This window comes from Silene latifolia, chromosome X (genome assembly GCF_048544455.1).
Source record: "Silene latifolia isolate original U9 population chromosome X, ASM4854445v1, whole genome shotgun sequence".
Lineage (NCBI taxonomy): Eukaryota > Viridiplantae > Streptophyta > Magnoliopsida > Caryophyllales > Caryophyllaceae > Silene > Silene latifolia.
The window spans coordinates 61,120,976-61,193,064 of NC_133537.1; the positions used below are offsets into that span (position 1 = coordinate 61,120,976).

General features: G+C 35.4%; 2 protein-coding genes, 1 long non-coding RNA gene and 1 pseudogene across 5 annotated transcripts; 1 reads left to right on the forward strand and 3 right to left on the reverse strand.

Annotated features, from left to right (window-relative positions):
* Positions 1 to 5,191: 5,191 nt before the first annotated feature.
* LOC141623340 (uncharacterized) lies at positions 5,192 to 19,890 on the forward strand. 3 transcript variants are annotated; one of them, XR_012533316.1, is made up of 5 exons: positions 5,192 to 5,342; positions 7,049 to 7,140; positions 8,138 to 8,300; positions 8,402 to 8,498; positions 19,586 to 19,890. It is a non-coding gene; the product is annotated as an uncharacterized LOC141623340 (long non-coding RNA). The 3 variants fall into 3 exon arrangements; XR_012533313.1 differs by lacking the exon at positions 19,586 to 19,890 and adding an exon at positions 10,638 to 11,461 and having other exon boundaries at positions 5,194 to 5,342; XR_012533314.1 differs by lacking the exons at positions 7,049 to 7,140; positions 19,586 to 19,890 and adding an exon at positions 10,638 to 11,461 and having other exon boundaries at positions 5,196 to 5,342.
* Positions 13,819 to 15,359, reverse strand: LOC141623338 (RING-H2 finger protein ATL78-like). The gene has a single exon (XM_074439449.1). It carries the CDS (start codon positions 14,661 to 14,663, stop codon positions 13,977 to 13,979), a length of 687 nt encoding a protein of 228 aa, XP_074295550.1. The 5' UTR covers positions 14,664 to 15,359; the 3' UTR covers positions 13,819 to 13,976.
* A 37,345-nt stretch (positions 19,891 to 57,235) lies between the features above and the next one.
* On the reverse strand, positions 57,236 to 58,386 carry LOC141623339 (RING-H2 finger protein ATL78-like). The gene has a single exon (XM_074439450.1). It carries the CDS (start codon positions 58,314 to 58,316, stop codon positions 57,630 to 57,632), a length of 687 nt encoding a protein of 228 aa, XP_074295551.1. The 5' UTR covers positions 58,317 to 58,386; the 3' UTR covers positions 57,236 to 57,629.
* A 2,410-nt stretch (positions 58,387 to 60,796) lies between these two features.
* On the reverse strand, positions 60,797 to 64,570 carry LOC141617450 (RING-H2 finger protein ATL78-like; annotated as a pseudogene).
* Between the last annotated feature and the right edge of the window lie 7,519 nt (positions 64,571 to 72,089).

The following is a 72,089-nucleotide window of genomic DNA, read 5'->3' on the forward strand; positions in this document are numbered from 1 at the left end:
GCCATTCTCTAGAAATTTAACTGTTGTATACTCTACAAATCTTAAACTTTAAAAAAACTACAGGATAAATAACAAAGAATTTAGGAGTGGTTTTGGGATCAAAATTTTCCAGAAAGATTATAAATATAAATTCTCAACTTAACTTACAATCCCACACCCTAAACTGTTCAAACTCGATTTTTTTTCATCCATAATTCAAAAAACACTTCAAAAGAATAAAAACAAATTAAAGTTGTCAGGTAGGTATTGGGTCCAAGATAATATAAGGCAGATGTAAAAGCTTTACCTTAGGTAAGATCTGTTAATTTGTATCCCGAATTAAACTCCTCGCCCTATCTTTATAAGTACAATTACAACGCTCAGTCACACCGTTTTGTTCAAGAAGAGTAGGCATCATATATTGTCCAACAATAAGTATAAAACAAAAAACTCATATACAACCACGAATCACCATTTTTAATTTGAGATAACAACTTTCCAACTCGGTATCATCTTTCAGTCTTAATAATGGTCATACATAACAAGCTCTAAACCTTAACAATAAATACTTTAAACTTAACAAGAGCCTTAAAGTTACTACTTATAAGATAAACATAACCACGTCTAGAATCACCATTAATGAATATGATATATGACGTCTTTCCACAAATAGTAGTGGTTCACTAATGTTAGTGTGAATATCCTTTAAGAGTTCCTTAAAAATTAAGTCCAGATACAATTTCACATTTGACAAGTCCGTGAATTTTCTCTCTTTAGTGATCTAACTAAGTCTCTTATGTTATAAAATTATAAATTTTCGTAGGTCAATATTCTTTTGGTTCCAAGACTCTCAACATTCAAGAAAACATCACCAGAATCAAGTCCAATCCAGTTAATACAAATCATCACAAAAGAAAACATTTCCAATCATATGAGAGTTATGAAATAATTCAACCTTTAATTACAAGTAACCAAACGAAATCCACACATGCCAAATTGCGAAATAGAATCAAATATCGTCTTATATACGACACATAAAGAATATTTTCTAGAGTCAAATAAAAACTTGAACTAAGCTTTAAGATAATGGTTCTTATGAAATCCACATCAAGTTTCCCTCCATTCATTGCGGACACGCTGACTATAACCTCACTTGATAATTATTTGTTTTGGAACTCTTTAAGAAAAAAAAAAATTTTATAAACAAATGAACCACTATCTAACCATCAAGAATGAAGTGATACATCTACTAAACATGATTCAAAACAAACGGAGGCCAATAAATTACATGTCTTTATTATCCTTACTAACCAGATTTGTATTTTAAACACTTTCTCAATTTATGGTTAGTCTGGTCGCAAAACCAACAAGTAAGTCCAGTAGTAATACTAGATTCTTTATTACTCTTAAGTCTTAACCTCAAGACCCTTTACAAGTATTCTTGTATAAATGTTACCTAACTTCCCCTTCGACAAAAGTTGATTAATGAATAAGTTCACTACTTTTTCCTTTATCTCTTTTCCCCTATTTTCTTTTCAATACTCACCCATATAAAATAAGTCCTTGTCGGTCCATGTATCAGTTTGGGCAGTAAGATATTTTGAAATGACTCCTTTCCGGAAAGAGTATTAAGAATTTAACCGACAAGGAATAATCTCAACAACGGATACTTTGTCTTTAGTAAGATGATATGATATGCACTTCATTACTACTAATCACATCATACATGATTTAAATTAATAAGGCAGTCCATTAATTCCTTTAAATTCCCAGACATCGAATTCTTCAATATCAACATACACAATTTGTGTACCATTTTCCACCTATGAAGGTGATATACATATTAAGCCTGACCCCTCTCATGTACAAGTGTAGAAGGGTCTATACATACATATCTTAATGAGCTAAGACAATGGCCAACTCAACATCACTTTCCACTTAGCAAAAGTATTCTCATTTATACTCTTAATGGCACAAATTTCATTGCTCAAAGAAATTTTGTAGACTGAAATAATAGATTAGGGCCAATATTAGCATGATATGGGTATACTTTACTTTATAACTTTATACAAGAATATGCTAGGGGTGTCGCAATATTCTCACAGGAATTCATATTATATCTTATGCATTCCCCTTTGGGCAGAATACACAAAACACAATAACTACCTCCAACAGGAATCATATTATATCTTATGCATTCCCCTTTGGGGAAAATACACAAGACATAATAACTACCTCCAAGTAAATAGTCAAGGCGATTTCTCAAAAATAAATCACCTTTGGGCAGATAAATTTACAAGAAATCAAATTATTACACTTGTATTTACTCAACCACTTACTCATATTAACTTATACAACTTCCCCCTTTGGGCAGGAAATTATACAAACTAATTTAAGAAGCACAAACATACATTCCAGAATCCTTTATGATTTATTTTAAATATTGATAGATAACCCGCTTTGGCCAAGCTAACCACCGCAACTAAAATAAATCCACCGGAACACCACCCAAATATTATACTTTCATGCTCTTTATAATTTTGTCATTGATATCCATCATAGAATTACAATTCAATAGCAAACAAGTATCAACCGATTTGGCTATACAAACAAACTAATCTTACCAAGTTTGTTATATGGCTTATTGTATTATAAATTAATGACGTGCAATGAGGAAATAACTTATTAATATGATAAGTGTGGAAAAAACGTAATAATGGCTGATCAGCAACAATAATTGCAATAAAAGAATAAACAACACACCCACACAATGTCAAATTATACGGTCATATGATCAATTAATAATAGGACTCATCAAAGGTATCAACTTGATCATATTATCAGTGATTAATACGAATCGTTCATAATACTCCGTAAAACAATAAAGCCAACGATAAGTCGATAATCAAGAAGCATAACATCATATGTATTAATGCAGAACATGAAAATACCGTTATTTCTATCATAAAGTCAATCATTGTTTATTTCATAAAGTCAAGCAAGGTAGATGTTAGCACATCATCAAGCCGTGAAAGTCTATCATTGTTTATGTCATAATTTGCCGCAAAACATGGACAATGCAATATCAGACCATGACACTACTTTTCTTATCGTTGATACGACGAAAAATATTATTTGTATAAACCCTAATACAATTCTGCTTTGATACCACATGTAAGATAAATTATAAGGATCATTGTATAGGGTACATACCTTTAGCGGAAGCAACCGTCAGATCGTCTGGAGCGTATAATAACAATAAATAAAAAGATTATTAGTATACTAGGATCTTCTCCTCCCTCTTCTATGTTTCCTTATGATGACAATCAATGGGGCATGTCATCCCAATAACCTATTTATATAGGTTAGAGGTATTCTAGACAGGAAGAGAGACCTAGCCATAATATAACTGTATTTGGGCCCCCCATCAGGCTGCCCACTGTATAATAAACAGGCTCTACACTTATCAGTACCATCACACTATGTATTTAACCGTACTGACTGAGACAGACCTAGGCCCAATGGATCATATAACTTTAGTGGGCTTTACCGGACACATTCAACCCGTTTTCATAAATAAGAAAACCGACTAATGGAAAACCAAATCCAACATGTTTCAGACAAACTATTCGTTTCCGAGAATAACATATACAACAAATTGCATGATCAAATATACACCTTTTCATCCACATGTTAAAATTGCATGATAAATTACGTACCACTTCTACCATGTTTTTGTATTACCACTGATAAAGTACATGGCCTATTAATGTTCCAATAAAAGTCAAAACACAACGCTCCCTATATTAATTATATAATTCGCACAGTACCAATAATTTTTATAAGTTAGACAATAGTTTATATAATCTCAATTTCACAATTAGTGATGCTGAAAACGATTACAATTTAGTGCAGCAAGAATTTGGATAAAATTAATTATGAAACTACAAGCACAAAAATGGTCATCAATACACTACGTACAAGTGCTATTTATTCCGATCATCAAAAATTGAAAAGCAATAGTTGAACCTAAGATGTTATGTTTTTTATAAATATTTACCCTAACCTAATAAATTAAGCATTACCATACTAACTATTTCGTGGATGGTAATTAAAGAATTGTACGTTAATAAAAACATTAATAAAACAAGATCAAACATTCAAATGTAAACCTTTTCAATTCGTCTACTCAGTATACGGGGTTTACTCTTAACATTAGATTTATCACTATGCCATATTCTCGATCTCTGTTACCGGCATAGTCTTTATAAGATGTCACATTCACTTTCAAGAATGGGTCTTAAATTCTGATTTCATTTTACTGTTGAACTTCAGGTGAATAAGAATTAATTCATAAATAATTTACCCTTTAATAAAGATCGCTTTATTCATCTTAAACTCAAATGCTGTTCAATATCGCAGCAGTGAACTTCTGGCCACTAGCATTTACATGTGGAGTTCTGGCCACTTTCACTTATACAATATGAATATATTGTATTGATGAGACGGTGTTAAATTACTACACACCTTTACAACTTTGAACTTCAGGCCAACGTCCTAATATGGACATATCTGCTCATCTTTGTATAATAAATCTTTTTGGAACTTCAAGTCCAAAAATTATATAATATGTCCTTTTCAAAAATTACTGACCTCAATATGGAGCTTCAGGTCCAAATATATATTCTTGTATACAATATGATACTCAATAAAAATTGTGGCGTATATAATATAATGGTAGGAAATTAAACATAATTAAAGCATAAATTAGTTCATTAATTATTGTGATATTTGAACGCATAACAAACAAATTTGAGAATACGGAGTACGAACAAACATGCCTAATACAGAGTACAAACAAATTTGTGGTGACAAGATGTACTGCATATGTCAATATAAAATCAAGTTTGCATATTTAATCCTGGTTAGAATTACTTTTCTACGTGTCAATCATGGTGAGAAGTTAATCACATTAGTATTGTCTTGTTTTACTTTAATATTTGTAATCGACCAAACTGATACGTACATAGAAATTAACAATTGAAAACTAAATAGTATTGAGACGTACCTGGATCTGGTTAATAAATAATAAGATCCGGTATGAATTTCCTGATTATCAGATCTGAGAAGTAGGTTGTATACAATGTAAAAATAATAATAATAAGGATAAGAATGTGAGAAGTAGGTTGTATACTTGTATCCGACGTAGAAATAATAATAAGGATGGTTAGAGACTCGTGCTGATAACGTGTTGTGAAATAAAGGGAAGAGAGAAGGGAAAACAGTGGCGACATGGCGCACACATTCTACAACTGGTTGCAAACCTCTCTACTCGCTTAATCGCATCAGTCAGAGATAGTCAGGTGTTTTTTCCTTCTCTGATTGTTTTATGATTTTCATCACTTCTTCATATTTCATCTATCATCATCATCATCATCATCATCATCATCATCTCTATTTGCCTCATTTCATCTAATGGCGCACAATTAGTTTACGGTTCCTGCATTTTGCCATGTTATTGTCAAAATGTGTTCGTATATTCGCTTCTCTTTTAAATTGTTTCACAGTTTTATTGCGTAATCTGTTTACATTGAGATGTAATTGATTCATCAACTAGCGATTTTGTTGCTTAATTTTATGCGTTTACAGGTAAAAAGAGTTGAAATTAGTGCTTTAACTATCAATTAAAGATTATTTCTTCAATTTGAGATGTAATTGCTTCGTCAATTAGCGATTAATTTTCAATTTCTTTCGTGTGATTTTCATAACTGTGCTGTATCTGTGTAAGTGTGTAATACTTGGTATGCTGTATGAATACTTCAGCATTTTGTTTATTTGCTAAGAAATTAACCCGCTGCACTCCTATGCATATTGAATTTCGCTGTATTGTTGCTTTATTTAATGTGTCCGACTAAAGTTTAAAATGTCGGCTCAGCGAGTCTTTTGTCTTGCTTTTCTATATAAAAAAATCTTGTATGCAATGGTCTCACACTCAAATTGTACGCAGCCGCTTATTTATTGTATAAATTGGTCTCCCGATAAAACATTTTATACTCCGTAGGTATGATGTCCTATTGTCCATCCCTTAAATAGCATGTTTAGGGTGTGACAGTATCTCAGAAGACCAATTATTTCTATATTAAGCTCAAATTATTACTGCATTATTATATTCTGGCTATTGTTGCGCTTGATTTCGTTCGTCATTCACAAAACAGGTAGCGATGAACAGAATGTGATTGGCTTTGCGGCTATGCCGCTTATTTGCCTCATGGAGTGTCTGATTATCTTATTGTCAAATCTCTTCCGTGTCTAGACGATGAGAAACTATCTTGGTTGCAAAATAAGTTGAGATATGTAAGAAAGGCTTTCGGAAGTTTAGGATAAAATGGTCACAAAACCTACATTGTTTTGATAAATTCAATAGGTACAGAAAAGTCCAGCTATGCACCCTAAGCTGCTACCCACTAAACATCTACTCCCTCTGTCCCGGTCATTTGTTGTCGTTTTCCATATTGGGGTGTCTCAGTGAGTTGTTGTCCTTTCTATTTTAAGAATGAACTTGATGAACAATTTGATCATTCACCCTCAATTTCTTCCACTTGTCATTTGGTAATTGACCCCTTCCTCTTTTCTTGGGTCTTTGTGCCAAATCCAAAGGACAACAATTGACCGGGACGGAGGGAGTAATTTTGTTCATTCTCCATTGAGATGTAGTCATGTAGCTAGGGATTGCGTTTGTTATAACACTTATAAGGGCTCAATCGTCAAGGGAGCCTGTAGTAAGACATTTCACAGTGATGCCACAACAGATTGTGACAAGTCAAGTACTCTTAGAGTCGTAATTATTGACTTATCAGCAACCTATTTCACTCTTTTGAGATCAAGCTTCAATATGTATAGTATACGCCTTGTCACTACACTCGTCCTTCGCGTTCTGTTTTGGCATAGCCGTTTTAATGAGGAAGGTTTGCTTTTCTTATCTTAGCCATCTGGCGTGTATAGAAAGAAATAAGTGGATTATTTGAGGATGAATTACTGTTTCCTCAGCTTGAGATTTATTTTCTAATAGGTGTATAACGGGAGCAAATGCTGACGTAACAGTACACAAGTTGCTGTTCATATTTCGTGGTCCCTTATGTCACTTTTGACACTCAGACACAGGTACAACACCTTTGTTTCTAGCCAAAAACATTTAAAAGATCCATAAAAAGAACCGAGTCCACATACTCCCGTGTAGGATCCTTTATCTCTTTAACCACGTATCTCAATTCTTTTTCTCTTTAACCGTAATCAGGCACTGGAGTGTGCCGTTTAAAGAAAGGAAAGAGCGAAAGATTCAATATACTTTTGACTATCCAAATTCTTTTGCTTGAGTCGATGTAACCATCAACTTTGTGTTGAACTATTAAATATTTTGCTTTTAAGCCGGAAAATTGTGCATCGTAATTATTTTGAATTCAAGAAAGATGATGAAACTTGAATTGATCAACCCAGCCCACCTAGTTTATGAGCTTTATCACATCAGGTGCTCTAAGGAATAAACTGCGTGTAGAACCTCCCAAGTGCTCTTAGTGGTTTGGTATAGAGGGCTGAACCGCTGAAGAGTACTGGAACTACATACTACTGGTGCTGGTATTTGTGGCAGATTAGTAGTGCATATAAGTGTAAATGTTGGCTAAATCTGCACTCATCAATGATGATTCACTTCCTTATATAGTAATCTTAGTGTGAGTTGTAATGTTAAGTGAAATTGACCGTCTTGTGAACTGTGAAGATACTAATTTTATTGGTCCATTTGTCTGTTAGAGTCGTATATGTGTATACGATAAACTATTGCTTTATACTATCAAGTTGGACAAAACAAGATACATCTAAACATCGGAATCTTCGTGATCTGAAGTTGTTCCATTGTAGTCGAGAATGAAGCATATATCTTGCTTCAGAATTTTGTCGTCTTTTTTAGGCTTTTGTGTGGCATTTGAGCAAAATCACGAGCGACTACAAAAAGAAAATGATGAATGAATGGTTTATTATTCGTCCTTGATTCTATGTTCATGCATTTATCTTTTATTTGCCTTTGTAGATGACACCTCATTGCTGTCTGACGTTTATAGAAGAAACATTAACCGTATTACGTAATTTATTTCATGTACCGCAGACTATGAGGTTGTTGATTCAAAGAAGCATCTTGATGATCTTGCAGACTAAAACATGCAAACCCTTCACATGCGTACCACATTTGTTAGGGTCATTTTGATATATTTTCTCAGAGATTTTCTGATATCGAGGCTTTATCTCTAACACAAAGGATAAATGTACATGTAAGTATCTCCTTACACATATACCTGCAACACCTTATTTTCTGGGTTAAGCAGACCAATTTTATTTAAATTTTTTTGAAAATTTCAATTATTCTTGGCAGGCGTGGGCTAAGAGGAACGAAGGTGATGAAGGGGAGCAATTGGAGCAAGCAATGCACAGGACAATACCTTGATTAATGGTGGTGCCTTGGACAAAATGTAAGCCCTGTAACTGCGTTTTAATTCTGACATAATATCAACTGTCTTAAATTTTGACTGGCGTAGCAATTCTAAGTGAAATAGCATGGATATTATGCTTTTTTGCTCGCTTCATATGACATCTATCTTCTGTGTTACTTATGCTTCCTCCTTTTTTTTGCCTTTTCAGTTTTCACCTTTCGTCCTTTTTCAATGATGCTTGTACTATCATCCGTCTTGGAAGTACCGTTAGTTAGAATTTGCACGGCACCTTGTGGAAAATAAGTTTATTGATTTATCCGACATTCTTAAGTGTGGTATACACTATACAGACAGGCATCCTTCACCTGTTTCTAAATTTTATGATATCGATTCCTTTAGGTGTCATTATGTGGACATTTTTCTTGAAACCTGTATGATAAGTCCTTCAACCTTGTGATAAATTGCTGCAAAAAAAATAAAATCCTTTGTGATAAATTATACTCCGTATAAAAACCAAATGACCTATGGTCGGTCATGAAAATACTTTTAAGGAACTTTAGAAACGAGAAGTATGACTTAAGGAGTACTGGGGCACGTTCTAAATTTCTTTCATGCACAGGTTGCTTCACAGTTGTTTAAAAAACTGAAGCTAGAACAAGTGTAAGTGGCAGCTTTGCTGATCGCTAGAATTTCCAGAATTTTCATTTTTCAATCTTCTTATTTTCATTGTGTTTGTTGACCTTCTTAGACTTTATTCCCTTTAGTTTTACCTGTGCAGCTTATAGGCAATCATACCTTTTTTTTTGTCAGGATTCTGATTTTTTTTGTTTATGCTCATGAAGCTAACAACCCAGTGGGTATCTTAGTAGTTGAGTATTGTGATTCAGTCCGTCTTAATTAGATAGATTTGGCAATTTGTGAAGTCAATCATTCAATTCGTATGATAATTATTTCTCTAGAAGTACTGAAGTAGTTTCGTGCAGTACTTCTCAAGTCAAGTGGAATTGTACGATCCAGTATTATTCCCTTGTCATTCATCAGTGGTGAAAACCTGGCAGAAGACTTTTTAACTTTCACATTTCACTAATTAGCTCTAGCCATTTTCATCAATTTTTAATAATTTTTTGTCAGTGATCTGAGCTGATCCATCGTGATTGATGTAGGGTTTATGAAGTGAATGTCTGGAGTTATTATGAGCGGACGAAATTAAGGAACAGAATAACAGTCGTTTGGGTTTTGTTTTACTCATGTCATGGGCTTAGGCCTGCATCTAGGTCTCACTTCGGGGAAGTGTAAAAAACATAGGACAATGCTAAGGAAAAGAAAGACTCAGCATTGATTTACCTGAACGCTTTAGTTTCTTTAATCTTTTAGAGGGAATCCATCATTGCAGGACTGGGAATACCGGGATGGCATAGGATTGTTTAGGGTAGAGGCTTGAAGTATAGTTTATTCTGCTTGCTATAGTATTTTGGAAGTAGCTGTTTCACTGAGTGTTTTCACGACGAGCCAGGAGTGGTCAGGACATCGATCCAATTTGTTTCATTTAGGGATATTCTACATGGTACCCCTCAATTTTTTGACTTTCTACATGATACCCCTACACTTTTTAAAACATACATGGTACCCCTAATTGTTGTTATTATCACTAAGTCTACCCTTAAACTTTATTTTCCGTCAATTAAAATCAGTTTTAAGCGTTAAGTAATTACTTGGATGCGTAACCAAGCTTGTCATTTATCATCACATGACATAAAGACTCTATTAAGCTCAATATCCATCTTTGAACGTGATAATTTGGCAAGGGATCAAAAAATTTTCCGTCAAAAATGGTTTTAGCCCATATATATCAATAAATATTAAGATCGAGATAGATATTGAGCCTAATAGAGTCCTTATGTGATGGGATAATAATTGACAAGCTTGGTTATCCATCCAAGTCATCACTTAACGCTTAAAACTGAGTTTAATTGTCGGAGAATAAAGTTTAGGGGTACACTTATTGATAATGACAACAAATAGGGGTACCATGTATGTTTTAAAAAGTGTAGGGGTACCATGTAGAAAGTCGAAAAATTAAGGGGTACCATGTAGAATATCCCTTTTATAAGGACTTCCATCTATCTCTCGTCTAGCTTTTTATTTATTTATTTAATTTTTATCTATGGATTGTGCTAGATACTTGGATGCCAACTCTTGGGGATTAGTATTGGAAAAGGAAGGTTTCATTAATCACCTAGGCTGCTATATTTGACGACTGGAATAGACAGCAATGTATTCACTGCAAAGGGCTCAAATGTTGCTTACTGCCCCTAAAAACTATTCTTGGTCAGGAACTCTACCATATTTTCTACTGCTTTGGAGTATATGACCTGCCATACCTGTTCGTTTCTTACTGCTAAAAAGCAAAAAATAGTCAGAAGTTAGACATGGAACTACATCCTTCTCGGCATCTGGGGAAAAACCGCGAGCTTCTGGGTTTCTTGGAGTTTTTTGTCCACAATGGCATCATAATACTAACCGAATTGTATATAATTAGAAAGAGTGAAGGGTCCATATCTGTTGGAGACAGAAAGAAAAGTCAGCTCTTTAAAGAAGGAAATGATGGATTCTGGTGGGCTAGTTGCGTTTTATTGATTTTGAGTTGAAAAACTTTTTCATGAATTTGTCAACGCTATTTCCACTTCCAAATAATTGTTGGAAAATGGAAACAAGATTCTTACTGACAGGGCCACTCCTTAGTTCAGCTCAGCATAGTCAAAGGAGCGACATATCAACCTCCTTTGCTGTAAACTGGTAATGCTAGTCGTGAACTGGTGAGTGTGTGCACAAATCCATGGCTGTTATATCTACACTTGGTTTCAGTTAACTATGTGCTTCAGTTCGTTTCTGTTCGAACTTGTAATATACTGATTTTATTACTAAGAAAACTTTTTCCTACAAAAAATTGTTGATTCCTGTGTCATTGTTGGCATATATTTTATATGATTCTGATATTAAAAGGGTCCTAATGAGTTACAAGTATACCACACAACCAAAGAAATTACTTCACTCCTGTTGAGCTCATTTTGATTCACAATGCAATTCAATGCTGCAAATCTTAGCTGAAGCCTGAAAGGCCCCTTAGAATTGGATTATGGTCTATGCCTTGCTGCATATCTTTGTCCGCTAAAATTTATTTCTGATTTTGATTCTTTCTTTGTGGAGACAGCGTCCATGTATTGTTAATACATGGGTAAGTTTGCTTTCCTCCCGTCCCCACTTACCCTGCCATTTGCAGGAGGCGGGAGCCTTGAGGCACTATGGTTATGTTGTTAATTCTTTCTTTGTTGTTTACCTGTTTTTTAGTCTTTAACATCTGCCTTGTTTGAGAGCTTCCACATAGCTAGCATGAACTAGGTTTTGTTGTGACAAGTGTTGGTTTGTTAACCTCAAATTCTATTGTACTGGTTTTGTCAGAAGCTGAATCCCGTGGGATATTTGCTGATCAAAAATTCTTTGAGATGAAATTTTAGATGACTGGATTAATGTCATATTAGTGTCTGTAGGAGTAATGTCAAGAATAATAATGATCGTTGGAAGTATCATCTCAAGCATTAGAGGATAGTTCTTACTTCTTAGTGCTGCTGCTTTCTTTGTGACTAGAGAGTAGAGACCCACATGCAAATATGGATCTTAATACAACCACTTGGCGAATTGGAATCCTAGGTTATTGTAATTTCATTCAGTCAGGGGTAGTTGAGGGGTAGTTGGGGCCTGGATTAGTTGAGTAATTCTGTGATACAAGTTCATCCTTTTAAATAACCTTTTTATCGACTGACAGTACTCATAGTGGTTTCATCCTCACCTTGCACATGTTCCAGTCTCACATCTTTTCTAAGTCTTAGCTTCTTACACCTTTCTATCTTGAGTTGCCTTTTTGAGTGCCTGTTGGAAACTGAATTATTTCTGCACTTGGTAGTAAAGTTCATTCCACCTTCATACTCTATTTGATTGCTCTTTTGATATATGGGATCCCAGTCGGCCAGGTCGAAACGGCATTTTAATTATTAGTATGATATAGTTTATTGCATTTTAGTGGCCTCATGTGTTTCATAATAATATGACTAATTCCTTATACAGAGGATGTCGTTGACCTATCTCAATAATGCTCTAAACTATATCTCTCCAGCATTATTTTATTTTGTGTATATTGCCACCCTTTTGCCTCGATTATAGCTTAAAGTGGCATGGTTGACCCACTTGGTGGACGCAATTTTTTATGATCATGGTTTAGCTGTGCTGTTGTTTACTTCTTGAATTTCTTGGCTGATATCTCTTTATAATGTTTTGTTCCTTACGCGTGTCTTTCGCGTAAGCTTTCTGTTAATCTCAGTAGATGTAAAAGGCACTCAAGGCTTTGTTATGCTTCGAAATTTAACTTCTCCAAGTTGGGAGAATGTTTACCGGATGTTGGTGGTTGTTTAGTGGTGGGGTCTAATCGCCACTGTTATTTATTTGGGGAGATGTGTTCGGAGAGTATGCCTGTTTCTCTTATTGCAGTTGCGTACTTATTTAAGTGCGTCTACGCTACACAAGAGGAAAGAGAGTTTACATTATAAGTACAAAGTTAAAAACAAGATTCTATCTCAACAAATTGTGATAGTAGTTGACCAATTGTGATAGTAGTTGACCTGACAAAATTGACCAACCTAATTGACCGACGTGAATAAGCTAGCCCATATCTGACTCAACACCCGAACTAGGGACCTGAGCTTGACCCCCGACTCAGTATGACTCGACCAAATTGTTTATTGGAGCACTCTGATCATTATCTCTAAGTTAGAAGACCCGAAAATGATCTGCCCGACCTGAATTCTTGTTAACCCGAAAATGATTAGATCCAAATGACCCAATTTGCCTCCGATTTGGTTTGACCCATTTGCCAGGTCTAGATAGTAGGGTAACTCTTTGGTTTATAACGTATCTAACGTCCTAGCTCTCTTATCTTTTCATTAATGCGGGCCACTGAAATGTAACCCGCCTCACATGTGCCTTAGAAAGCCGGACTATAGTCCGATGGCTGTAGCAGAGTCTGGACAATACACTAATGGCTGCAACAGAGTCTGGACGAATCAATTTGAGGGTCTATTGTTTAGTTGCAATTAATTGGCCGGTTGGCCCAATTTTGATTCATCAGAACTTAAGTCATGATCATGGGCTTTGATACCAGGGCTCTAATACAATGAGAAGACCCACCATTCACGTTTTTTTCTATTAAAGAACAAAAGTAATTTGTGAGAGAAAATGGTGTCGGAGCTCCCTTTTAACAATCTTACACAGAAATTGAATGTTTGGTTGGTTTGTGTTGGACTTGAAATTCTTAAAGCATTTAGCCTTTAATAAACGATAATCTTTTGTACATAATTTACAATTGGATGGCACATTTGTGCTGTGACCTGGTTTGCTCTACCTATGAAAACACAAGTTTTCGAATTTAACACACTTGGAAGAACTAGAGCTACTAAGCGTCTAAGACTAACTACTACCCCTGAAACACCGTATCATTTCTTCACGCTCCAATGGTGCTATGCTTACTAAAGTTGCCTCAGTTGGCTGTGACTCCTGTGACAGCGTGCCTGGCTGTGATGAGCTGGCCTGATCACAGCCAACGATTTTCTGACATGTCTCAATTAAACAATGCCTGCAGGTAGGGCAAGAAGAGTGGGAATTGAGCCATTTATCAATACACCTGACATGAAATCCGTGTTGGCATTTGGGGAGGAGCCTCACTTTGTCTCCCAAACTGAACTCTGACAAGCATATAACACATTCAGTAGCAAGACCTGGAAGCTTAAGGTCTGGTGAGTAATTTACTACTGCAAAGGTCTTTAAGGCTTTTTTCTTGATGCCTGTGTTTGCCAACTTAGCAGAGGGGTCTCTGTTGCTAGACCCTGTTGATCTGAAACCCGAGCATCGTATGGCACACTTGATTATGGAATTTAGGCCTAGTGAGCAAATTAAAGCACATAATAACACTGATAAAACCATTACAACATTGGCGTCAAAGCCATTGCTGCCATTGTAAGGCTCTGTTGGATCAACAGGGCTATTTGCTGGGGGTGATGCACGGGCTGTTGCTCCGTTGTTTAGCAATAACCTTCTTGAGTATTGAAGGTTCATTAGCTCTTTGTAGAATAGAGGAGGGAGTGTAGGACTAAACATGTTTTTCTTTCTTCTGTTGGTTTGAAGTCAAGAAGTGTATAGGTGAATACTGAAGTATTGAGGGATTGTTTTGCTCTAGTTGGCCGTGTTTCGGAAGATTATATAGAGGCGTTACCTAAAGGATAGACGGGCAAAGGTGTATGATTAAAGGTAACTTTGTAGAGCTATTAGTGAGAAAATGACTGGTGTTTCCCTTTCTTCTTTTCCGGGCCCTACCCTTTCTTTTGCCCATAGATTGTAGTAGTAGTAAATTAGTAGCATGTCTTTGTTTGAGCTCGTCTGAAGGAAATGTTGAGCAGTTTGAATATCTCTCCAACTAGTATGGTTACCCCACCCACTAAAACTGTTAATGGGTTTTCTAATCAAGAATTTAAGATGGGTCCTGCCGACTTTCTTATAAGGCAAATACGGAGTAGTTAGCATGTGGGATTATTTTTTGTATTTGGAGGCACCATGTCTGTCACCAAGCTATGTGGGGCTATTTTGCCAAGGAAAGGTATGAAGAAATTTCTGCATTTTGTCGACATGGACTTGGTGATACCCATGTGTTAATTAGTTGTTCCTATTAGGCGACCTTTTAGGTTTGGGTTGTGAGAGATTTTATGAGAGTCCGGTTAAATGTAGAACGCGTGCAAATATCAGCTTCTTTGAGTGGTACTGTAATTGAATGGAGTTGTTTATGACTTGAGTTTAAACCTCGTCAACATACAAGTTGTTGTTCTTGACGCTATATTTACAACAAATAAATAAATAGCTAAATAATAAGGGATATTTACGTGAGTTCAACTCCGATTTTTCGATTTTCTACATGCAGTTTCTACACTTTTTAAAAAACATCACAGACTCTAATTGTTATCATTATCACTAAGTGTACCCCTAAGCTTTATTTTCCGTCAATTAAACTCAGTTTTAGGCGTTAGTTAATGACTTGGACGCGTAACCAAGCTTGTCATTTATCATCTCATGACATAAGGACTCTATTAGGCTCAATATCCATCTTTGGACGTGATAATTTGGCAAGAAATCAATAAATTTTCCGTCAAAATTTTTTTAGTCCATATATATCAATAAATATTAGGATCGAGATGGATATTGAACCTAATAGAGTCCGTATGTCATGGGATAATAAATGACAAGCTTGGTTGCGCGTCCAAGTCATTAACTAACGCCTAAAACTGAGTTTAATTGATGGAAAATAAAGCTTAGAAAGTACACTTAGTGATAATGATAATAATTAGTACCATTAAAATGTATGTTTTAAAAAAAGTCAGAAATGACTAATGTAGAAAATCGAAAAATCAAGAATCTACATGTAGAATATCAATAAAAATTATGGCAATATTGTAAATGAACTTTTATATAATTATTTGATTAAATCTTTATTTTCATGATTTTATAATATTAAGAAATATTATATTTTACATATTTTAGCTTTAATTGAGTTTCAAACTCATAGCACTCGTAATTGAAACAAACACATGAAATGAGGAATGGAGTTTCAACCGCATACCACCCAGGTATGATTCCTGATTCCAAATCAATACCCATGCGCGAAACAAACGCCCCCTTATAAACAAAAGCATAACTCCTCTTCGTTTCCTATGTGGGACTTGAATTGCAACCCCAACAAGAAATACTTACACTTTACATGCATCATGCATGGCAACATGTGTAAGACTAGCAGGGTTTTCTCTCTTTGGCCCTTCTAATTCTATGCATGAGAATTGACCTGAAATTATAAGGAGGGCTACTTAATTCCAATACGGTTCTCTGTTAATTTTGTTCAGGATGAAGCAATGTTTGTATCAATAATTGGTGCCCGTCTTGTCTATTTTGTTGCTTTCTTTCTTAGTCATGGACCATGGTGGTAAAGGATAAGATCTCAATCATCTATCTAAGATCTGAAAACCCTCCTTTACACCCAATGAATGAAATAGTTCTTGTTCCGCATTATCTTCTTTTTTCGAGCCTCCAAAGTTCAAAGTGAGATTGATAAGAGCTTTTCGTTAGAAATGCCTCTTCTGCTTCTTTAAAAGTTGACATAAGTTCTAAGATCATCTAAAGTCGAGACCATATCCATTGCTGTTCGTTTATTTACGCCTAGACTGAAAACCGGGTGCACGAATTGATAGTGTTCGTCTTTTTTCTTTATCTTTTTTTTAGTGGGTTTTTGACTAGGCGACACGCTATACATTTGTTAGTGATTGTACAAAGTTTGTTGATTGATGGAGATTTCGGGAGGCATGCTACAATCATTGTCATTAAGAATAATAGGGCAAAAAGAGTACGGGTGTGTGATGCTACTGATACTTAACATAGAATGTGATGTGATATGCGGAAGGTTTGGCGAGAATTGAAGGTGGGTAGGGAAGGCTTCAGGTAGGTAGGAATAGTTGTTGGCAGGTTAATGCAAACTAGAGGCTCCATAAAAGTCTAAGTAAGGACGACGAGGGTAGAATGGAAGTTAAGAAAAATGGGATGTATGGTCTTATTGCCTCGCATGTCCCTTTCATAATTTCTCTAAATATCTGTGAAAATTTGTTGTGTTGAGTCACTTGAGTAATTGAGTTGAATGTGATATATGCTTAAGAGTTAAGGCTAGTTAAACCCTTGTCTTTTTAGTTCACGGGACGAGGTGAACACAGTGGCCGATTAGCCTAGGCTTATGGTTAAAAAAAAATACTGTAGCACGGAGTATTATCTTCTCGTAGAAAAACTCTTAGTGAACAGTCCAAATGCGATGCATTATGCATACCAAACCTTGTCAAACTGGTTGGAAGGGCCGAGCTCAAAATAGGCCCGGTTATAGTTGTTGGTTGGGTGAAGTTTGTTTCGATTCGAATCACTGGAAATACTCGTAGGCCAAACTTTGACAAAGTCGAATTGATATGGATATTTTTGGCTTGATTTATTAGTTCTAATAACTAAACCATAGAGATAAGTTTCAATTATGTATTTTAATTAGGGATATTTGTTTAGTTCCTGTAAAGCAAGTGGTTGCATGTTCCGCCCCCCCTCCCCCACACACACACCACAAATATCCAAGTTCTAATCATTCAAGATCAATGTCATTATCGGTCAAAAAGTAGACCTACCTATTTTACGTGCAAAAGCACAGTTACGATACGCAATTTTCTTGAATTAAAGAGAGAACTAGAAGTAGGCAAGTAAAATTACACCTCATGGTCCTCTTGTTGCGGGTTCTCCATTGACCCGTCAACGAGAATCTGTGAGTTGCCGGTCATGTTGTCTACTAATCATAATTGTGCACATCATTACCCTTAATCTTATTACTTGTGTTTCAAAAGTTCCTGTTATCTATTGTTGAGCTGAATTTAGAATAACTTGATTGTTTTTCTCTAGAACATATGGTAAATTTACGCGTCTTTATATATATATAATCGCTCGAAAAAATTCGTGATATTGTTTTGTATAGTCCGTGATATTGTTTTATGGACTCAAATATTTTGGTGGACTCACCGGATCCTACCTCTATATATATATATTATATATATATATATATATATATATATATATATATAGAAATAGGATCATATGAGTTTGGTTTTTTTGGTGAGTTACCCCTCTAAATCTGAACCACTAATCTAATCTAAGATGGATGGCTGAGATTAGATCTTACCCAACCTACAAATACCCACTTTTTCCTCAATATCCCCCATTATTAGAAAAAATCACTCTCTCTCCTCCTTCAACCTCTAAAAAACCAGAACAAAAAAAAGAATCGATAAGAATTATGAAATTCAATCTTCATCAATTTCGTTCAAATTACAGCTACAAACTCAGTCTTCATCATACTCATTCAAATTCGTCATCAATTAAGGAGATTTCGTCGTCACTTTCACCTCATCTTCGTATTTTTCTTCAATTTCACAATAGGTAAGTACTAATTTTGTTTTTCCAGATCTGATTTGTGCGTTTTCATTATCGTTCTTATCTAATGTTCGTTTCATTTTCGTTGATTCGTTGTATATCTGCGTGTTCTTATGTCTTTGTTGTTAAATTACTTGTTCTCTCATTGTTTTTGCCAATAATTTCTAAGGTTTTGAGTTTTAGATGAGAATTCTAAATGATTTGTGCATTTTCATCTTGTTTGTAAGGTGTTTGAGTAGGTTTTTTTTTTATTCAATTGTGTTTTTTGTATCTTTGATAATATCTCGAATTCTCTGGTTAATCTGTTAATAGCAGTTATTGTATTACTTTAACCGAGTTATTGTATTATTCAAACTCAGTTATTGTATTTTGTATTTTGTATTTACTTCTTGTTTGCTATGTTTGAATATATTCTGTTAATAATAGTTATTGTATTGCTTTAACCGAGTTATTGTATTATTCAAACTTAGTTATTGTATTGTTTTAACTTAGTTGTTTCAAATTAAAGTTGTTGTAAGATGGCGTATTCTTATATAATCTGTTTAGGTTGGTTATAATAATATTACACCTCAATTATTGTATTGTTTTAGCTTAGTTATTTCATTTTGGAGTTATTATTGTGGTCTCATATAATATGCTTATAGTCGGTTATAATAGTATACTTTACTTCTCTAAAATATCCAGTTATTTTATAGTTGTTTTACGGTTATTGTATTATACAAACTCAATTACTTTTTTTTGCTGTTTTAATCTGTTAGCAACAGTTATTGTATTGCTTTAACCGAATTATTGTATTATTCAAACTTAATTATTGTATTGTTTTAAATTAGTTATTTCAAATTAGAGTTGTTGCAAGATGACGTCTTCTTATATAATCTGTTTAAGTTGGTTATAGTAATATTACATCTCAATTATTGTATTGTTTTAACTTAGTTATTTAAATTTGTAATTATTGTTGTGGTCTTATATAATCTGCTTATAGTTGTATAGTAATTTATAACTTACTCCCTTTTTGTTTTTATTTCTTTCAGTGAGCTTTTGTTGTCTGCTAGTTCAGCCCACATCAATAGGCAAGATATGGTTCTCGTCGGGAAGAATTATCGGTGGAAGAAACGTGAACACAACGGCAAGACACGATTCTCGTTGGAAGAAATATTTTTAGACGTTGTAATAGAGATAAATATATGTAATATTTGTGATGTACTATTGTTAGATGTATTATTTGAAATGCTTAGATGTAATGATGATGATGCTTAGCTATAATTTGTTGGAGATATTTAAGTGTAATGTGTTGGAAACAAAATAGTTATATAATAAAAGTAAGTGATTTGTTTTAGCCATGTTATATATGATTATTTCATTTTTCATATTTTGCAATTGCATTAACCAATCTCAATGATTGATTGAATGGAAATGACTAGTTATTCAATTAAAGAAGATGAAAACAAACACACGATAGATATTTGAATATATTTGAGTTTCATCTTAATACAATAACACAATTTACTCATTACAATAACCGAGTTTCTACATTACAATAACTACAAATACCAGAGTTTTACATTACAATAACTGAGTTTCTACATTACAATAACTGAGTTTCTACATTGGAATAATTACAAATACCAGAGTTTCTACATTACAATAGCTGAACTTTTCTACATTACAATAATTGAGCTATTCAATTAAACAAGATGAAAGCTAACAACAAATGACCAAGTATAGAAATAGAATCATATGAGTTTGGTTTTTTTGGTGAGTTACCCCTCTTAATCTGAACCACTAATCTAATCTAAGGTGGATGGCTGAGATTAAATCTTGCTTGAGTTATAAATAATCACTTTTCTCTCCATATCCCTCATTATTAGTAAAATCACACTCTCTCTCCTCCTTTTCCCCCTAAAAAGCCAGAACAAAAAAAAAAAAGAACGACAACGACATCGTTCAACTGTGTCAAATTCAATCTTCATCAAATTTCTTCAAATTGCAGGCTACAAACTCAATCTTCATCCTCAATCTTCATGATCCTCGTTCAAATTTGTCATCAATTAAGGAGATTCGTTGTCGCTTTCGCTTCATCTTAGTATTTCTCTTCAATTTCACTATATGTAAGTACTAATTTTGTTTTCTAGATCTGATTGGTGCGTTTTCATTATCGTTCTTATCTAATATCCTTTTCATTTTTGTTGATTCGTTGTATGTCCGTCTGCACTTATGTTTTGTTGTTAAATTGCTTGTTTTCTCATTATTTTCCCAATAATATATAGGGTTTTGAGTTTAATATGAGAATTCTAAACGATCTTGTGCATTTTCATGTTGTTTGTAAGCTGTTTCATAAGTTTTTTCTTATTCAGTTGTGTTATTTTGTATCTTTGATAATTTTTAGGGTTTTTGATTTAGATGTGTTACCACCACGAACTTTGTCTGCTGGTGTTAGTTATTGTATTGCTTTAACCGAATTATTGTATTATTCAAACTCAGTTATTGTATTTTGTAGTTATTTCTTGTTTATTGTGTTCATCTGTAAATAACAGTTATTGTATTACTTTAACCGAGTTATTGTATTATTCTAATTCAGTTATTGTATTTTGCAGGTAACTCTTTTCTTTTTTGTAATGATTTTTTTCGGTTGAATGTGTTCAATTTTTCTTCTCCTTCATCTTCTCTATCTTCAAAGTTTCTCAATTTTTTTCCGATTGAATGTTTTCAATTTCGCATTTCATCTTCTTGTTCTTTTTTTTGAATTTATGTGTGTAATCTTCAATTTATTCAGTTATCTTCATTATGTTGTTCAATTTATTGTATTTGTGTTGTTAAATGACATTGTTTTTCGTTTTCGAATAATTTTAGGGTTTTGCAATTGTATTTTGCGTTTTTGCACCTGATTTTTGAATTGAATGTTGTTGTTTCTGGTTGTTCAATCAAACTATTATGAATGTAGATAGGTGGCAGAACAATGAGGTCGTTTAGAGTATCTTATATTAACAATGGTGCGTTTTGATGTAGTTGAGTTTTTTTGGTACATTATTATTTCTCTGAAATAACCAGATTATTGTATTGTGTTGTTTGATTATTTCAATGCATTAGTTGGATTATTGTATTTCATTTTGCTTAGTTACTTCATTCTGACAAAATATGCTTTTATTTCTCTAAAAGATCCAATTATTTTAGAGTGTTTTTATGGTTATTTCAATACTTATGGGTCGTTATTGTATTTCAGTTGCATGGTAATTTTCAACTCACGCCCTTCTTTGTTTTTATTTCTTTAATGAGCTTTCACTTTTTGCTAGTTCAACCCTCATCAGCTAGACATGGTTCTCATTGGGAAGAATGGGGAAAAGACACCATCAAGACAACTTCTTGTTAATGTTTAACTTCAGGGATGAAGTATGAGACAAAGTACACAATAGTTCAATCATGGCCGATTATTGTAAAGTTCAATCACAGTTATTGTAAAGTTCAGTCACGGTTATTGTAATAATTTACGAAAATTATTATACGACGCTGATGTAATTACTCTATTTTTATGTTGTAAAAAAGTGTTGCTTATGTCAAATTCAGATTGCAATTCATCTTCTTCCGCTTTTTATTATCCAACTTCTTATTCATCTTCCTCGCCTTCTTCTTCTAAAGCACGCTCAACAAATCGGGAAGGGCTATATTAACTTAATTATTGTATTGACCAATCTCAATCATTTCATTGAAAAAAATCAATTATTCTATTGAAAATAGTCAGTTTTTCAATTAAACAATATGAAATATATAAACAAAAGATAAAAAAAATTGGCTATATTTAAGTTCCAGCTCAATACAATAACATGATTTATTCATTACAATAACTGAGTTTATAAATTAGAATAACTATCAATACCAAAGAATATTATTCTCAGTAAACAACTGGGTTAGTTATAAAATAACTACGTTTCTTTATTACAATAACTGAGCTTCTACATTAAAATAACTATACATACCAGAGAATATAATTCTAAGTAAAAAAAGTAATTTTATTACACTAACGTAGTTATTCTATCATATAACATCAGTTATTATATTACACCCCGGCGTCAATTATTCCATTGAGCATCAATTATCCTTTTTCAACGTCATTCCACCTGCAAGTCACCAAATAATAATGACCTCTTATCAGAATTTTTTGTAATAAACCCTCACTAAATCTCAATTATTTCATTGAAGAAAATCAATTATTCTATTGAAAATGGTCAGTTTTTCAAAAAACATGATGAAAATATATAAACAAAAGATAAAAAAAACTGGCTATATTTGAGTTTCAGCTCAATACAATAACATGATTTATTCATTACAATAACTGAGTTTATATATTAGAATAACTATAAATACAAGAGAACATTTTTCTCAAAGAACAATTTGAGTTAACTATAAAATAACTACGTTTATTCATTATAATAACTGAGTTTCTACATTAAAATAACCATACATATCAGAGAACTTTATTCTCAGCAAACAAGTTATTTTATTACAGTAACGTAGTTATTCTATCATACAACATCAGTTATTCTATTACACGACGTCAACTATTCAATTGAGCATCAATTATGCCTTTTCAACGTCATTCCACTTGCAAATTACCCAGAAATAATGAAATCTTATCATAATTTGTTGTAATTAATGATGAATAACATAACTAAAGTAATCAGCATAATGAAAAACGAGATTATTCATATGAATTACACATATTTGCACCTGAATTCATCGCCGTTTTGATGAGAAAGAGATTGATCATCATAATTCATCATTCGATCATCATAATTCATCATTCTCTTGAAAATCACAGAAATCTGACTAGAATTGGTATTGAATTTCAATAGCTACGAGAAAATCACTGAAGTATTCGATTATTAGCTAAGAAATCGTAAATAATATTCATACCTTCGTTTGATTTGATGCGTTAGGGTTTTCCGAAATTTGACTATTAATTAAAGAAAATATGTTCGTTTCAATTGAAATACTTGAAACTGTGAATGAATTTGTTGTAATCGTATGGAATTACAAAAAAAAACTGGGAAAATTTTGATGAAATTGTTGATGATCATGGAAGATTTTGATTGATTTTCCATATTTTTTGTTTGATGTGAAAACAGAGAAACGAAAGTAGGTAATTTAGAGAGAGAAGGAGTTGTTTGTTATTGTGACGTCTGATTGTGAGGATTAGTTTTGTTAGATCAATTGTATATATATGCGGGGGTAACTCACGAAAAGTGGCAAACTCACCGGATCCTGCCTCATATATATATATATATATATATATATATATATATATATATATATATATATATATATATAGAATTAGGATCACATGAGTCCACCCTATCTTTTTGAGTCCGTGAGTCCATGATACAATATCACACTTTATATTAAACAATATCACAGCTTATATTAAAAAAAAAAAATCGAAAAAAAAATTTGAAAAAAAAAATTTGAAAAAAAATTTTGAAAAAAAAGTCGTGATATTGTTTTGTAATACAATATCACACGTTATACTAAACAATATCACATCTTACAAAAAAAAAAAAAAAAAAAAATTTTAAAAAAAAAAAAAAAAAAAAAAAATCGTGATATTACAATATCACACGTTATACTAAACAATATCACAGTAAAAAAAAAAAAAAAAAAATCTTTTTCTTGAAAAAAATTTGAAAAAAAAAAAATTTGAAAAAAAAAATTTCGAAAAAAAAAATTTTAAAAAAAAATTAAAAAAAAAAATTTGAAAAAAAAATCCGTGATATTGTTTTGTATAGTGCGTGATATTGTTTTATGGACTCATGGACTCAAATATATAGGTGGACTCACCGGATCTTGCCTCTATATATATATATATATATATATATATATATATATATATATATATATATATATAAATGCATCAGTGAGTCTCAGGTATCTTAGATGAGTCTAGCATTTTAATCTCATCCATTAGATCTACTCCTAATAATCAATGGCCGAGATTAAATCTCGAAAATTATAACAAACCTATAAAAGCTAAGAATTCAAACCTCCCCTCATAATTCGTTTCACTTTCTCTCTCATCCGTCTCTTTCCTCGCTTTCTCTATCTCTCTCTGTAAGTCAAAATAATCTATGAATCAAGCAAACAAACCCTAGGTTCCTTTTCTTTACTCGCTTTCATCAATTCATTCACAAATCAATCAAATTAAATGCCTTTTTCCAGGTTCTCGTTGCTCAATGGATGCGATTCTACCGACATTAACATGCAAATGGGTAATTTTAGTAATCCTTTCGTTTTCGTTTTCCTTTTCGCGATTTCATCGGATTCTGTAGCCATTTGATCAATCAAATTCGCCTGTTTTCAGTTTTTAGGTTAATCGATTTTATGTTTGCTTCAATTTTAATGACATCCGTTCACTTCTACTTCAATTTGACGGTCTCCTTTCCTTTGATTATTCTCGTATTTGCTTTTCTCTTAAATATTAGGTGCAATCTCCTTGTATTTGTTGTTTTTCCTATCGAATGTTCATATTTGCGTTCTCCTCGCTTTCGCTTACAATCGCAGCTTGCTTTATCGTCACATTCCGTCAATTTTGATTATATTTGTCTTTATTCATTTGCTTTTCGAGTTTTTTTTAGGTTAATCGATTTTTTTTTTGCTTCAATTTTAATGAAACCGTTCACTTCTACTTCAATTTACGGTCTCCTTTCCTTTGATTATACTCGTAGTTGCTTTTGTCTTAAAAATTAGGTCAAATATCCTTGTATTTGTTGATTTTCTCGTTCAATTTCGGTCAAATTTCATTATATTTGACCTCTTTTCTGTCTTTTATATTCCCTGTTCCCGTCTCAGTATATTCCTGTTCTCACTGTCAATGCTTACAGGCTCACTTGTTACAATATCAATGTTATCAGTAACACAATCACATATATTCATTTCCATTGCACATATAACATATCTTCGTACCACTTCGGATGTCCTCTTGTTTCTTTGTTAATTCAATGTACTTTAGTTTCTTGTTCTAAATTGTAGTCCAACCTCTTCGCATATTTCCTGTTCTCCCGTCCATCCTTATGTCACTACATTGTCATAGTACTAGTATTATTGTAACAATGTTACTCTTTGTAATACCACCGTTGTATTTCAGGTCACTAATACTCGTATTTTCCTTTTTGTATTCATGACTCAAAATCTTGTCACTCAACCCCATTCTACGCCAATTGTCCAAGAGCAACCCAATCCTCAACCAAATAATCGCCTTGTTCTGTCTCACACGCCTAATGGAGGTGAGCGCTGGATGCGTGTGGTTGAGCACAAGTTTAGACCTACCATTGGTGCGAGTTTCGCCTCCCTTGAGGTGGAATCAAGTTCTACGAGGTTTATGCTCGGGCATGTGGATTTACCCCTCGGAAGCACGATCGAAAACACTACGAGGTGGTGTTGCACACCAAAAATTCGTGAGTCCGCAACCGTCAAGGGTTCAGGGGAATATAAACCGAAAAGCGTCCCGAACCAAGGATGATGAGAATATGGGTGATGGTTCGTCCCACTAGTAAACGATTACACGGCGAGTTAAAATCACAAGAATTGGATGCCGAGCGTACGTCGGATTTGCCCTTCTACATGGCCTTGATGGCCCGGCTATTATTGACGAAGTTTTTTCAAGTCCACAATCATCGTCTCACCTGTCAGTGAGAGATCTCGATAAGATTTCACGATCCCTTGATATGTTCCAGAAGACGCTTATCTTGGACAACTCCAAGTTGAATATTGGCGCTGGATCGACCTTTAGACAGGTTAAGGAACTTGTCAATGGGTATGAAAATATCGGTGCTACATTGATAGATTTTAAGAACTTTCAAAGAGATATCAAGTGCTACATTGGGTTAAGAGATGCTGACCTTTTCATCGATCGACTCGAGAAACTCAAAGCGACCCAACCCCAGTTCTACTTCGCCTATGATGTTGATCTGCAAAACCGTCTAACAAAGTTTTTTTGGGCTGATGCTACATGTATTAGAAACTACTCATTCTTTGGGGATGCTGTGAGCTTCGACCCTACTTACGGAACCAACAAGTATGATATGGTTTTTATACCATTCACAGGTGTTAATCACCACAGAAAGTCGGTGTTGTTTGCCGGTTGTCTCCTGTTACACGAGGATGACATCTCCTTCCAATGGACCTTTCAAAGCATTTCTTGACCGCCATGGGACAAAAAGAGCGCAGATTCATGATCACGGATCAATGCCCTGGAATAAAGAAGGTAATAGTGTGACAATGTTATCAGAATAGACTTACTTAAATTTATTGTACCACAACATTCGACTCCAACTAACACTGTTCCATCTCTTCCTCTTTTACAAGGTTATTCAATAACAATGTTATCAGTAACTAAATTACTAACATATAATTTACTCACTTGCTCTTTCCCTATCATTTGGTCAATATCACGTTCGACTTTTTCGTTTCATTATGACCGCATACAACAGGCTTTCCTTCGTTTTCAAGACAGCTAGGCATCGTTATTGTATGTGGCATATTACACAAAAGATCACAGACAAAGTTGGTTCAGCACTCTGTAGAGACACGGACTTCTTTGCTCGCTTCAACGCTGTTGTTTGGGACCCTGATATGGAGCCGTCGGAGTTCAAAGAGAAGTGGCAGAAGGTCATTTCAGATTTCGAGCTGGAAGATAATGATTGGTTGACTACAATGTTCGACGACAGACACCATTGGATTCCTGCCTACCATCGTGACCTTGCCTTGGGCTGCATATTAAGAACAACACAAGCGATCGAGAAAGTACAAATTCGTTTTTCAAGCGCTATGAAAATCACTTTGGTACACTGGTCGAATTTTGGATGAGGTAAACAACTCTTTTTCATTCCTTACAGTACCCGGGAACAGTGTATGTTACAGTACCATTGTTTCATTGTTACATAATTAATTTGTTGCCGAATCCTTGTTGCATTAAAACCAGGTTCCAAATCGCTATGGACCCAGCGAACGCTATATACACGAAGGTGCGATGATTATAACAATGACCACTCATTCCCCGAGCTTAAGACAAAATTACCTATAGAAAAGCATGGCGCAATTATATACACACATGCTGTGTTCAAGGTGTTCCAAGAAGAAGTAATGGCGGCCGATTCATGTGGTGTTGATGACTTTGAGAAGGAGGAGCATTTGCGCATAATTCATGTAATCGATCTTTGAGACAGACGAATTTTCAAGGTGAGGTTGGACCTTAGAAGCACGGATGCAGTATGCGAGTGTAAACTGTTCGAAAGAATTGGATTACTCTGCAGGCATATTTTGTGGGTGTACAAGGGCAAAGGAATTGGACGAATACCAAGCAAGTACATTGTAGATCGTTGGCTAAATAACACACACGCAGCGAATAGGTTTGATTCGAAAACATTATTACAAAGATGTGATTTTGACTTGTTACATAATTGCTTTTCTGATAACATTGTAACCATAATTTCTTAAAGTAACATTGTCACCATGATAAACAGTAACTCTTTGTTTTACTTCGTGCTTGATTCGAATGGGAATGTCATTGAGGATTCATATATGGCTACGTCGATAATGGTCATTTGTGCAACGTATGGTCGAGTTCCGTCAGATTGTTGGTGTTCTCAAAACTGTGCCTGTTGAACACACGGAAGAGTTAGCATCCCTCCTAGTTGAGTTCCGGCAGAAGTTATGTATTGAACCGCTTACAAAAGACCAAGAGATGGAGATCTTTGTTGGTGCAGACTCGTCGTCTCAAGTCACTATCCACCCTCCGAACAAGCACGCAACAAGGGCGGTGGAAAAAGATTGAAGTCGGCTAAACAACAGGCCATTGAAAAAGCAGCCAAGCCAAAGAGGCTATGTGCATACTGCAAAGAAAGAGTTACCACGACGGAGAACATGCCCTCTTCGCATATTTGATGTAGTCTGGCCGAGAAAGCGACTAAAAAGAAAAAAGTTTGATCTTGTTATGATGTTAAGATAACATTGTGACCTTAGCAATAATTAGTAGGATTTTGTGTTCTTTGTGACAATAATATGTCACAAAGTAAAAATAAAAAGTAGAATTGTGTCTTGCTGTGGCAATAACATGTCACAGTAAAAAGTCATTCCATTGTCCTACATCATAGTTAACATTTTATACAGCACTTACAATTTTTTATACACCAATACATATTGTTTTAGGACCATTTTCCGTCCCGTTTTAGGAGCATATTTCCTAAGTTTTACTGAAAGAATATTATACAATTTGTTATACGATTTGTTTTGTTTAAGGAAAAGGGTTTAGGGTTGGATTAGGCGGCTCCGCGAAGCGGTTCCGCCTAATCCAACCCTAAACCCTTTTAAAATCCCGCTTTTAGGAGCGTTTTCCCCAAATTTAAATCCCGTCCACGACAGGTATCACCCGTCCTTCCCTAGGGTTTAGTTTTGGTTTTTTTCTGTAACAACCTTTGTTTAAGGAAAAGGGTTTAGGGTTGGATTAGGCGGCTCAGCGAAGCGGTGCCGCCTAATCCAACCCTAAACCCTTTTCCGTCCCGTTTTAGGAGCGTCTTTCCCCAAATTTAAATCCCGTCCACGACGTGGTATCACCCGTCCTACCCTAGGGTTTAGTTTTGGTTTTTCTGTAACACTTTGTTGTACTACGAACAACCTTTGTTTAGGAAAGGGTTTAGGGTTGGATTAGGCGGCTCCGCGGCGTGCCGCCTAATCCAACCCTAAACCCTTTTCCGTCCCGTTTTAGGAGCGTTTTTCCCCAAATTTAAATCCCGTCCACGACAGGGTATCACCCGTCCTTCCCTAGGGTTTAGTTTTGGTTTTACTGTAACAACCTTTGTTTAAGGAAAAGGGTTTAGGGTTGGATTAGGCGGCTCGCGCGCGTGCCGCCTAATCCAACCCTAAACCCTTTTCCGTCCCGTTTTAGGAGCGTTTTTCCCCAAATTTAAATCCCGTCCACGACAGTGTATCACCCGTCCTTCCCTAGGGTTTAGTTTTGGTTTTTTCTTGTAACAACCTTTGTTTAAGGAAAACGGTTTAGGGTTGGATTAGGCGGCTCTCGCAAGCGGTGCGCTAATCCAACCCTAAACCCTTTTCCCGTTTTAGGAGCGTTTTCCCCAAATTTAAATTGGTATCACCCGTCCTTCCCTAGGGTTTAGTTTTGGTTTTACTGTAACAACCTTTGTTTAAGGAAAAGGGTTTAGGGTTGGATTAGGCGGCTCCGGTGCCGCCTAATCCAACCCTAAACCCTTTTCCGTCCCGTTTTAGGAGCGTTTTTCCCCAAATTTAAATCCCGTCCACGACAGGTATCACCCGTCCTTCCCTAGGGTTTAGTTTTGGTTTTTCTTTGTAACAACCTTTGTTTAGGAAAAGGGTTTAGGGTTGGATTAGGCGCTCGCGGCGGTGCCGCCTAATCCAACCCTAAACCCTTTAAAATCCCGTTTTAGGAGCGTTTTTCCCCAAATTTAAATCCCGTCCACGACAGGTATCACCCGTCCTTCCCTAGGGTTTAGTTTTGGTTTTACTGTAACACCCTTTGTTTAAGGAAAAGGGTTTAGGGTTGGATTAGGCGGCTCGCGGCGTGCCGCTAATCCAACCCTAAACCCTTTTCCGTCCCCGTTTTTAGGAGCGTTTTTCCCCAAATTTAAATCCCGTCCATGACAGGGTATCACCCGTCCTTCCCTAGGGTTTAGTTTTGGTTTTTATGTAACTTGTTGTACTACGAACAACCTTTGTTTAAGGAAAGGGTTTAGGGTTGGATTAGGCGGCTCGCGGGCGAATTGCCCGCCTAATCCAACCCTAAACCCTTTTCCGTCCCGTTTAGGAGCGTTTTTCCCCAAATTTAAATCCCGTCCCACGATGGGTATCACCCGTCCTTCCTAGGGTTTAGTTTTGGTTTTTCTGTAACAACCTTTGTTTAAGGAAAAGGGTTTAGGGTTGGATTAGGCGGCTCGCGAAGCGTGCGCTAATCCAACCCTAAACCCTTTTCCGTCCCGCTTTAGGAGCGTTTTCCCCAAATTTAAATCCCGTCCACGACAGGGTATCACCCGTCCTTCCCTAGGGTTTAGTTTTGGTTTTTTCGCACCACCATATTTTAAGGAAAAGGGTTTAGGGTTGGATTAGGCGCCCGCGGGCGGTGCCGCCTAATCCAACCCTAAACCCTTTTCCGTCCCGTTTAGGAGCGTATTTCCCCAAATTTAAATCCCGTCCACGACAGGGTATCACCCGTCCTTCCCTAGGGTTTAGTTTTGGTTTTTCGCACCACGATTTTTAAAGGAAAAGGGTTTAGGGTTGGATTAGGCGGCTCGCGAGCGGTTCGCCTAATCCAACCCTAAACCCTTTTCCGTCCCGTTTTAGGAGCGTTTTCCCCAAATTTAAATCCCGTCCACGACAGGGTATCACCCGTCCTTCCCTAGGGTTTAGTTTTGGTTTTTTTTGTAACAACCTTTGTTTAAGGAAAGGGTTTAGGGTTGGATTAGGCGGCTCGCAAGCGTGCCGCCTAATCCAACCCTAAACCCTTTTCCGTCCCGTTTAGGAGCGTTTTCCCCAAATTTAAATCCCGTCCACGACAGGTATCACCCGTCCTTCCCTAGGGTTTAGTTTTGGTTTTTCGCACCACGATTTTTTAAGGAAAAGGGTTTAGGGTTGGATTAGGCGGCTCCGCGAAGCGGTGCCGCCTAATCCAACCCTAAACCCTTTTCCGTCCCGTTTTAGGAGCGTTTTTCCCCAAATTTAAATCCCGTCCACGACAGGGTATCACCCGTCCTTCCCTAGGGTTTAGATTTGGTTTTTCAGTAAATAACTTGTTGTACTACGAACAACTTTTGTTTAAGGAAAAGGGTTTAGGGTTGGATTATTCCCGCCTAATCCAACCCTAAACCCTTTTCCGTCCCGTTTTTAGGAGCGTTTTTGACAATTTTAACCATAGTTACATAATCGTTGTTCAATTTAATATACCACAATTCTAATAGTAAATTGGACAATTAACCGAATTAAGATGTCATTCATTAAAAACAAGTGTCACAAACACTGATTACAAACGAAATACTTAGAAACAATGAAATGAGTTAACTTAAATATAAGTCATCACGAGAAGCATAAACGTAACGAAGAACGGAAATATTAAATCTTTTACTCCTTCTTAGTCGTTTATTCACGGGAGGATAATGAACGCTACTTTCGCCCTCTAGCAACTCCCTTTTTAGATTATTCCTGTAACCTTCCATCTCTTCAATAGCTTTGACAACAAGAGGCCACTTCCTGTTAATCGAAGGGTTGAGTTTAGCATATGACTCCTAAGATTTTGTAACACCAAGGAGAAATTGACGGTCTAAATCAGTTTCAGTGTACTTCTTGACTTATTTTCTTCTAGTTTGTTTCCCAATACACTTGTTTTCCGCCATCGAAACTTGATATGAGCTTCAAAGATTGTTCAAGTCATTTTCAAGCACTTGTACTCGTTCCACCATTTCTATTACCTTAGTATCAGATGATATAGCCTGCTCAAGTAATGAATCTCTATGCCTTGTCATTTCTTCCAGTTCAAACTTGGTGTCTTCTAGTTTCCTTTGAATTCGTTCCATTTTTTCTTCTTGCAACAATAAAAAAAAAAAAAAAAAAAAAACCCTATTAAACCAGAAATATAAACTGTTTTCCCTAAATTAGAGAAAACAAAATCTATTTATAAACAAACAGAAACTGTTTTCCCTCAATTAGAGCAAGGTTTTTAATATTACAATGATTTAAAAAAATTAGACATGAAAAACCTTTGAATTTCTCTTGGCTTATGAAAAATGTTTAGAAAATGAAGTGTAAATGTTGAATGAAAATGAGATTATTTATAGATAATTGCAAAAAAATGTAACGCAGTTTTAAAACAAAAAAAAAAAAAAATAATCGCTTGAAACACGTCACTTTGAACAAAGTGCAAAACTTTTAGAAAGATAAGCTGCTGCAGATTGTAGAATTCAAAGCGTCAAAACCGTCATTCAAAGAACATAATTGTGCTTTTTTACAATGATATTATTTATAGATAATTGTGAAAAACAAAACAGTTATTTTTCCAAAAAAACAATTAATCGCTTTAAAAACCACTTTTATTAATGCTTTGAAAACTGTTTTTAAATGATGATTGATGTTAACCACGTGCATGTTCCCCATAATTAAGTCCAGTTATAAATCTTTGCAGAGTGGAGAATTCAAAGCGTCAAAATCTTTTTATTATAATTTTCATTTATTACTATCACGTGTGTTACGGTAACAATATTTTCATTTTGTCTCGACTTTTTTTGTTTTAAAAAAAAAAACACAACATTTTAAAAACTGTTTTCAAAATTAATCGCTTTAAACAAACAGTTAATATTTGAATTCCAATGACAAAATCGGACATGAAACTTATCCAACCCATGTTTCGTATTCCCTATGAAGTGCGAGTTATAACAATTTGCAAGAGTGAAGAATTCAAAACGTCAAATTATGTTTTCTCTTTTCACTCTTGAAATCGTCACACTTTATTCTGAACATAGTTAATGAATTTGCATATAATAAGTTATCATTAAAGAACAAACTTATTTGTAATATATTTCAAAATATTCGAAAATATGTTCCCTCTATGACATGACAGCCACTATTACGTTGTCAAAGTAACATTGTTTTAGAGTACATCACTTGATTTTCACTTTAAAACGAAGTACAGGCATTTCGGTGTTGAGTGGCTTCGGTTCATTCTCAATCGGTGGTTCTTTGTCTGCCAATTCATCTTCCGTTGCCTTCCCTTTGAGCATTCTAGCCGCTTCCCTCCTTGCGACTATATCTCGGCCGATTGTTTTCTTTGATTTTTGAAGATTTCATGGCGTCCAACAATTCAAAGCCCGTATTTTGTTGATGTCGACCATGAGCAAACATGCAGCAATTTGGGAAGCACATGCCCGCCGATAAAATGTGTTGTTGAGCAAAGAAGACTTGTTTGCACATCCCAAAAAATTTGAGACTATTTGTCATAGTGATACTGGTGACTCTTCAAATACGGAAGCCCGTTTTCGCCATTTAAACTTCACATTTACCACAGGATAGTGGAGCATTTCGATTACCCTCACGTCGCCCTTTGTGTCCAGGTAGTCACTCATGCAACGGCCTGTCGGAAATGTAACATTAATTTCCTTTTACTATCAATTAAGAAATCGAGTAATCAACAATGTTACAAAGTATAGGTGTATGTGATAACATCTGAAACAACATAATAACGTTATAAAGATAACGTATTCATGTAACATCGAAATTGAAATCGAAATCAAATCAAATCGTAAACATACAATTCGACAACTCAGGGGACTTACTGCTGCCATTGCGATGTTGTAAGTGAATGAAGACTCCCACTTAGCATACGATTGACTGTCGATCACACTAATCTCTTTGTTGAGGAAATTAATACACACACAGAAGTAGTGATAGCCAGCCAAACAAGGTATAAAAATAAGTTCGGCATCAAGTCTGTAATTTGCCTTGCTCGCGTTGATGAAATTATCCCAAATTTCAAACAACTCGTTCTTTATATCGATGTTCACTATCCTCCGCATCACGGCCCAGAGAGCATCTTTGCCGTAGTTTTAAAAAAAAAAAAAAAAAAAAATGTAAGGGTTAGATTTCCCTTGTAAAAGAATCATATGTTCTTGAACGAACGGACATTTAACACCGATGCAACTTACCATGTGACCTAGTCCTAAGTAAAGTATGGTTGGCCCTATTTGCCCTTGTGCCTCTTTTGCTGTTCTCGACATAATTCAAGAGTAGAGACCAGCATTCAAACACCATCCAATTTGTGTGACTCCTAGGACGTAGTGAGAGTATATCAGCTCTTGTCAACCTCCTGTTGTCTCCAAACGCAGCCAGGATCTCTCTTTACTGAACCATAAGAGTCGGATTACTCAAGAGTTTTCGTAGAAACGAGTGTAACATAAACAGTGTTTAAAAACCGGTTTTACGAAACATTGTGTAACAAGATAACACTTTCACAAGTAACAACAAGTATTTTACCTTTTGTGGAAGTCGATATCATCCATAAACGCATAATCAAGAACGTGCCTTCTCAGATTAGTTGTGCTTTGGTGATTTCGATTTGCTCTCATAAATTCGAGACTAGGAATATATCACCGTTAATTTCACCGTCACCTAGAGAGCATCCCATAACATCATCTTTATGAAATTTAAATATTATTTCCTCATCTTCACCAATTGTTCTAGGAGAATGCTTGTAAGCAACCGACTTCACCCTCTTTGTTTGGGCTCTTCCCCTTTTTGTTTTTCCTGTGGCTTCTTTGTTTTTTCCTCTTCCTTTTTTTCCTCTTCCTTTTTTTCCTCTTCCTTTTTTTCCTTCTTCTCTTCCAGCCTTCTTTTTTGCAGCAGCTTTTCCTTCAGCTGTTCCCTTTCATTCTGAATTTTGATATCCTCCCTTGCACCTCTTTTCGTACTTGATTCAAGTCGCTAAGAACAAGTATTGCACATATTTCAGTACGGTACAACATTCTTTTCCGTTCATCTCCCAGCTCGAGTCAAAAACCTTCCCGTGTAGAAAGCCATGTGCATCATCATGAAAACCCCACAATCCACGTTTTTGCGGTGCTCGCCATTTAAATTTCACATTCTTAAGTGGGAAACTTTCCACTTTGGAGCCTTTTGCAATTTGCATTTCTAACAACATTTTCCCATGATATTTGCACAAAAAGTAATCTTTATTCTTGTATCTATGTTCTTGTAACTATGATTGCCAAATTTATTAATGGAAATTTAAAGGTATAACATTGTCCGTAAGTAGAGAAACTTACCGCATTTCTTGCCATTTTTGCTTTTCGGGATCTGGCATATAAGGGTTTGTTGTCTAGGTAGTCAACGGTTTTCGACATGAAATTTATGCAAGCACAGAAAAAGTGGTCCTCCAGAATGAGTGGAATGAATATCTGCAATTAAGCAGATATATATCATTGCTAAACAGAATTTCTATACACTCTACTTATATAAGAATAAAAAAAAAAAAAAAATTGATAATGTGGTTTACCATATCAAGTCGAAATTGAGTGGACTCTTGTTGTATTTGATCCCTTTGTGTGAAGGATGACAAAACTTCACTTTCTAAATGTCTGTTTTGAATGGGTTTTCCAAGAGCCATCGTTGCTAATGCGTCCTACAAAAATAAATATAAATACAAAGTCAATAAACATTATAGAAACACAAAATCAATAAGAATAAAAATTTATTTATTACGAATAACATCTGATTGACCCAAGCCCATGAAGATCCTCAATGGTGTATCACTTGCTACCTTTACGGAGATGAGGTCATTCAAGCAACATTGACCAACATTCAGTCACCATTATATAAATAAGCTCACCAGGAGCCAATGAAGTTAAATCTTCCCTTGGAATGAAGTGATACTTCCCATACGAGACAAGCCTTTCCCTGTTGGACAATGAGATGTAATAGTCAGAACACCTTTTAATAGAGTAATGAGTTTAACGGTAACAACTATTCGGTTGAAACAGTATTCACTTGCAAAGTAAAACGTTTTGTTTATCACAGTGCAAGAGTAAATAAAGTACTCACGTATATGAGAGGTTCTCGTCATCGTCGATAAAACAATAGTCAATTGTTTCTTTCCTAACTTCAAGAATAGGCGCCATTATCTCCTTGTGTTTTATCATACTCTTGGACACAAGTGTTAGATCCGGAGCTGGTAGGCCACATTCGATTGTGCGGTAGTAGCGAGGATCCATCACACGCATCCACTCTTGATTGTTTCGACATGTAACAAATAGTGGTCGCGATATCTTCGTCGTAATTGTCATACAGGATCTCATCTTTGCAATCATCGACAATATCAACTTCATCATCGTCGTCATCTTTACGCTACCTGCTGACCTTTGAGTAGTTATTGGTTCTTCGTCGCCAACTGTCTCATCATCGACCTCGGGTTTTTCTCCTTCCTCGCCTTTTTCATCATTCCCATCGGCGTCTTCATTACCAGTTGCTTCATCCTCCTTCTTTGTTATCTTCGTTTTTTATCGCCAAAGCATTGTCTTCATCTTTATCATCATCGTTCTCTTCATCACGGTTTTCATTCCCATCATCCTCTTCATCTTTATCGTCATCTTCCTTTCCATTTCCCTCCTTTGGTTGGTTGGTCAACAACCTGGCACGATGCATCATCATCGGCCTCTTCCTTGTTATCGTGGCACAAGTAATTGAATAGAATATAAATTACTAATGTTTTTCGGATCAACAATGTCTCATAGTTTATACTAACGAGTATTCTTTGTAAAATTACCTTGAGAAGATCCTTCTTCTTTTGCCTCGATCGTTGGGTTCTCTTGACTTGGCGGATGCATCATCTTCGGCCTCTTCGTTGTCATCTGTGTAGCAGATAATTGAATATATATATATATATCTTTGTAAACTTGATAAAACTACGACACGATAAAAGAGCGTTACTATAACGATGTTACGATAGAAGTCTTAACGATGTTACATCGGCTAATACAACGAGTGCAAATAGATTTCTCTATTACCTTCGGGAGATCCTTCTTCACCTGCCTCATTGGCTGGGTTGTCTTCGAGGCTTGCACGATTCATCAACTTCCGCCTCTTCCTCGTCATCGTGTCACAGGTAATTGGATTCAATATATATTAACAATTTTTCTTTGAACCAAAAAAGGTACTGATAGATAAAGCGCTGTAAACACATTAAAACTACGTCACAGTAACATTGTTACTCTAACAGTGTTACAGTAACAGTGCTAACAGTGTTACATCAGCTAATACAACGAGTTTAAATAGATTCCTCAATTACCTTCAGGAGATGCCTCTTCACCTGCCTCACTAGTTGGGTTATCTTCAGTGGCACGATGCATCACCTTCGGCCTCTGCCTTGTCATCTGTGTAGCAGATAATGAATGAAAATATATTACTAAATTGTTTGTTAAAAAGCACCCGATGAATGAAAGGCTATAATGACATTACACTATTACCTTCACCAGATTCATCTTCTGGCTCGCTAGTTGTTTTGTCACCCTGCCCGGATGCATCATATTCATCACCATCATCGTTTTCATCTAAAAGGAAAGTAATTGATTATTAGTAATTATTTGTAAGATGAAAACTCTATAACAGCGATCATGTAACAGTGTTAGTGCAAGTGATTAGATTATTGTTTTTTTTTGGTACATAGTGATTAGATTATTGTAGTATTGTTACTATATTACCTTCATCAGATGCATCTTCATCATCCTCGCCACTCCCCTCTTTGTCGTCTTCATTTTCTTCTTCTTTATCATCCTCCTCCTCTTCATCTCCGTCATCCTCTTGACCTTTGCAGATTCATCCTCCTCATCTGCATCATCGTCTTCATCTGCATCATCCTGTTGCTCTGCCTCATCCTCTTCATCTGCATCACAAGTAAGTAATTGAATATTATATTACTAACTATTAATATATATAAAATATTACAGTAATAGTGTTATTGTAAAACTATAACTAAAAGTAATAAATAAGAACATGTTACTCGATCTATTACCTTCACCAGATTGGCTTTCAGCATCCTTTACATCCTCCTCTTTGTCCTCTTGGTCTTCTTCCTCTTCATCCTCCTTTTCCTTTTCATCCTCTTCATCGTCTTCCTCCTCATCAGCACTTTCTTCATCGTTATCTATGTCCGTGCCACCCTCTTGAAACCTCTTGTTTTTAAGACGACTCTCAACATCGCCGCCATCGTCATCCCCGTCCTCATCATCATCCTCTCCATCATCGGTCCGTCATCATCGTTGCCATCATCGGTCCCGTCCTCATCATCACCTTCCACTCCGTCCTCCATCTCGTCTTGCCTGTCCTCGTCATGAACCTCCTCATCCTCTTCATCATCTTCTTCATGATGTTGCTCACTTAAAGCGCTCAATACTTCCTTTACCGGGATTCGACTTAACTGTCCTAGGACTTTTCTCTGTTGGAAATGGTTCCAACTTCCTGCGACTTTGGACCTTGTATATACCGGGAAGTCATTCGCCCTCCTCTTCAACGATTGAGCCTTTCGCACAACATCTTGAAGATATTTAAGGTATTCGGGCTTTAGTGGTGATTTCTGTTTTACGCTTTGATTCGAAAACTTTCGGTCATTGAGCAAATCTCTCGTGAACAAGGTTGCAATCCCTTCTATACATCAGCAACATCAGGTCGGTCTCCTAAGTCAATAAACCAGACAGAAAGAAATGAATTAGATACCAGATTTGGGAGTTGTAACAATTGCAGACAATTAAATTTATAAAAACAACTCACATCAATGACTTTTTCCTTCAACTCGGCATCTGTTTCAATGCCGGAAGCTTCTCCATCAAGATGCACTCCCTTCCCTCACTACTCTTAAGAAAAAGCGGCTTGTCATCCTCACCTTCATCAGATTCGCCCATCCTATTTGAGAAACATATTAGTAATTAGTAATTAATATTAATAATTAACAATATAGAAAGGTAACGATAATAGTATTACAAGTAGTGCCATTACGAGAACGATATTACGGTGACTATATTACGATGACGATATTACACTAACGGTGCCACATTACCTTGGTGGGGATCCCTTGCTAAGGCAAATAGGATAGACAGTTTACGAAATCTCATCGACTCCTAGACAGCCAATCTTTCCTTCGTCTTTGACTCTTTTTGAAAGACTTTCATCTGTCCAATCTGTATCGAGGTAAGTCAGTTGGTTGTACCACGCCATGGAACTCAAACCGGTGAATGTAGGCCAACAGCTGACACCACAATACACCCACAAAGACACTTAACCGTTCTGTCTTCAACCCCTTGACACCCTCAACTTCCTTTCTCATAGACATACTTTGACCAATTAAAACCTTTTATTTTTCAACATCGTCCTGACCTTCATGATCTGAAATCAACGAGAATAATTTGGAGTCGGCGCTAAAAAAGTGGAGAGCGCATAAAGAACGAACATCTGCTTGAACTCATCACCGCAAGCACCCTTGTTATTCTTAAACCAACTAGTCACCAAATCTAGCTTGATGTTCTGTCTTTGTAGAGATGTTGAACTTCCTTCTCCATTTGTTTTTTAACTCGGTGTCCTCGGCATGGGATCGCGACCGATCGCGGTCAAGACCACATTATTACCCATCACCGGCGGTAAAAATAGGTCATGAACATCATGCGTGACAAAGACAAACTCCTCTGTTTTGATTACATGAACCTTCAAACTGTTGCAATCAAAAGCCTCAACAAGCAAGTACATTAGTCGGAAGGACTGCGATATATTCATCTTCAATAGTCCTCCAAAACCAATTTCTTTAATGGCTTTCTTTTGCTTTACGGTAAACTTGCTCATAACATCGACCAACGATCGGGCCCTGCACTTAGTTGGGTATTTATCCGCCTGTATTAAGGAAGTGTAAATTAGCACCACTGCTAAAACAGTGTGACACTATTTTATACCAACAAACCAGCGAAGAAAGCAACAAAACAAGGATACGATAAAGGTGTTCTTTGTAACACTTTGAAACTTTAAACAACTCAACACGACGAACAAATAAATCAGTAGAAAGGAGAACGGTAACACACATTAATTGCTCATTTATTACAAATTATTAACCCTAATTTTGAATTGAAAAACTAGAACGCAGAAAATCAATAACTCACTTCGAGCAAAACAGTTAGGCTAAATTTATTACGAATCAGTATAATCGACACAAACAACAACAATAACAACAAGAACAGCAACAACCTAATTTTTTAATGGAAAATTAATTTCCTTCTAAGATCAATTAACAAACAAGTCTAACCGACAATGTTAAGACATACATACATTAAAGTAGCACTTAAACAAACATAAAAATGTTTAAAGTATAGGTATTCTTTGTAACAATGAAATGAAATCAAACTTTAAACATATAAGTTTTGGCCACTAGAAAGACACATACTTTTTTAAGACCTCTTCTTTTTCAGCCTTCACCACCGTCTTGGCTGGTCTCTTCTCTGTTTTAGCCCTCTTCGACATTTTGGAGCTGACGCTCGAGTCATCCAGAAACCTCATATTCTCTATCACTTTCATCTTCGGATGACATGGGCTTATCTCTAGGTCTCTTTTTTGTTACTCGTCTTTGGTTTCTTTGTTTTCGCCACCTTTTTTGCACTGCGTTTGTCGGTTTTTTTTTACAGACACCTTCACGCTCTCTTTCTTGCTTACTACCTTTTCTGGTGTTGGCTCTTTTTTGCATTTGAAACTTTCTTTTTCGGTACAACCTTCTCCGCCATCTTTTGTTTGGGCACCTTCTTTGCCACCTCTTCTGTCACCAACTCTGCAGATTTGGCCGTTCTTTGTTTTTGGTCGACCCTTTGTTCTGATAACTTTTTGGGCACCTCTTCTTTTGTCTCCTTTGCAACCGATTTTGATTGCTTAGTCGCTGCCTTTGACGTTGGCACAGTTGCTGCCTTTTGAGGAGGTGCACTTGCTTGCTTCTCAATGGGCACTGATTGCTCCTTCGACAACACTGGAACATCATGTGACGGCTTTTACGCGCCTTCTTCCTCGGCACATTGGTTTCTTTTTTACTTTCTTTGGATCGGAACATTCGCACTGCTCCTTTAGTGCTTCTTCTTTGGTGGCTTAAGCACCTTTTCGCAGTAGGCACCGACTTTCCTTTTGGCACCTTTTTTGAAGGAGCGGTGTTGCACAGGGTAGACTCTCTGTAGGCACCTTCGCCGCCTTTTCTTTGTAGGATTTGAAATCTTTTCGGTCTGCATCTTCTTAGTCGGCTTTGGCAAGTTCTCTGTCGGCACCTTTTTGCTCTGTGGCTTCTCTGATGCGGCCACTTTAGCCTTCTTAGTTGGAGCTGATTTCTCAAGTACCTCTTCTTTCCTAACATTGTTATTTTCAAAAATTTAAATCAGAAGTTTACAATAACAATATAACAGACAACAATTAAATTGAAAAGGAATGATGGTAGTCAAGTCGTTGAAGAAATGACAAATGGAATACGAATAATGGCGGTCGAATAATTTTTAAAAGATCAATTGATTCATTTTTTGTAACAATGAGACAATATATCATAAACCCTAATAGTAGTGACTTGCGGTCGAGCAAAGATTTGTAGACACATACTCAGATGCATGAGATGCTTGACTTCCATGTCTGTCTTTGTTGGTTTTGATGGCTTACGTGTCGGCACCTTTTTGCTAGGTGTCTTCTCGATCTTTGCTACTTTTGCCTTCTTTGTCGTGGTGATTTCTCGGGCACCTCCACTTTCCGACATTGTTTTTCCAAAAATCAAAATCGAATAAGATTAAAAGTAAATCAATTACGGCTACTACACTTCGATAGGTAATGATCTTGCTCTTTAAAAGGATAGGGGTAGTATATTTATTCTTTGTATCGATTGTTACAGTGATAACATTGTTAATGTATATATGTTGAGAAATATTATAAACTTCAGGAGAAGGGACATTTCATGCAAATCACTAACAACTCAACACAACGAAGAGTCTCATAGGGACATCTTGATCCGCATGAGATGTTTCAACGTTTTTTGTTCTTTGGCATTTTGGAAGGCTTCGTGTCGGCGCTTTTTGCTCATTTGTCTTTTCGAAGCTTCCACTTTAGCCTTCTTCTTGACAGATTTCTCGGATTACTACGCCCGCTTTCGACATTGTTTTATCAAAAAAATACAGCTATTAAACTGAAGCAGAATGATGGTGGACGAGTCTGACAAAGAATGTGGAATGGAACAAGAATGATAGTATCCTCATAGAATGAGACAGTGTTACAGTATTGTCAAACATTTGTTTTGTTAAAAAACTACAGTAACACTGTTACAGAAGCAATTGCAGCCCTTGAAAAGGATAGGAGATACACTTTTACTCTGATAGTGTTACAGTAACATTGTTAATGTAGATCTGTTGAAAAATATTATTAATTTCAGGAAAAGGGACATTTCATTCAAATCAGCTCAGCACGACGAAGAGTTATAGGGACATACTGATCAGCATGAGATGCTTCGACGTTTTTTCTGTGCCGACGGTTTGGAAGGCTTCGTGTCGGCGCTTTTTGCTCGTGGCTTTTCCGATGCTTCCACTTTAGCCTTCTTGCGACGTCGATTTTTGATTCTTTACCTCTGCTTTCCTGAGATTGTTTATCAAAAAACCAAAACAGAATAACATTAAAACTAAAACAATTACAGCTATTACACTGAAGAGGAATGATGGTGGACGAGTCTTAGAAAGAATGTGGAATGGAATAAGAATGATAGTATCCTCACCGAATGAGACAGTGTTACAGTATTGTCAAACAATTGTTTTAAGATAAAACTACTGAATAACAACTTTATTCTGAGCATTTAATTGGTACTCTTTAAAACGATAGGGGATACACTTTTACTATGACAAGTGTTACGTAGAATATTATTCTTGAGATTTGTTCGAGAAATTTTATTAACCAGGAAAATGAACATTCCCTGCAAATCACAAATAACTCAACACGACGAACAAATAAATCAATCGAAAGCAGAACGGTAATACACATTAATTGCTCATTTATTACAAATCATTAACCCTAATTTTGAAGCGAAAAACTAGAACGCGAGAAAATCATTTACTCTCTTGAGCAAAACAGTTAGCCTAAATCAATTACAACAACAACATTAACAACAAGAAGCGTAATAACCTAATTTTTTTTTGAAAACTCAATATCTTTCTTCGATCAATTAATAAACGCTTCAAATCACTATAATCGAGACTAACAACAACAACAATAACAACAACAACAAAAGAATAATACCCTAATTTTTTTTGAAAACTCAATTTCTTTCTTCGATCAATTAATAAACGCTTCAAATCACTATAATCAAGACTAACAACAACAAGAATAACAACAACAACAATAATAACCTAATTTTTCGCGGAAAAATCAATTTCTTGCTTTGAGCAAAATAGAAACCCTAAGTCGATGATTATTTGAAGAAAAAATAGTATAATCAACACTAAAAACAACAACAATAACAACAATAATAGCAACAACAACAACATGAAGTGGCGAAATAAGTTTAAAAACAATATAATGAAATAGAGCGATTTTATACCTCTTCGTCATCTTCAAACGATTGTTACGAGTAAATATAATAATGATCTTCACTTGATTAGTGCGATTTTGCTTGATGTAATAAAAATTTTTAGGAAAAAATTTATGGTTTAGTGAATTAAGCGCCAAAGAAAAAGAACGTGAAGCGGTTTGTACATGGAGATACAGGCGTTTTAGAGAGAGAAAAGGAAGTGAATTTATGATGAATAATGAATGTGTCGTTCTTTATATATAGCGCCTAGTTTTTTTTTTTTTTTTTTTTTTTTTTTTTTTTTTTTTAAAATAAACACACGTGTCATAATCAGGACGGTTGGATCAATAAGATCCAATGGTTCTTATTGATATCTTTACTCATCTAAGATCTTTAGACTAATGGGATCTTCACTCTATATATATATATATATATATATATATATATATATATATATATATATATATATACTCTCTCTTATTCACTATATTCTTCCCCTTTTCTTTTTGCACAAGGAATAAGAAACCGATTTTGGACCACATAAAACACACTACCCCACATGTAATTTAATTTGGACCACACAAATCAACCCAAAAAAGGAAACAGGGAAGAAAACCCGAATAATCAAAATAAGAAAATAGGGAAGAAAATGGTAAATATGAGTTTATGGTTGCACATGAGCTCGTTGAGTTACGAGCCATCCATCATTTGTGACGAGTCTTAGCCTTATGGAGGTGTCTTATCAATTTAGCTGGATATTGCAAAAAGATTGCAACGATTGAAATGTGAATCCAACCAGCAAAGTGGGGCTATCTCCGATTGCTCTTTTATTAGCAATAACAAGAGTAAACTATAATGCAAGGACCTCAATTATTGAACTTGAGAGGTTTAAGGACCTCAATATTTTTTGTGGAGCTTTGAGGACCTCTTGTTAACGTCTGTTACAATTTCTGTTTGTATTCCACCACAGTGACATGCATGCGTGGAACCAAGTCTAGAAAAAGGAATTAATTACCCAAAAAATTCCATTTTTTTACTTTTCACAATTATTCTTTTTAAGAAATGGGTACATATGTCAGTCATACTTGAAATGGGTACATTCGCCATCAATATAGTACTCCCTCCAATCCTCTATTTTCTTCCTCTTTACTTTGGGCACAAGAATTAAGAAATGGAGTATTATATTGATAAAAAGTTGGGTGGGGTTTGGTGATAGGAGAGAGGGATGAATAATTAAGAGTTAAATAATGAATTGTGGGCCACAAATATTAAAGTAAAGAATAAAATATGATTAAAAGAGTTGGGTGGGTGGGGTAATAGGAGAGAGGTATGAATAAAATAAGAGTAAAAAGTTACCAAAAATAGAAAGGGGAAGAAAACCTGAATAACCGTTTTAGAAAATAGGGAAGAATATGGTGAATTGGAGGGAGTATAATACTCCATTGATTTATATTACTGTTTGTACATGTCATATTTGAAATGAGTACACAAATTTTTATTTAACATGGAGATATATCAGTCTAGTCTAAGCTTAAGACGGGTGAAATATGCTCATGTGGGATGAATACGAAAAAAAAAACAGAATGCATAAAAAAAGTACAAGTTTTGTCTCATATGCCCATATGCGATGATATTAAACCCGTTTTACTATTAAAACAAATATTATTCTGTCTTAAATAATACTTCGTAGAATAATAGTCATATTAAGTGTTACTATGTAGCATAGTAAAAACATTTTTTTTTGAATCAACACAATAGTAACTTAAATTAATATACAAATAAAATTGGAAGATTAAAAATGAATACAAAAGGGAAAAGGAGACACGTTCAGACACCCACACAAAAAAAAAAAAAAAAACAAAACGTTAGCCACTTAAATTGGAACATATAAAATTGAGCGAGGGAACGAGGAAAAGAAGTCATCAATATTGTGTTATTTCGGATCTCTTTTGACCGTTTTGAGGCAATTTCGATCGGGTCAATTATTCGATCTTTTGCAAAATCACAATTACTCCTCAGGTAGTTTAGGGTGGAGTCATTTCTAGATTAGTACGGGTTGTGCCGAGTCATTTCTAGATTAGTAAAGAAACTAGTGTAGATCCCGCGCAAATGCGCGGTAAATATAGACTTTTTAATTTTTAGTGTATTAGTTATAGATTTTAGATTTATATCTTGCGAATTTTTATAAAAAAACAATTAATATTAAAATTAATTAAAAGAATTGAATAATTCCATAAATTATGTTTTTTATGAAAATATTTTAACTACATCAAATGTTTAAAAAAAAAAACTTTTTTTTGAAAAATCAGCTAGTTTAAGTAGTGGGTCCAACATATAATGGTATAATTAGAAAAGTCAAAGATTACAAGAAGTATCACGGTAGAATATTTGCAAAATCAATTAGTTTAAGTAGTGGGCCCAACTTAGAACGTGATATGTGGTTTATTCAGTCTAGAAGGCAGGCCCAATCATAGTGGAAAGCACTTGGGCGGGAAACTACTAAGAGAATTTTATTCTCTTAGTAGTAGGGGGGATGAATCATGATAAAAAAAAGAGAGAAAAATGATTATAAGGTGTTTTTTTCTCCATCTTAATAATTTATTTACATTTAATTAAAATATTACATAAAAATATGAAACGACGTAAATAATTGAGACGTAGGGGGTATGTATTTACTATCCACAATTATTAAGTAAAATATAGTAACATGCCAAATTGCCAACAAATTACTTCCAGGAATTAGGATGAGAAGTAACAAAATAGTGGATGGAAAGTTAACGGAAATGAATAGTAGGTCCTTAAAGCTTGTCTTTCAAATGTTAGGTCCTTATAACTAGATTTGTGTATAATTCGGGTCCTTAAAGTACCCTTAACTCGCAATAACAAAGATAGGAATGAGAAAACGTGATCTGAAAGGGCACAGCCCAAACACACTCGTCTTTTTTCAACTTTCCCCGCTGGTTTTGATAATCATGCAATCGATATCATTGAAGATGCCCAGCAAAAAGTTCTTTCTCCCGTCTTTTTTCCGGTCAATTATTTACGTTTTTCTTATTTAGGTGTTTTGGTTTAACTTTTCTATTTATTTAAAAGTTTTTCTTTTTGTCTTTTTATCTTTGTGCAAAATACAATCGTAAGGAAATGATAGGCGAAAGGAGTAATTTCTCCATCTGAAAATTCACATGTACTAGTTTTTTTTTTTTTTTTTTTTTTTTTTAGATTTGATGATCAACTGTATTAACTCATTAAAGCAACTAATTTTGTAAATACGTCTTAAAAACAAATAAATTCGCAGAATCTCTAACGTGTTAAATTTTCTAAAAAAATCCTAAGTTTGAGGTGTCCACCAATAGTTTTATGTTTTAATAGCATCTTCTCAAAATGGTCCAAAATTAAAATCATTAAAATTGCGTTAAATATTCTCAATGTTTTCTTGAAGTTCGATAATTTTCTTAATATCAAAAACTCATATTGTTAAAAGTTATGTAGCAAACTAAAGAAAACTTTTGTACGTATTATTATACAGTATAAAAGAATATGTTTATATATTTTTCTCATAACTAAATTCGTGCAAAATCTATCAGAAATTTTTGTTTATGTTGTGAAAATTCCCCAAAATAATTCAAGTTTTTAGCCTACAGGTAAGATGAAGGTATTGTGGTACTAGGTTTTAGGTTCAAATCTCCCCTTAGATTATACTCCCTCCAATCTCATTTATTGTTCCCTTTTCTTTTTTGCATAAGAAATAAGGGAATCAATTTGGACCACACAATACGAAAAGAGGGAATAATAAGAAAAATAGATGAAAAGGGAAAGAGGAATAATAAATGAAATTGGAGGGAGTAATATCTTAGTAACTCTTTTGACACAAAAAGAGGAATCTTCGTCACTTGTGAGCCAAACTCAAATCTCCTTTCAAATTCCCCATCTGATTCGCCCGTATATGATCATGTTTAGGATCCTCAAGAGATTTCATTAACTCTCCTAAGAAATATAGCGATTAATGAATTCATCCTTATCCTTAATTAAATATCTTTTCTTGTATGGCCACTGTGATCCAACTTTGATGTAAAACCAACTTAAACATGTTTGCACTTTGTATGACGAGAGTATTGGAATCAAAATATCACAAAAGTTTGATCCAATTCGTTAATACTATGATTAAGATTAGCTGAGCTTAGTCATAAGTCACAACACTAACCAATTTCACACATAAATTAGAACAAAGTACATCTACGTACAATTTTCTTGCAAGTTTTTAATGGTCGTGACAATAAACAAAGACATTATAGATTCTATGCTTGCCGTTTTCTCGTAAGCAAGATCCTTTAGTTCAATATTAGAATCTAAACATTTGTCCTATCTGCAAGCAACTTGTGTATCTCTGTTAATTTTATCCAACTTGCATTTTTTAAAGAATCTACTCCGTATGTTTTACGGCTGTATCACAATCGAATAATAATGGATAAACGAAGGTCCAAAGAGTTTAGCTTTATTCAGCTCAGCTTTAAGATCCTATTTTTTCGGCTAATAGGAGTTGGACTAAATTAAACTGAACTGAATGGAGTTGAAATAAACTAAACTGAACGAATGGAGCTTAAGTAAGAGATAATTTGCGAAGAGATGGGATTAGTTGAGCTTGAACTGAACTGAAATGAGTTGAAATTAAGTCTGAAAAAACATGGTTTTGCTTCAGTTTCACCCAGTTCAGGTCAGCTCCATTCAGCTTCTTTTAGCGAAAAAAAAAAAGAAAAAAGAGAGCCTAAATGCATACATAATGAAGGTACTTCCACTCACTATATGATAAATAAAAAAAGAAAAAAAAAAACAGATGCCTATACGGCTACACCTTTATTTATCACCCAGTACACAAGAAGGGTATCATATGGTTGGAGAGATTTGGAGTTTTAAGAATGGAATGATCTGCCAAGAGTTTTCTGTTGATGGACGTTAAGCCAGCTGCTTGTTCTATGGCTTAGCTTTTGTTTCTTGCTTATTCTGTGCTGGTCTATAGTTCTCTGCTTGCTGTCTTGTGGCAAGTATTATCATGTGACTCTTATTGTGTAAATTCTTAAATTCATTTATTAATTATTACACCTTGCATTTCACCAAAGTTTTTTTTTTTCTAAGATGTAGTTTAATTAAAGGTAAATAAATAATTAAGATGAATGGAGTATTAAAAAGAGAAATCGTCGCAGGCTTGCACAACTCCATCTCCTATTGATTAAGAGCGTGTACATTTTGTACACTAGACTCGTTCAAGGTACGTACACAAGCTTATTATAGTATCCAGGTTTGTGGAGAGAATGTGAGATAAAATACTTTTATGGGCGATGATATGGACCTTGAAGAGGTTTATTTGTTGTTGGGAGGAGGTTTGTAGGTAAATAGGTTTGTATATTAGTTTACGTGGCACGATGTGGCATGAGAACAAACGTATTAGAGATTCATCTATTGTGGATGTCCTAATGGTAATTTGATAATGACGAAATTTAATTGTATATAGGTCATAAATAAATAAATAAATATCACATCTTCCTAACCTTTTTATTTTAGTTAAAATATACCAAGTGCATTTTTGTTTAAGAGAATCAACTATTTTGAAGGGCAAGTTACCCATCCTTTATGAGGGAACGCAATCAAGGATATCATAGTGTATGTACAGTTAAAAAGGGTATGTAGTTGAGCCACCGGCAAGTGGGCAATCAAGCTTTATATTTACTGTGCAAGCTTGTGATTATCAAGTAAGACGGTAATTAACCATTTTCATTTCATATCCTAGTCGGACCCTTAAAACTACTTTATTGTTGCTTTTTTTTTTTTTTTTTTTTTTTTCTTCCAATTGTGGGGCGTGGGGTCCTATACGCACAAACAATGTGCACGTTCTGGAAGAGTGGAAGGGGATCTTTTGATAAGACTTAATGTGTGTTTTAGGGGCTGGTCTTGTAATGGTTAGACTCGATGGATATAAGATCCTAGCGGTAGATTTGTTTTTTGTTGTCACGATTTGTGTTGGACATTTGGACAGTCTTCTATCTGCCAAATGTTTCGTTTCCATCGTCTGATTTCTTTTTATTTTTTTTTATTTATGATGGTAGGATTTGCATGTGTATGTTTTGGTTCAGATTGGAAAAGAGTATGTACATAGCAAAGACATCTTTCGGTGATGATTGGTTCACTAGGGCCCTGTTTTCTTCAACTTAATTTTGGGGTCATTGAATCTTGCTATTTTTGGTTGTGTTATGCTTAATTATGGACTTTTTTTTTTTTTTTATAGAGAAAAGAACAATTCATTAATAGAACGTCATACGGCATTTACAAAGAATAATTATAATCGAAAATAAATCTAATGGAAACCAAAGAAAAATAATTTTCTTATAAATTAGGGATCTCAAAACAACATCCGATGATTAATTTCGTCCCTATTATCGCTATCTTCATGTAGCTTTTGAGGAGATCCTTCGTTTGATTTATGAGATAAAATTTACCTCTGACTGGTTTCAAAGATCGTTGACAAATTACTTTTACCCTTTGAAATAACATGCTGCAAACCATTAACGAAGTACTCTTGACTATATTACTGATGAAACTAACCCCACGAATAAATGGAAAAACCCTGAAATAAGGGACGAAAAAATGATTCTCACCAAAAGGGAGACATTTATTGAATAGAAAATATATATGCATACTATTGATTGAAATTTGAAATAATTTTGGGCTTACCATCGATCGATTGATAATCGATGAGAGCCCCTTGTATAATATGATGGAGGTTAGGGTTTTTTTAGAGAGAGTTTTTTGAGAGAGAGAAACCCTTATTTCTGATCACGACTTTCAATAAGTTATATGGACAGGGTTTAATTAATTATGGATATGTTTTACTCAATTATAGACACAATTAACCATTTTACCCTTTACATTTTAACATCTCTTCTACAATTTTAAATACTTCAATTTTCTCCTCTAATTAACCACCGCCCCCTCCCTCCACTGCCCCACGACCACTCATATGCACACCGCCTGCCAAATTAGCGCGCCAGACCAGTCTGGTACCCGCCACCCACCCAAACCTGTTTCTTTCCCTCCCCTGCCACGAACGACTAACCCTTTTGCCACGACTCTCAACCTCGCCCCACCCAACTTGCAGCTCCTTTCCACGCCACCTTTCACCCCGTCAACCACCCATCCCCCTCGCCTTGTTGCAAGCCCGACCAGCCAACCTCCGCCTTCTTTCCCACAACCCTAATTTACATATATCTAATTTTATTTACGGGTTTTCTATCATGCCACATCTTCATCCTATCCGCTATTACATAACCACCACCAAAACGCATTAAAAACTCACCTCCATTAACTCGAATCCCCTCCACCACTCACATCACCAGATTTGGTGTTTTGGAGGGTAAGGAAGGGGATTTCGAGTGTACGGGGAGTGTTTTGAAGGGCGAGGGTAGAAATTTCACTTGTGGAGCAGTAAGGTTGACAAGGTGGAGTGCTGGGGAAAGGACGGAGTCACGCAGGCTGAAGGGAGGGTGAAGTTGATAGCGGTTGGCAACCTTAGTGTTGTCGGCTATGGTGATCTAGGTGGTGGATGGCGATGAGTATCAGTGGTTGGTGGCTATTGTGAGTGGTTGGGTAGTATATGTCGGTAGGTGAGTGGGGTAATGAGGAAAGGGAATGGGATATCCTAGGTGTGTGGGGATAGATCTGGCAAAACGGGTCACCCGGGTCGGGTACGGGTCGGGTCAGTTTGGGTCGGGTCATTTCGGGCCTGTCACATATTTCGGGTCGGGTCGGGTTGGGTCGGGTCAATTTCGGGTGACCTGTTGTCGGGTCATTTCGGGTCGGGTCATTTTCGGGTATAGGTCATTTTGGGTCGAGTTGCTTTTGAGTTAATGACTAAGCACTTAAGTTAATACTATTTTGATTAAGAAATACTATTTTGCAAATTTAACTATATATTAAGGATTATTGTAAACAATGAAACTTTATTTTGATATATATATAGTATTAATATGAGTTATTACTAATCGTTTCGGGTCATTCTGGGTCACTTCAAGCCATTTGGGATCAGGTCAGTTATGAGTCGGGTCTTTTCGAATTGGGTCACCTCGGGTCGGGTCAACATTGGGTCAGACAATGTTCGGGTCGGGTCTGGGTCGGATCGGGTCAATTCGGATTTCGGGTCAAGCAAGTTCGGATCATTTTCGGGTCTCGGGTGAACCTTTTCGGATCGGGTCATTCGGATCTGACCTAATCCTATTACTGATAATGGGAAAAGGAATGAAAAATTTGGACAAACAAACAACAAATTATTCCCTTACCCTTTCTGAAACCCTTGAACTAAATGTCTCTAATTGTAATCTTCATTGAGCAACATTTGTCATGATTTGAGTTGACTTTATTAAAGCCCGAGGAAAAAGATCCTCTCTATTCTATTTTTGTCCATTTCCTCTCTCAAGAATTATTATACGTATTTGCTAAATCTCGCACATCATTTTACTAAATTCCCCACAATTATCTCTATTATTTCAATTCTACCTTTCATCCAAAAAAAAAAATTACAAAAAAAATTCTTCTTTCCTTCTCAAAACCTAAATAATTCGATAGTTATGGATCTAATTTGCACATATCAAATGTAATTTAATCGTTTCATCATCAATATCATGAATAAACTCGCCTGGTAATCGACTGAATGAGTTTTTTTCAAAAAAAAGTTTTTACAATTAGGGTTTATTGAAAATAGAATAAATCCTGCAAAAACATAAAAGAATGAACATAATTGATACATAATTGATGATTCTGAATTCCTTAGAAAGTTTAATGCCATCAAAATGTAAATTTTGTCCCATCTCAGCCATCCCTTACGTTGTGATAGTTATGAGATCAATATTCAGATAAGTTTTGGGGGAATCATTATTCATCAATTCATTTGCGTTTATCAATGCCCAACCACCAAATCCCCTTCTCCTTTCCTCAACACCCAACGGCTGTCGACCACCATCGCGTCGACCTTCCGTCCGACGTCCCCTTCCCCTCTCTGCGTCGTCGATAAGTTTCCAAGTCGATGGTCTATCAGGGCACTTTTAGAGAATATTTTATTTTTTTGGTTTTTGATTTCTCTCTCTTAGAGAGGGCGATAAATGAGAGGGGCAAACTCGGAAGAAGGCGGAAAAATGTGTGGGATTAAGTAATATTACGTGCGGGATTTAGCACATCCCTTATTATATTACTCCAAGTATATTATAAATTCCAAATTTTCTTATTAACCTTCTCATTTTCACAAGTAAAATTACTACCACCCGATTAGGTCCAAAGTTCAATGAGGGTAATTGAAAAGGTAACGAACCGTTGCCAATTCCTTTTAAGAATTAGAAAACATTCTTAGGAGTAAAGATCCTCTCCATTTTTTGTCCATTATCCTTAATAGATTCATATTATATATTATCTGCTATTCATATCATCATCCATTACTCCTATTAATGACCGTCAAGTCGTTTTAGAAAATAGTTTTGACCGTTTAAAAGAAATGAAAAAGGAAGGTAACAGAAATGATCCAAATCGAATTCTTACTAACTTGGAGTAACTTAAATGAGTAGGCATGCGTCAATACTCAATAACTTCATACAGTAATAGTGTCAACATATACAAAATCACATTATAGACGGCATATATTCATTTATAACCAAAGACGGGCCAAATACAATACCACAATCTTAATAGGACAAGCAATAAGTAGGGTGGTAGGGGTAAAAAATGTCACCACTTTCAAGCTATTTAACCCGTCTTTAGTTATAGACGGATATATCCGTCTATAGCAAGACTAGCTGGTCAACATATCACATACGAAGTATGTGCTCTCCTAAATAAAGGATGGATAAAATGAAGAATACCATGTGCTAATAGGGTTGATCATCATAATTATGCGTTCGCGAATTCTTCTATACGATAGATATTTTTTTTTTTACCTTTTTAGGAAATGAAACTAGGCTGATCCTCTAAAATAGGACCAACCTATTTTCATCCTTTCAGATAAGGGAGGTGAGTGAAAGTAATTGGCCGTCAACCTACCTCAAAAGAATAGGACACAAATGTCCTAAATTGGCGATAAAAACTGCTACTTTATTAGCCTCACGAATTTAATGACTAAATTTAACTTCTTTTAACAGGAGAGTTCAATTCTAATATCAACAATAACAGAAGAAATCTTCTATGGCCCACATATAGTGTTAATAACACAAAGATTACCCATTTCAACGGCTATAGACGTGTGTTTCAAAAATTTAGCCGCGATTATATTTTCTCTAAGAGTAAGAGTCTCAACTAAGAGAACACTAACATTGCCGCACTATTTAGCTCCTAATAGAAAATTTTTACCATGATTAATATTTGTTTTATAGTTAAAATGATTTATAATTAGGGATATAAAATTTTACCACTTGTATAGATGAAAGTAAATGAATGATTATTCGTGGGATATAAAATTTTGTCTCTTCTATCTAAATAGTGATCTGCATAAATTGTTTTAGTTATAAAGCGAATATTTCTTTATTAAAGGAGACTAACTACGATAGATTAATGACATTAATGACGAAAAGCATGTGAAAATCATGTGTTTATAGTATTTTTTTTCTTTTTATTTTCGCCATTGCTTTTTCATGGACACCAATTATTCGTTCATGTACTCTTTTTCATTATTTTTCCGGAACATACCTTTTCTCTAAAAAAACAGAAAAAACACTCTTTTTCTTTTACTTTTTCACTCAAAAATTAATCAAACATTAGCAAATAATTCGTCAATTATGCATATTAATTGCCAATTGAACAACTAATAATTCTAATTTCAATTATGAAAATAATTTTTGTTAAAAGCTCATGTTTTTTTTTTATCACAGATTTCCGGGTAACAAAATTCAAAAATTTCAACTACTTTTTTGGGATTTCGGGCAGCGAGTGTTACTGGAACTCCCAAACAAGACGCATACACAAGAGTCGGTTTTTGTCTTGTCCAAGCCAGTCAGTGCCTTTACCTTAGGTTCATGGAAAATAAGTATGTTAAAAACTAGTGTTAACTCCATTAAATACCGGGGCTTTCCCTTTGTTTAAGTTTAATAGAGTTCGGAAATTTCATACCCATCTATACAGGGCTCGCACGAGACTATGAAATCCTCGCATAAGAATACGTCTTCCGTCACAAGCTTGTGACGGATACCATTTTCTCTCATAAAATATCCATGAGAGGTGAGTGGGGAAGCACATGGGGATGCCCCACCTTGTCCCCTCTTTTTTTTTGTGAGAGATCTTCAGCTTGTGACGGAATTAGCCCGTCACAAGCAAGACGCTTTGATGGAGGAGATTGAACAAATCACGTGAGGTTAGTAGAAAGATTGGAATATGCCGAAGCAACTCAAATCAATTAGCTAGCTAGTAGGCAGATTCAAATTGGCCTAGTGACGGGTGAGTGATGATAGAAAATATAATAATAATAATAATAATAATAATAATAATAATAATAATAAAGTTAAATAATTGGAACTTTTATTCAATAAAGTAACTTTATTAACACTTAATTTGGACGCAAAACATCAAGATAAGACTGATAAAATAGAATTAATACTCTCCTATCATTCATTTACGCGAAGAGCTTAGGCTTATAAAACAAGGACATGATTGAAAATACGACTGGAACACCTAATTACATTCTTAGACAAACTTAAGTGGGAAAGTGCCATTATTAATCCTTTCATGGGTCCCATTTGTGGCCGGACTAGGTGGAAAAGTTGAGAAAAAGGAACAGAGGTTTTATCTCCAACTTTTTTGTTTTTGAACATATATTTATATTTTTTGAGCTTATTTTCACAAATTTTATTTTGTTTTTGAGTATATGTATGTTTTTTTTGAGTTTATTAAAATTTATAAGTTAGATTTTAATTTTTTCCGTCAAAACTCAAATTTTACTAAACTTATATGTAATGTTTTTGAGTATTATTGCAATTTTTTAGAGTTTAATGTTTAAGTAAATAAACTCAAAAAAATTATATTAAAACTCAAAATTTTTAAAACAAAGCTCAAAAAAATTATTATATACTCAGAAATTATGAATTGATGGTAATACATCAAATGTATAATCCACTTACTGAAAAGTTCCCCATTTCACATACTTTGCCAACCCCTTTCTATTTTTTCTTTGGGTATGGCAAATTCTCATTTTAGACCTGTGGGTAGTGGCGGATTTAGCTTGTCTTCGCTGATCAAAGAAAAATTTGAAAATTTTAGATAGAATTTTCGATTTTTAAAAAATTTACGTTATGTCATTACTTGCCCGACCCCGCTGGAATTTTTTGCCCCTCAATGGTGAATTCTGGTTCTGCTACTATTTCAGACGACCTTGTAATAAGAAGATGATCATTTAGTGATAATATTACAGTTAAAGTTACAAGTAAAAATTTCCAGATTTTTTTTGAAAATTGTTGTAGTATCTTTTTTATTAAAACATGGTGAAATTTTAGCGTAAAAAGGTCACATTTTCAACATCTTAATTTCAAACAAAAAAGTCCATATTAAGTGAAGTTTGTTGGCTTTTTTTAAAAAAACTTTTGTTTTTTGTTTTTTTAAGCGGAAAAGTTGGTCTCTTTTTCAATTTTCAAGGAGCAATTATTGTAATAATTTCAATGATTTTCTTAATTTTTGTGCAACATTTTAAAACGACCTTTAAAACAAAATGGCAGAGTACTCCATCCCCTTTGATTAAAATATTTTTCACAAAGAATATAAATGGTAAATAGATAACCGAGACCAAAGCGTCTTGCTTGTGACGGGCTAATCCCGTCACAAGCTGAAGACCTCTCACAAAAAGGGAGAGGGGACAAGGTGGGGCACCCCCATGTGCTTCCCTACTCACCTCTCATGGGTATTTTGTGAGAGTAAATGGTATCCGTCACAAGCTTGTGACGGATATCGCCGTCTTCAATGAAATTTTGTGAACCGAGACAAGTTGACTATGTTAAATCTTCAATTTTCCTAGTGCAAAGAAAGTCTAAAGTAACTTCAATGCCAAAAAAAAAGTTTAAAATTGATTGTAATGAAACTACTTTTAATGACCTTACCGGTCAAGCTAGGAAGTTAGTTGATTATATGCAAAATTTGAACTTTTTATAATAGTCCAGTCATCCTGGGAGCTTGTTCTTAATTCTCCCTATGTGAATTTGTCCTAAATTTTAAGATTGACACATTAGAAGATTAATTAAAGAATAGAGATAGAGATATTATTGGTGTAAGTGTGTAATTATGTTAATAGTCCAAAGTAATAGTAAGTTGTTGGTGAATTATGTTAATATTGAATTTTTCTGTATTGTTTCCATCGTGGTTTATTGCTTCCGTTATACGGGTTTATTTGACGGGCTGTTATATCCTTTCTTTCAACTCAAGATCAAAACTTACAAGTTGTAGATAAGTTTGTCATGTTTAGAAGCAGAGGTGATCAAATGGCTCAAACCCGATTTTGAATACGCTGATGTTATATGATCCCACTTCTGAATAACATGTTTGAACATTAGTGCAATGATAAGTATGAAAGAGATGCAACTTTTCAAAAAATTTGAACTAAAGTCCCGGACATCTGATAATGTTGGTGACCTTCTGTAAAATTCACGAAACTAAGAACAACAATCTAATCATTCTACTTATCCAAAAAAAAACAAGTTTTAGCCTTTCTAAAATTATACAAGCTGAATGGCAGAAACAAATTATTCCTGAATAACCAACCTCTAATTCTAAAACTCTCCTTGACCTCCGCCTCTTTCGTATTACTCCGTATATACATTTAGACTCGTACTGTCTTGGGTGTTGGAGGCCTGAAATCTGAAGCTTGCCATGGAGTTACTGAACCGACGAGAAAGTGTGCCACACCATCGTCGCTGGAATAAATCCGAGTCTCGTACCAAAAATCATTGCTAAATCTTTTAAGTGATTAGCAGAACTCAATATCTGACCATATTTTCCCTTTCTAGTGGTACAATACTTATAGTAATCACTTCTGGAACTACCACAGAAGATGCTACTGGTGCTGTTGTACTAGCTTGATGATCATTATCGCACCCAATAATCTTCTGACAAGTGTCAATCAGAGATTGTCTACAAGTAGGGCAAGAAGAGTGTGAACCTAGCCATTTATCTATACACTTAACGTGAAAACCATGGTTACATTTTGGCAAAATCCTGACTTTTTCACTTTCCTTAAACTCTGACAAACATATGACACAATCTGTACCTAACCCTTGAATATTTTTCTCACTCGAGTACTTCACTACTGGGAATGTTCTCAATGCTCCTTTATCGACTCCGGTACTTGACTTCTTATGGTTAACCATGTTTAAGTAGTAATTAGGCTCTCCATTAAGCAAACTTGTGCACCTAATCACACACTTAATCAACGAGTTTACAAATAATGAGCATATTATTGCACATATTAGGACTGATAAGATCATGACTACGTTCGCATCAAAACTGTTGGTATTATTGTTGTTGCCATTAGTTGGTGATTGAGCTGGTGACGGTGTTGTTTGTTGTGAATGGAAAAATGGGGTGCTAAGAAGCAATCTTCTTGAGTAATGAAGGTTTGAGATTAGTTCATTTGGAAGCGAAGCGAAATAAGTTGAAGGCATCATTTTTAATTTTTAGTGTGTATGAAAAGGTAAAAAATTGTTGTTGAACTTGATAATGTTTGCGGTTTGAGTGAATGTTATGTTGAAAGAAAATGTAGTATATATAGTGTGGAAAAGAGTTAGGTAGTAGATTTAGTAGATTCTTTCCTTTGAGTGCATTGCTGTTGTTAGTGTGGTTGGTCCATCTTTATCCTGGTGTAGTTAGTTTATTAGTATACTCAAACTTTAGGGCTTTTCTGTATAATAATGTTTTGTAAACTTTTTATTTGTTTAACTCTTTTTTTTTTCCCACAGTTAAAGGTGGACTGAGGATTGTAAAAGATTGACTAGGATTATGCAGTTTATGCATTACACTTGTACATCTAGATTAATTCAGTTTTATTGAGATGGGTCCTGCCCAATTTTCTCCCAGCCATCTCAGGCAAATGTGGTGCATAGATTGAAGTGGGTTGATCATAGTTAGCCTCTAAAACTTGTAATTGTATTCGACTAGATGTATATACGGAATATGTCGCATAAGTGTTCTCTTTTTTAGGGTTGACTCGAACTGAAAAGAAATGAATCGAACTTAATGGAACTGAAGTGAAGTGCAAAAGAACATAGTGTTCGACTTGGACATGTAACAACCTTTAGAGATGTTGCCCAGAAGTTTTTTGGGATATGGCAACACTCTTTGTTGCTTTTTAATGACTCTAGGAAAAAAGGACTGGTATAAGCTTTCCTTAGGGAGTTTCCTTGCACCTAGTTCTAGTTGATCAATATTCTAGTTCATATTAATTACGAGTAACAGAGACTCATTTTGATGAGTATGTTATCACACCTGTACGAGCATGAATATATGATACTCCTAATAGATGTACCGACGTACCGACTTAGTACAATTGCATCTTCTCCAACAAAAAGTATGCAGTCTATTTAATACTCGTATACTCCAAATAGGTAATATTAAATTTGTTTTAACAAAACGAAAGCAATGCAAAAGGTAATTTGGTTGCCAATTTCTCCGTTTTTAATAAACAAGTACTTAATTCCATGATATAAGTATACAGTAGTAGCACTTGAATACTGATGTTTGTGGTTGAGAAGTCTTAATTGGTTTACATACAATTACTAAGATCTGAATCTAATATACTTGATTATCTTTCCAGGTGGGTGATTAAAAGGGAAGATTAATTCATTATTTATTTGATATATTCAAGAAATAATCAACACTTTATACTTTAATTACACTGTAAATTTATACAGTAGTTCTAGAATTTCTGGTGCTGTTACCATTAACAGTTAACTAGTCAAAAGTACTGTAAAAACATATCTGGATGTCCTGATCATAAAGCTTGATATTAGTATTAAGATTAATCCTTAAAAATACTTCCACCACCACTCACCACTGCCACTAAGTACAAGTTATCTTCTCTATTTTATGGTTACTTTCTCTATTCACTGTGTTGTTCTCTAGTGAAATGGCTTTTACATGCTTGTTGCTTATGCAATGTAAATGTCTTGTCTGTTTGAATTTTTCCACACATGGTATGAGAGGCCAGACAGGTATTGCATAAATGCATAATGATATGTACTCCGTCCGTCTCAATCATTTGTTTATCTCTGATTAAAATACTCCTCACAAATAATGAAAATGGTAAACAAATGATTGAGACAGATAGGGTATATCGTTTTGCCGTAAATGTGGCTGATAATTAAGGAGTCATTATACAGTTACGGCAGTGTTTATAACTTTTAAAATGGCTGGATCAAGGTTTATGGACATGGGTTTCGTAGGGCATCATCCTGGGAGTCTTATTCTTAATTCTCCATATGTGAGTTTGTCCTAAATTTTAAGATTGTCACGCATTAGAAGATTAATTAAAGAATAGGGATAGTATTGGTCTAAATACTCCTATAATTAATCATCAAAATACTCTCTTAATTGCCTATGGTCGTAACGTAACTAATGAGTTGTTGCTGAACTATGTTAATTCTTGAATTTTTCTATATTGTTAGTAAACTTTGCCGTGTTCAAAAGCAGAGGTGATCAAATGGCTGAAACCCGATTTTGAATACACTCATGTTGTATGATCCAACTTTTGAATAACATGTTTGAACATTAGTGCAATGATAAGTATGAAAGAGATGCAACTTTTCAAAAATTTGAACTACTCTCAGACATCAGATAATGTTGGTGACAAGATTTCCTATATGAGAATGTTGGTAAAACTTTTGTAAAAGTCACAAAACTAAGAACAACATTTAATCATTCAAAAAAAAAAAAACAAAAAGTTATAGCCTTTCTAAAATTATACAGCTGAATGGTAGAAACAAACTTTTCCTGAATAACCTCTAATTCTAGCTAAGATTCTGCTTGACCTCCATATATACACTTAAAATCGTACTGCCTTGGTTGTTGGAGGCCTCAAATTCGACTCGCTGGAACAAATCCGGGTCTTGTACCAAAAATCATTGCTAAATCTTTAAGTGAATAGCAGAACTCAATATCTGACCATATTTTCCCTTTCTAGTGGCACAATACTTATAGTAATCATTTCAGGAACTACCACAGAAGATGCTGCTGCTGCTGCTGCTGTTGTTGTACTAGCTTGATGTTCCTTGTCGCACCCGATAATCTTTTGACAAGTGTCAACCAGAGATTGTCTACATGTAGGGCAAGAAGAGTGTGAACCTAGCCATTTATCTATGCACTTAACATGGAAACCATGATTACATTTTGGTAAAATCCTGACTTTTTCACCTTTCTTAAACTCTGACAAACATATCACACAATCTGTACCTAACCCTTGTAAATATTTTTCTCACTTGAGTACTTCACTACTGGGAATGTTCTTAAAGCTCTTTTATCGACTCCGGTACTTGACTTCTTATGGTTAACCATGTTTAAGTAGTAATTAGGCTCTCCATTAAGCAAACTTGTGCACCTAATCACACACTTAATTAAGGAGTTTACAAATAATGAGCATATTATTGCACATATTAAGACTGATAAGATCATGACAACGTTCGCATCAAAACTGTTTTTGTTGTTGCCGTCAGTTGGTGATTGTGCCGGTGACGGTGTTGTTTGTTGTGAATGGAAAACAACAACAACAACAACAATTGATACCAAATTTATGAGAGGAAAATAAAGAGTTTGTATTAATTTATATTCTTTTGTGTTTGCAACTAATATTTTTTATTTTGTTTGTATTTATTGGCATGTAAGACATGGTATTTAGAGATTGCTTCTAGTTAGATAATCAAGTAATTAATATAAGAGAATTATTATTAACCAATAGAAAATTACACGTGTATTAAAATTAAATGCTTTAAGTAGGCTTTTAACTATATTGTATAGATTTAAATCATGATCTTATGGTTTCCACAAAAAAATATTAGTAAACCTTATAAAGAGTTTTAATAAATAGCTCTAAAGTAGCCTTTATATTAACCAATATAAATCAATTGAATTTAATAATGATAATCTTATGTGGCAAAAAATTAAATGTGTTAAGTTGCCATTTAGCTATATAGTATAGATATTTATTATAAATTATGAATTTTGATGTAAATTTGTAAGAGTTACATAAATTAAATTAATTTATAGAACAATGAATTAAATCTATAAAATAAGACAATTACGTGTTTGATGCTCACATTTACGTGGCATTGACGTGGCATTTTTGGATCCTACGTGGCGTTTATTATTTAGGGTAGCCTTTTAATTATATTATATTATATACATATATATATATATATATATATATATATATATATATATATATATATATATATATATATATATATATATATATATATAGAAATAGGATCTCGTGCGAACTAAATAACAGCCCTTAGATTAAATTAATCAATGGCTCACATTCGTCTCCCTTTCCATCGCACAACCCCCATTATTGAAGCTTCTGTAATCCACCCTCCTAACATTACCCACCAGCCCACCACCCCACATGACGGAGGTTCAACACCACCTCGCCGGAGACGGCTGTCGGATTTTCGTCGACGGTCCAATTGACGACGAATTCTCTCCCCGACTCGAACAACACAACTTATACTCCCATTTAATACTATTTTCCATCATCACACACCACCACCATCAACGGAGCCAACTGTTTTTGGTCCACATTATTGACGACGGTGCATTTCCCGACCAACCCAAAGCCGATGAATGTCCGGCCACGACGCCGCTCTACCAGAGCCGACGATGCTGTTCAATTTTGTAATGTGAATCCTAGATCATCTTTTCCTAATTGATTTTCTTCAATTCATTTATTTCTTAGCTGTTTTCTTCCACTCATCTATTATTGCTTGCCAGAGAAAATCAAATCAACACGATTCATCTGATTGGAATGAAATTAGTGCTAGTTGTGCTGTCATCCGAGCTCCTGAATGGGGACAAGATGATCGATGACGGAGCGCCGTCGAATTCTTTGGCTCATGATATAGAATGAAATTAGTGCTAGTTGTGCTGGCATTGATTTTTGACCAGATTTTGCATTCTTGGTACAAAGCCCCAGTTCCAAATCACAAGTGTTTCCATCTGATTTCAAATTCATTACCTGCTTTCTTTTATTTGTCCTTTTCCTGGTTTTTTTTAGTTCTGGTTCCATAATTAACCTTACAGCCTAATTGATGATGAGGATGATGCTAATTTATGTATGTATGCTGATAATATTGTGTGCTAGCGATGATTCTAATTTGAGTCATAAAATATCCTTGGTCAAAGATATGTTAACCAGTGTGGGGGTGATGGCAGGGACGACATTCCGGAGTTGGGTGATGAGAAGGCGGATGCGTGGTGTATGTGTATGTGAGGAGACAAACGTGACTGTCGACAATTTTGCCAGCAAGAATGGGCTGATGGCGCGTGCTTGCGATCTTTGGTCACAAAAACGATACTGCAAGAAGCATATGTTATTTTAGGAGTTGTATTTGTTCATAAATCATATTTGGTGGTCTAAGTTTGTTCCAAAATTATTTAGCAACTGTAAAAGCATCCTGTCACTACTTTGAGTTATTGTTCTTAAGTTTGCAACTAAACAAGATTATACTCCTTCCATTTCTTGAAGTTTTCGCATTTTTAAAAATCCTTACATAATTTGAAAAACAGAAAAACTATTACGTAGACTAAGAGAAACCGTCTTAACATGCTTAAACTAATTGTACCTTTGCGCCATGTGATAAAGTGTGAAATTTGTGTGACACGATTATATTCAGTTTTAACCATAAACCCCTTTCCGTTCTAAATTTAGGATACCCAGCCCCCTTGTTTGACCCATTAAGTTGTTAGATACAAGTCTTTAACATGCCAGATACACTCCTTCAAGTTGCTAGACACATTTCTCTTGTTAGCTAGATACGTTTCTCTAAGCTGCTGGATACATACCACTAGTTAGCTAGATACGCTCCTCTAAGTTGCTAGACACGCTCCTCTAGTTAGCTAGATACGCTCCTCTAAGTTGCTAGATACGCTCATTTAGAATGGTAGATTCATATTTCTTGCTAGATACACTTCACTTACTAGCTAGATACACTCTTTTACAATGTTAGATACACATCTCTGTTAAGCTAGATACACTCCTTTACTTTGCTAGATACACATTTATGACTAGTTAGATACATTTCTCTGACTAGCTAGATACACTCTTTTACCTTCCAACTTCCTAGATAAATTTTTGTACCTTGTTAGTATGTTTTAAGATAAAATAGGTTGCTGAATACTTTATAAAACGAGCCGAGTCCGAAACAAAAAAGCATCCTTCATTGTTTGAATTAAGCAATTTTTGTGGATGACTTATACTTTACCGTGGTTATTTGTTAGTGTCAATTCTATCAAAATATTGCCTCTTAGTTCATCCTTCACTTATGTAAATGTAACAAAAAATACCACAAAAAAGTAAGAGTCCCATGTGAGTGATTAATTACCGGCTTACTATCCTCAACTCTAACAAACTCTGTATCACGTTCTTCCTGCTAATTTCATCTATCACATTTCCAAAAGTAAAACTTGAGGCGAGGCTGGGCTGAGACTCAATAAACTTGAACTTGTCACGATTGGCAGCAAAGACCAGAGGCTTAGGCAACCCGGAAAACGTGGAATTAGATTCAAGCACGACAAACTGTGTGATGTAAGGGTACAATTCCTGCCATCTTAAAGTAAGTATGTCGACCTCATTGCTGAAAAGATCAGCATCAAAAACACGCCTTGGATAGACGCGAACTTTCCATCCATGGACCTTACAGAGATTCTCCATGACCACATTTTCACTGTAATAATGTGGGATTGTATGGAAAGGTCTAGGTGGCTTTTCCCACAAAGGTCGGAGAAAATAAGTGATCTTCTGGCCATGTAAATAGACACCAAAAGTGCACAACGGGACAATCAAGAAGAAGAATAAGCAAGTCTTCAAATCCAACCCTCTTAAAACACAACATAATCTCGAAAACCTCGATTTGCTCGACTGCTAGACAAAAGGAAGAAGCAATAACCCATTAGTTTAATTAAACAACATAATCTGTACTTACTCGATAGTAGAAGTGTATCTAGAAGTCCTATTCTATGTATCCACGTACCATCACCTTCGAACCCATGACCCCTCACCACACTTGAATAGTCCACCACCGCCTCCACTCACTCCCTCGACCACCACCACAGACAGCCATTTACTGCCCACATTATCGTCACCACAAACCCACAAGACTACCCTACTGACTAATGACCACCACTCCCCGCACACCCGAAATCACCCGAGCCACCACCACAGCAGATCAAGGACACCCAAGGCCAAACACCACGAATCCCGACCTTTATCCACCAGCAACAGTTGACCACGTAAACAACAACGAGTCGCTTCAAACCCTCGAAAATCAATAAGGGGAGTAGAATAGGAATCGTCGGCGAATTTAACGGTCTCAAACACGGGATGTCGTCGGAAATTGATAGGTCGGAGTGGAGATGATAAAGAGAAAGAGAAATTGATGACCGATGGTGACGTCGCAGATTTTGTTCGAGGATGAGGTCATACTTTCGCAGGAGACGGAGTAAAAAACGGGGAGAAGAGGGAGAAAGGAGTGTGAGGTACAAGTCGCGGAATTGTAAAGGCTTCATCAGCGATGTTGTCGGCTGGGTTTGGCCGGCGCCGAGGTTATAAGGTGTGGGTATGGTGAAAGAGAAAGAGGGATGTGGGTCCAGTGGGATAGTTGAGTGTGAAAAGGAAGTGAAAATATGGTCAATAACATATAACGTGATTGGATAATATGTTTTAGTACTTAGATGAAATTATTGTTTAAGGAAACAATTGCATTTGAATGAATAAATTATTATAAATACAAGATGTTGTGATTTATAATTGATAAAATATTTTGGTACAAGTAATTATGAATTACCAAGTCGATTTTGTATATGACGTATTTTTATTAATGCGTTGATTTTTAATATGTTAAAAATACATAACATTTTTACATGACATGTTACATGTGACAAATTGACAAAATAATGTGTAAAATGGATTTTCCATTTTACACTAAATGGACCGAAATAATGGGGAGTATTAGGAATATATTATGTTAATTATGTTGGTGGTAAACATAATCATATTAGCCTAATACTAGCCATGCATACCTACTTGATCTTGTGAAGACAACCTTGTGCATGCATTGGCCATTCCCTCCCCCTTCTACCCGGTTTTGTTAGTGGGAAAATGCCATGAGATTTTCCTCTAATTTTACCTTATACATTATATCAAATGTAAAAGGATTATTCATTCATTCAACATCTAAAAATATGAGTTTTTAGTGAGATAAAATCTTCCTCCTTCTCCCTTTCTCTTAACCGAAATTATTGAGAGAACAAAATAATTTTTGGTCAATTTTATACAAAATTAATATTGTTCTAGTAATAATAATATTAATTTTATTAAGTTGTTACTTTGGGTATTAATCCTTGGGAGGGATTCTTTACTTGAATCCTTGTTCATCCACTTAAGGAAGCTCAAGAACAAGTGAGTAGGAGAACTCACTTGTGCCCATAAAATCCGAAATCTTCAATGTAAGATGATGATTTCTTCTTTAATTTTATTATTGTTTGCATGCATAAGATCAACATTTAATTTTATGACTAAATTATATTCACACATATATGAATATGTCAAGTAATGAGATATAGATTTCTAACAGAATTTAAATAAGACATTCTCCATTCCACTTATATCTATACAATATAGTTAAAAGACAACTTAAAGCATTTAATTTTAATCCACGTGTAATTTTTCTATTGGTTAATAATAATTTACTTATATTAATTACTTGATTATCTAACTAGAAGTAATCTCTAAACACAATGTGTTACATGCTTATAAATAAAAACAAAATAAAAAATATTAGTTGCAAACACAAAAAAATAAATTAATATAAACTCTTTATTTTCCTCTCATAAATTTGCTATCAATCTACCTACTGTATTTATTTAACTTTTATTTCATTTATTTAATAGTTTGTCTTTTTGTTTTTCCTCACAATTATTATACTTTGTATTTATTTCTATACAATATATATATATATATATATATATATATATATATATATATATATATATATATATATATATATATATATAGAATCGGGATCTGTCGAACCAAATTACGGTGCGAACCGCATTTAACTACTAATACCCCTCACTTTGTGTACTTTTTTTTTTTAAACCACAATGTCACTCACAATTTCCCATTATACTCCCGTACATCTCACTCTTATCCCCGACGGTGACGACTTCTCTCTCATCACCGACCACCGCCCCCCGACGGCGACATCACCGACGACCGCTCGCGGCAGCGACGGTGGCGACTTGATCTCCATTGCCTTCCGACGGTGACGTTTTCTATCCCTTTGTAACCCTAATTTCTTCATTTTTATGTTGTTTATGTTTCAGTTGATTTATATTTTTTGATTTTTGATCTTTATTAAGCTTCACATGTTGATTATTGAAGCTCAAACGTATATAATTCTTTGTTTTAATTGCTATGGTTATCTGTTGTGTTATGTTGTCATGTGTTTTGAGGGGATGCGATTGATTTTTTCTGGTTGGCGTCTTGGTGTGAGTTCTGTTAAGTGGTATGCTCGGTTGTCTTTGTGTTTTATTGGTGTATTTTTAAGTCTAGATACACATCTCTTACATGAGAATACGCATGCTCCTTCTATAGGATCCACACAATTGTTTCTCCCCGTATGCGATAGTGTAGCTTGTGCATGTCCCTCCATTTTATTTTCATGTTCGCGATTTTTGTCTTTGGGTCATAATTCGAGAAGAGTCTCACGGTTTGGGCAAAGTCCACAATTAGGATGCCATCTTAGGTCTTTGTTATTCTGGATACACATTTGTCACTTACGGAATACACATGCTTTTTTCTTTGGATACACAAATTGCTTCATGTATCCGGTAGCATTAGCCTATGTATCTTCTTATATAAAATAGTTCGCGATTTTTTTTGTGCTGGGTCATAATTTAGAACACTCTCACGTTTTTGGGCTAAGTCCACAATTAGTATGCCATCTTAGGTCTTTTGGTATTCTGGATACACATTTGTCACTTACGGAATACACATGCTTCTTTTACTGGATACACAAATTGCTTCATGTATCCGGTAGCATTAGCCTATGTATCTTCTAATATTAGCATGTGTTCTTTGTGTTCATAGTCTGTATCTTACCTCTAGATATAGATCTCTTCGCGTTGGTGACAAAGTGACAATATCTCTTTTAAAAATGGATGGAACTATTTTAATGTTTGCGATTTTTTGTGCTGGGTCATAATTCAGAAGAGTCTCACGTTTTTTGGGCTAAGTCCACAATTAGGATGCCATATTTAGGTCTTTTTGTATTCTGGATACACATTTGTCACTTACGGAATACACACGATACTCTTACTGGATGCACAATTTGTTTCATGTATCTGGTAGCATTAGCCTGTGTGTCTTCCAATATTAGCATGTGTTGCTGTGTTCATAGCTGTACTTTTACCTCTAGGTATACATCTCTTGTCTACAACATACACATGCTACTTCTTTAGGATACACATGCTACTTCGATAGGTTACACATGTGCGGGAGTTGTGTCGAAACAGAATTAAATTTCATCTTAGTTATTTTCAGTTTATTTTTTTGTAACTAATTTTCTTTTTTTTCTAACTTGCTAAAAATGTAGGTCCAAATAATTTATTCTTAATTAAGTCTACATAATCATCTATGGAAAATTGGTGCAATGGGTGTGTGGTAAGCAAAAGACTAGGTCGCTAATATACTAGAATTAACCACCAAATTAACAATTTATAACCTAAACTTTGACTCTACTAACTTTAAACTTAAAACAATAGCAAAGTGGAAGTAAAGGGTCGTACCCAAGAGAAGGGGATAAGACTATAGCTTGAATTGTAAATTAATGGCTACTAAGTGGGTCTCTACTACTAATTAAGATGCTAATGACACTTTAAACTTAATCAAAAGAAAATAATCACAAACAATGGCTATTAACAAGGATCAACTAGTAGGGAACATAGATGGAAAAAGATTGGTTTTGAGAAACAAACATGGAAATATGAGTAGAACTTGAATATCTTCCTATTGAGACAATTCTACAAACAACTAGTATGCAAGATTCAATATAAAGGGGGAATACTTGATGTAACTCTCTCTTAGTAACCCAACAATGACAAAGCTTGACTCTTTTATTCCTCTCTTACAATTTTCTACCCAATACTATCATCTCAAGATGTTGATACATGCAAATTAAACCATCCACACATACCCTTCAAGCTTAAGCAACAAATCATTAAACCATGAAAAGAGACTAAGCATGAGCATTAAGAATTTACCAAAAGATGAAGCTAGGATCAATTCCTCATGAGATTAAACCATACAAATGAGTAAAAGACAAGAACTTTCCTATTTGTTGCAAGAATCCTTTAAACCAAATCAACTAACAACAAATTTGCTTCAACAATCCCAACTAAATTAAACCATTTCATTAGGATATGCACTAGTCAAGTAAATAACATGCAAGGATGGCCAACCCAAACATTCAATTACTCAACAAAAGAAATTAAGCACAAGGAAAGAACTTTAGATAAATAAAGAGAGGTTTAAGAGTCTTACAATTACCAAAGTTGGGTACTTTGATCAAATTACATCAAGTAAGGGAAGAACTAGCCTTCCATAGTCTTCATAAAACCCAAAAACAAAGAAAGATTACAACTTGAATGCCAAATAAATTGTTCTTGCTTACTACAATTTTCTAGAGATTATTTAATGCTTAGGTGATAATTAGGTCTTCAAACATGAGGGGTATATATATGGGTGCACTCCTTCCTAGGTTAAAAGCCTCAAAGCAAGCCCAAAAACACGGAATGTTTCCTTAAGCCCGTGTTTAAAACCAAAATGCGCAGGCACCTCTGACGTAGGCGCAGGCTGCGCAACCTGCGCAGGCTGCGCACTTTCACTGCGCAGGCTGCGCACCATCTCGGGAGTTCTTGCTTCAAATTCTTCAACTTACTTCCTTCTTTTCTTCCAAGTTTCACCCCTACTTCTTCAAGCTGGCTTCTAGGCTACATGGGAGCTTCTTGTGCTTGTCTTAACCTTTGAAGGGTGCCCTATGCCTCTCGGGTTCCGTTCATGAGGATCAATCGTCCAACCGAGGTGAATTACATAAGTTCAACCACATCAACCCCTATGCCAAGTGTTAGGAAAAGCATACTAAAAGACCCATATTAAAAGACACGAGGGTGATAAAATCACCCTCTTAGACCGACACAAAACAATGCTATCAAACTCCCCCACACTTAGACTTTTGCTAGTCCCGAGCAAAACCCGGAACAAGCAACCGTAAAGTCTACAAGAGGGTGTGGGAGGGAATGATCTCTCTTCCCTTTCCTCTTCCTTCTTATACCTCCCTCAAAACACAACCACCGATTAAAAAGAAAAGACATGACTCAAAGTTTTTGCACACACTCTTCACTCACTCACCCTCCTTATTTCTCCCTCAAACAAGACACGACACACCACCAACTCCGACTCATCAATCAACTCCACCCTTCTTATATCACCAAGGTAGTAATGGTCACTCTTGCCTTATCCCAAGGCAATAGCAAAGTGACCTCTCGTCCTCCTAACAATCACAACTCACCACTACTTATGACACCCCCTTATCACTCCATAAAAATGCAAGATCATGCTACTTGGTTGGCCAAACACCCTTAAGAATCAACAACTCAAGTAGCCAATCGGAAAAACCACCAATTTGAAGCAAATTTTGTGATACAAAAAGAAATTAAGTCCTAATCTAGCCTCCTTCCAAGACCCTCCTTATCACTCCCTTCTTATCCCTCCATCTTTTTGGTGTTACAATTTTCATTTTTTCAATTTTTTTTTTTTGGTGACAATCCCTCATTTTGCCTAAGGTGCCCTTTCGGGTTTTCACCTTAGCTTTTTCCTTACCTCTCATTGGTGGCTCGCAACTCGATTCTTCATTTTGCCCGGAATGCCCTTTCGGGTTTTCATTCCGTCCTCGGCCACCTTTCCCTATCTTGCCTAGGTGCCCACCCTTGTGGGTTTTCACCTAGCCGGGATTGTCATTTTTTTTTTTTTTTTTTTTTTTTTTTAACACACATTCAATGGAAAGAAATGTACATATATTACAATTTCAATCATCTTACTCCCCCACACTTAGATTCCACATTGTCCTCAATGTGGAGGAGTACCCTCATCCTCTCAAGGTTGGTAGTTGGAGGGACCCGAGCCTTCCCCTTGCTCATTTGTCCCTTGATCTCTTCTTCTTCTTCCTCTTGCTTGCTTCACTCTCTTGGCCCTCTCATAGGCCTCCTCAACTTGAGTCTCGGAGATGGTTGGTTGGTAGGTAGGGTCATTTGGATGGAGGGTCATGCCGAAAAGGCCCCGGATAAGCCCAAAAGAATCCTCATGAGCTTGAGCATCTTCATAAGAGTCTTCAACATATTGGTGGTGCCGCTCATTTTGCACCTCGAATTGTTGAGATGCTTGTTCTCTCCATTCATTTTGGGCCTTCCACATGGCTTGTTGCTCTTCCATGTACTTGGCTTGTTGTTGTTGCCAAGCATAAGCCTCATCTTGCCTCTTAGCCATGTCTTGGAGCATCTTCATTTGGGCTCTTTCGGCCTCCGCACTCAACTTTTGATGCTCCATACTAGCAACCCTCCATTGATCCAAACTCTCAAGCCGTGGCGTTTGTTGTTGTTGCCACGCATAAGAGCTATCAACTCTCCCACTAATTGCCTCCAAAGTTCCCCGGGTCTCCGTGAAGTAATTAAACATTTGTTGTTGCCACGGGGCGATTGGTGGAGTAGAGCTTGCTCCCGCCTCAAACATTGGTGTGTCGTGTATGGGCGGGTCACGCTCTATGTTCCGAATCTCCCTCTCTTCGTCACTATCAACGTGGACAACCGGGGGTGGTTCGACCCTTCTCCTTTGTTCCCTCCTTTGTTCCTCCCTTTGTTCCGGCGTGTCGGGCGGGCAAAAGAAATGAATGGCATGGGTGCCATGAGGAATCGGACCGTTCTTTGGTAGAACCATGTAGGGGATTTTTCCCTCTCCCAACCAATTACATCGAAAATTTTGTTTATCAAGGACTTGGATCATATGTGTCTCCTCAAGTCCATGAGCATTATAAAAATGATTTCCCCCAAACGGGAGTTGATCATCCGACGTTGAACCCACAAATTTCTCCACAAAAAGGGTGATGAGACCCCCACCA

Coding starts and splice junctions, on each gene's coding strand:
- LOC141623339 (XM_074439450.1), bottom strand. CDS start 58,316: ATGATGCCTTCAACTTATTTCGCTTCGCTTCCAAATGAACTAATCTCA.
- LOC141623338 (XM_074439449.1), bottom strand. CDS start 14,663: ATGTTTAGTCCTACACTCCCTCCTCTATTCTACAAAGAGCTAATGAAC.